Raw genomic sequence first — 58,640 nt, forward strand, 5'->3', positions numbered from 1 at the left:
ATGCATAAATCTTTGTTAAGTGCCTCGTTATAATAATTTTATTTCAATAATCAGAATGTGAATTGCAAACATTAGTTGTTGCTACATGTAGGTAGGACAAACATGATTTCTTGTCCTAGACTACCTAACAACATCATGGAATACGGTCTACATGCAATTTGCATTCTGACTATTGAAGTACAATTATTTGTAACAGGTGAATGAAATGCTTCTAACAAAGATTTATGCATATTAAATTTGCTTTCATTTAATACGAAAAAAAATTGAGAAATTCTAAAAATAGATATTTGATGACGTCATGCACACTTCACCATACGACAACATACGACAACACAATTATTGACTAATCGCCAATAACTCAAAACACAACAACAACAACAACAAGGAACAACAAGGTAGATTTAGATCTAGAACGACCCTAGACCTATGTAGATCATAGTAAATACACTAACCTTGTTTCACTTCAGTTTACAAAAGTAGCATTTCGTCTACAGAGCGACTTCAATCTAAATCTACTGAAACTGAAGAAAGATCCTCAAATTTACTAAGATCAATCACTGAATCGAACTCGAAAGCTAGGCGAGGTGGCGTGGCAGTACAGGACGTGCATGTGCACATACAATGGCGACTGTACAGTTCGGTGGGTCACTGAGCGCGCGAATGAATGAGGGGAATCCCCGGCTCTTTTCAGCAATGTTGTTGTTGGGGTTTAGATGGCGCTCTTCAATTTTGACAGATTATCTACGCCACGGCGTTCCTTCTTTAATGCAGCATCGAACTTGATCTCATGGCTCACTTTTACTGATGGAGGGGGGGGGGGGGGTCTGTCTTTCCAGACTTCTGTTTTCGAGTCATGACTTGGCTCACCTATCTCAGCGAAGTGCGGGTTACACAGCTATAATAGTGTAGAAAGTTCAGTTCAGTTCAGTCTTCTGCTAGTGTGGTGTGGAACAAGTACGCTGTAAATCACAATTATCATAATATTATAATCATTATTGTTGCATGATCTGGTATTATGACAGAAAGTCTCTTTCATCAGAGCACTTCATCTGCACCGTCTCATAGGCTAGCTTTCCTTTTGTCTTTTCCCTTTTTTTTTTTAACACTATAGCTATAGATTGAAATCGGTCATTAGTGAGACAGTTTTCAGGGTCTCCAATAACGATTGTTGTCATGTCAGTGCCGGATCCAGGGGGCGATTCGGCCATGCACTCCTTTTCGGCGGCCTGGAAAGGGGGAAGAGAGCGACGGAAATAAAAAATAGAAAAGAAGGTTAAGAGGAGAAGAGATGAAAATGAAAGAGAGGTATAGAGAGAGTGAGAGAAACACAGAGAGATATATACGAGAGAGAGAGAGAGAGAGGGGAGAGAGAGAAGGAGAGAGAGAGAGAGAGAGAGAAGGAGGGAGAGGGGGAGAGGGGAGGAAGAGAGAGAGAGAGAGAGAGAGAGGGGGGGGGGGAGAGAGAGAGAGAGAACAGGAAATAAAAACATTAAACCTAAATTTACACATATAGATTTCCTTCGTTGAGTTTACTTGACATGGGCCTACGAAGACTTCGGAGGAAAATAAAACAGTACAAAACACAGTTAATATAATTTATGCAAAATAGTTTTTTTTTTAAGAGAGAGAGAGAGATCATTTTTTCTAAAAATGAAATGATAAAGGCTAGTTAATTTCAAGGAGAAAATTACAATTTCTATCACTCGTGCCAGCCATCTTAAAGGTTCTAAAATAAATTGTTAAAAACTGAAGAACTTCGAGGCTCCCTAGCAAAGGCTCTGCCCCGGCAGGGGCTCTAAGGCGGGCCCCTGGACCTCAAAACAACCTGTTGTACGTTCTATAAAATTGTTGTTAGGAGAGAGCTAGGGTGTGTTTCTACCGCAGACGGCTATCTGGAAGGTTCTGAATAACTAAAACTTGAGCGCGTCCGGGGGCTCCGCCCCTCGACCCTCGGGCTTGCCTCTGCAAGCTGACGGGGCACTATAACAGGTCTGTGGACCCCATCCGTATTAGTGGTTCCCAAGAAAAAAACCTTTGTTCTATAAACTTGTCTTTAAGAGAGCATAACAAAAAAATGTTTTTTTCAATTTTATTGAACAGTGAGTCTCAAAAGTAGGTGTAAATTGTTTTGGGGGAATTTAAAGGGTTTTCCCCAAACAATAACGTGGGGGGATAAATATGAAGTGTTAGTTATTATGTTTAGTTGCATAATGAATTGAAGTATTCATCAGTGTACTCTTAGAAAAGTTAGTACATTTATTGAGACTACGCATTGGTTCTAAATAGAAACATATTAGAAGCGGTTCTAAAAGGGTTTGGGCTCAACCCCCCCCCCCCCCTCCCCTAAGTTATCTTTCTAGTGGCAAGAGGCCTCATCCGCCCCTAGTGAAAATATGGCCGTATACGCCCATGGCTGAGGTGCTTCTTCTTCCAATTGTTCTGTTAATCTTCAAAGGGCTATGCAGCCTATATCGGCTACCAGTTAGTGAAATTTGTTATGAATAAAATGATAAATCCATTAAAAAATGCGTTTTTGAGGGTTAATGATGAAATAAGAAATATAATGCTCATTTACAATGCCACTCACTGCTTCCCTGTCTTTTTAAAATGTTTTCTCTCTCTCTTTCTCTCTTCCTTTCTCTTTCACTATCTTTAACTCTAACCCCTCCCCCTCTCTTTCTCTTCCTACGTATTTTCTCGGTCTCTATTCATCTTTCTTACCCCCCCCCCCTCTCTCTCTCTCATTCCTCCACTATTCCGTTTACTTCCGTGTCCCGGTATGTGTCTCCCTCATTTCTGCCCCTCCCCCCCCCCCCCGATCCCCGGCCCTCTCTCTCACTTTCTCTCCGTCTCTATCGATCTATCTCTATTTCTATCATTTCTTAGTCACTCTGCATGCATCCCTAGTATAAAAAATTATATATCTATATATATATTACCATCCCTTCCTTCTTTTATCCATTTATTTTTGTATCCGACATCTCTCTCTCTCTCTCTCTTCCTCTTAATCTTTCCATTCTCTCTTCAATCCCATTAGTGTCTTCTCTCTCTCTCTCTCTCTCTCTAGCTCATGTTTCATTCCTCCATATTTCTGCTCCCTTTCCTCTCAGTCTTTTTACAATAATTAATGTTTCTTACCTCTCTATATCACCAATCACTCTATTACCGCTTCTCCTGCTCGTTCTCTCTCACCCCCCCCCCTATCATCCATCTCCATTATCTCTCTATATTTGCCCCCATCCCCGAACCCCCTCTTCCTTCATCACCCTTCCTCGTATCTCTCTTCAGCATTGCTCTCCCTCTCACCCCGCTCTATCTCCTTATTTGTGATCCTCCTTTCCTTTCTCTATCTTCTCATTCAGTCTCCCTCCAAAGTCATCTAGCTATCACCGTTTCCCACGCCCCCCCCCCTTTAAAAAAAACTCCTCTCTCACTCATGTTTTAAAATTTTCTTAAAGGTAAAGACCAGTATTGGAAACGCCCCAATTTCAAAAAATGAAATGCAAGCTCTCATTACCAATCATGTGAAAGAATATGTTTTGACTAATACATGATAAAAAATTTGCCGGGAAACCGCCTACTAATTCATATATTTGGTAAATTTGTTTTTCTCATGGACTGTGAGAGATATAGGGTAGTCCCATATACATCTTTCTGTGTATAGTGCTTGTAACTTTACGAAGAATGGGCTAAATTTCTTATCCTTTTGATGATTCCAGAACCTTGCAGATGCTAGATGCTAGATGATCAACCTTTTCTGATTGATTCCACAACGTTTCTTTCACAATGCAATCGCATGACCATAACTGGTCTTTACCTTTAACATCTCGCTTTTTGCTCCTCTCTTTTGTTTTTCTCTTAATCACTATTAATCAGTTTCTCTCATCTCTCCCTCTCCCTTCCTCCCTCCCTCTCTCTCTCTCTCTCTCTCTCATCGTCTTCCCATGTCTCTCCTATATATTTCACATCATACAAAGAGATCAGAGATACAGAAGGTATATTTAAATCTTCCATTCTTTATTCAATTTATAATCCTGACTTCTGTTGAAATTTGTCCATATCAGGAAATTTGAATTCCGCTGGTTGATACAAGTAATACAATATAAACATACACATAATGAAATCAAATACATACATAACATCGTCATCTTAGAAATTAATATTATCCGAAAGATTATTAACCAAATGAGCTTATTATTATTATAATCATTAATATTACTATTTATATCATTGATAGTAATTACTTATCTACCTACTTACTGCATTTTATTACTTATCCAATATCATTTATCAAACTCTTACATTCAGTGCCATTGATATAGTGACAGTGTGGCTAGATCATATTATGTTTAGACAATCCAGTACATTATTATTTTGTGGCATAATTGATTACCGATAACTTAGATACAGTATGAAATCTATGTATTGGCAATGTATGTGCACAAGTAGGAATTTTAGCAAAAGTACAGGGGAGAGAAGAGAAAGAGAGATAGAGAAGAGAGAGGGAGAGAGAGAGAGAGAGAAAGAGAGGGGGAGGGGAGAGGGGATAGAACAAGAGAAAGAGTAAAAAGGGAGAGAGAGAGATGACAAATCTGTACACTGTTGGACATTTACAAGGTAACTTCATGATGGTGAAACTCGTCTTGCTTTGGAGTAAACACATGGATAGAGTCAAGGACAAAGATCGTCTGAAACATGCACGTTGAGTTTGTGGTGCACATGCACAGGTGTACTCCTGATCTGTTAAAGTTAAAGTTCTCACTCAGTGGATGCAAGGGATCATGCATTATCTGTTTCTCTTTTAAAAAGGACATTATTCTGGTACAGGTCTTCGATTGATGGTAAATCCACTGCAATGATGCGTTTCACTACCTTTCTCGGACGTTCTAACAGATTCCTGGTAGTCGCGTTTGCATAGTAGCAGTCAGATTAGGTTGAAGGGTAATACACTTTGTATCAGGGACTTTAAGAACAATGCTATCAAAATAATGCACATCAATTATGAAGTATAAAATATTGGTGCAGCAGATATAGATTGCTAACCCACATCTATCAAAAATAGTTACATGTATTAGATTTACTATCAACCACTTTGACATTTTAAATTGAAGCCTTAATCATCATTTTTTCTGAGAATGTAGGAAAACAATATGTGCTAAAATGTATAGACAAAAATAAGCAACAGTGTATATCGAACCAAATGACAAAGGAAATTATCATATCATTACATCTTCATTCAGTCATCACATTTGCATAGATTAACAATACGTACATATATATATATATATAAATTATGTATACATGTATATGAACCGAAAAATACAGAAATTCCTGAGCAATTTTATATTTCACCGAGGCCATAGGCTGAGGTTGAAATATAATGAAACAAGGGACTGGATTAGGAGATGAATACATGTTACACTGAACAATGAAATGCATGCAATATTGGTTATATAAAATTGTTGGTATTTGCGAACCTTTGGAGTCATACCCTCTTGATTACTTTTAGGTTGCCTTTGCATCAGATGCGTGCAGTTATTAAGACAATGCAAACAATGGGTATGCATAGAGAACTAGAAGAGATGTGCGCAGTCTAATTCACTTTTGCACGCGTTATATCATGCAAAATTAGGTTGTTATATTGCAAGATTGTTCAAATACATGTATAACAAAATTTTGAGTGTCACGTGACACCGTTTCACCTTATAGGATACTCACTGACAACTACACCATTATCAAACTATAATTCGAAAGTTCTTTTGTCTCCTTGGTACATCAAAGTGTTGAGAAATCTAAGGCACAGCAAACTTAATATGAAAATCAGATTGGATTACAAAAAATGACATTAATTATTAACCAGAAGAGGATGGTGATCAAAAGGCAAGGTAACAAAATGCTCATAAGAGTACTGTTTATGTTTGTATCTGATAAGCCAATCAGGAATGCAAACTTACTAAAATATAAAACTTATTTACAAGGCAAGTATTGCAAACATGCAAGTTCAAAATATACATAATAATACCATTGCATAATCATAATCATAATGATGTGAAGATAAGCCTGGAATACGTATCATCAAAACTATTGAAATCAAGTACTGAATACAATTAGAACAAACATGTATGGTATGGTTTTAGTAGCATATTTACATATACACTGGAATGATATAGAAGAACCTAGAAAATATTTTCTTAATTAGATTTATTATATAGTACTGGTGGATGTACATGTAGTTATAACATGTATAAACAATAATCCATGTCAAAATAAATATTACACTGATAACTCAGGCATGTTACATTAACAAAAGACAGAAGCATCTTAATAGTATAGCAGCATATTTACATGTACAGTGGAATGATGTAAATAAAATCCAGGAAAATATTTCCTCAACTGAATTCATTATAGTACTGGTGAATGTAGTTAAACATGTACAAACAATAATCCATTTCAAATTGAATATTACACTGATAACTCAGGCATGTTGTGCATTGACATAAGAGACAAGTATCTTAATATTATAGCAGCATATTTAAATATACACTAGAGTGATGTAAATAGAATGCAGGTAAATATTTCCTCAACTGGATCATAATTAAAAACAATAATCAATGTCAGATAAATGTTACACTGATAACTCGGGCTATGAAATACACCCTTACCAGACAAAGCTAGTTCTCAAGTTTACCGATTGAGCTCTATCAAGTTCGCTGACATGATAACTAGAGCAATATGGCTCTTAACATCTGGGTCATTTATGGTAATTATTCACAAGTTAATTTAGAATCTACTTAATTATATTTTTATTGAACATATGTGCAATGACATTGACAAATACAGTGAAATTTTAATAAGGCAATTTGAAATATTATATACATAACCTCATAACTCACTTTGTGAAAGTTGAGTGGTATTTATACATTGCATACATATCACCTAAAACAAAATGGCTAAACATCCTAGACAAGGCATTAATCCACATTTGCCACTCTCCACCCAGGTACACATCAGCACCTGATATGCCAAAGCGCTACATATTCAGCCGCCTAGGACCATTGTAATAATGTTTGAGTGTTATGGTATGATGGCATGTGTAGTATGTCTTAGAAGCCATTGTTATTATCATTATAACAACTAGTTGTTGTCACCTTCTATACACAGGCATAATGCATGATCATAGCCGAGTCGAAAATGAATCCTATTTTGAGTATTTTCAAAACGTTTTCCACACAACATGGACCCTTTCTGCAAAAAGTTTAATCTCAACCTCTTTTCCCCCAAAACAGTCAGTGTGGAGCCCTGTATCATTATATACACAAAGTCAAGATGAAGTGTTACCACTGGGACACTGTCTTACTCTACCGATACCAGAGCAACTAGACTTCATACTTTGATTGCTTCTCTGGAATTTCAGGATCATCCTGTGGAACTCTCGGCTGAGTAGAAGGAGCTTACCTCTTGTAAGGCCTGCTACGACTGCTGCTAGCTTCTCTGTGTGTCTGAGAAAATTGAGATAGATTATCTGATGTATTACCAGCATGCTGTTGAGGATGGTCTGTTGGTGGTAATGGCCTTATTGGATAGTGTACATCACCAAAGGGTTGCTGTTAAGAATGGTCTGATGGTGGTAATGTCCTTCTTGAATAGTATACATTGCCCATGGATTGCTGTGAGAATGGACTGATGGTGGTAATGTCCTTCTAGGAGAGTGTACATCACCCATGGGTTGCTGTTGAGGGTGGTCTGATGGTGGTAATGTCCCTCTTGGATAGTGTACATCACCCATGGGTTGCTGTTGAGGGTGGTCTGGTGGTGGTAATGTCCTTCTTGGATAGTACATCTCACATGGGTTGCTGTTGAGGGTGGTATGATGGTGGTAATGTCCTTCTTGGATAGTATACATTACCCATGGATTGCTGTTGAGAATGGACTGATGGTGGTAATGTCCTTCTTTGAGAGTGTACATCACCCATGGGTTGCTGTTGAGGGTGGTATGATGGTGTTAATGTCCTTCTTTGAGAGTGTACATCACCCATGGGTTGCTGTTGAGGGTGGTATGATGGTGTTAATGTCCTTCTTTGAGAGTGTACATCACCCATGGGTTGCTGTTGAGGGTGGTATGATGGTGTTAATGTCCTTCTTTGAGAGTGTACATCACCCATGGGTTGCTGTTGAGGGTGGTATGATGGTGGTAATGTCCTTCTTTGAGAGTGTACATCAACCATGGGTTGCTGTTGAGGGTGGTCTGATGGTGGTAATGTCCTTCTTTGAGAGTGTACATCACCCATGGGTTGCTGTTGAGGGTGATATGATGGTGTTAATGTCCTTCTTTGAGAGTGTACATCACCCATGGGTTGCTGTTGAGGGTGATATGATGGTGTTAATGTCCTTCTTTGAGAGTGTACATCAACCATGGGTTGCTGTTGAGGGTGGTCTGATGGTGGTAATGTCCTTCTTTGAGAGTGTACATCACCCATGGGTTGCTGTTGAGGGTGGTATGATGGTGTTAATGTCCTTCTTTGAGAGTGTACATCACCCATGGTTTGCTGTTGAGGGTGATATGATGGTGTTAATGTCCTTCTTTGAGAGTGTACATCACCCATGGGTTGCTGTTGAGGGTGGTCTGATGATGGTAATGTCCTTCTTGGATAGTGTACATCACCCATGGGTTGCTGTTGAGGGTGGTCTCTACCAGTACTGCTTATACTTTGGATTGGACTGGAAGAACCTGGTCTACCCGTGTTCCCATGAACCGGTGGTTGATACTGTGTTGGTGAAAGGTATCCTGCTGACATGGTAGGTTGATCATGCCTTGAGACTGGAGGGTTAGGAGACGGAGCAGAACTTGACATAGTGGGATGGTACCTATACTCAGGACTGCAACAATAACCACTGAATGGCTCATTTGGAGCAGGGGTGTGGTACCCAGCAAACATGCCTGATTGGAGATTGGAAGGCATAAATTGGGTCTGACTTGGCTCAGGATTCCACGGTAGTGCATTATTCTCTGAATAGACTGGCCCAAAATCAGACTGAGTCCTCAATGTAGGTGGCTGTTGTAAAGGTTGCCCCACAATGAAATTGTCCAGAGACTCTTGCAAGACTGGAATATTAGCACCTAACCCCCTTGGTAGATTCTCTGGGGTAACACAGGTGTTGGCATCAGCTGAGTTGTCCGAGTCGTTTGAGCTTCCCAAGTCAGCTGAGTTGTCTGAGTCATTTGAGCTGCCCAAGTCAGCTGAGTTGTCTGAGTCACTTGAGCAGCTTCTGAATGGATAGCGTGACCTGAAATAAGGTTGATAAGGACTGTAAGGAATGATGGGAAACTGAGTTTGAGTTGGCCAAATCGGCTGAGCTATAAAGGAAACATATATTTTCTTAGTATCTGTTTGCAAGATGAGAAATAAAAAATCAACTACTATTGGTCTTATAGAAAGTACTAGTCTCAAGAAACATTTTGATCAGTGAACCCCCCCCCCCCCCTAAAAAAATAATTTTAATTTAAACTAGATGGAACTAGATGGAACTAGATGGAAAATGATGCCTCCGTCATAGAACAATTTACAAACCAGAACAGAAGAAATTTTTTAAATTTAAGTTCGAATGTAATCCATTAACAGGTTCTCAGAATATTGTGATTACAAGCTATATACATGTATGACCAACCTGTGTATGACCCTTTTGATCTTTGACCTCATGACCCCAAAATCTACCTAGTTCATTCGCTCTGCAAGATACATACATGTCTTGAGTTTGATGGTAATCCATCCATCGGTTCTAATGATAATGCAATCACAAGCTATTTTTGCATACGTAATGAGCCCCATGACCTTTGACCTTGACCTCATGACCCAAAAACCTAATCAGTTCATTGCCTCAGCAAGATACATAAATGTCCTGAGTTTCATGTTAATCTGTCCATCTGTTCTAATGATGTGATCACAAGCTATTTTTGCATACGTAATTAGCCCCATGACCTTTGACCTTGACCTCATGACCCAAAAATCTAATCAGTTCATTGCCTCAGCAAGATACATAAATGTCCTGAGTTTCATGGTAATCTGTCCATCTGTTCTAATGATAATGTGATCACAAGCTATTTTTGCATACATGAGCCATGTGACCTTTGACCTATGACCTTGTGACCCTAAAATCTAATCAGTTAATTGGCTCTGCAAGATACATACATGACCTAAGTAGGGCAGGAATCCATCAATCGGTTCTTGAGATAACGCGATCACGAGCTATTTTTGCATACATAATGAGCCCTGTGACCTTTGACCTCGTGACCCCAAAATCTATTCAATTCATTGGCTCTGCAAGTTACATACATGACCAAAGTTTGGTAGGAATCCATCAGTTGGTTCTTGAGATAACGCGATCACGAGAACGGGATGTACAGACGGACAACCCGAAAACAACACACATATATATATATATATATATAACAAAAATTCAACAGAATTTAGATTGATTGATTCTGCTATACAGTTGGGAATTTGTTCAATAAAGCTTTTACTGTATATTCAGTACTGAAAGACAAGAAATCTTCATTTTTTAAAAAGATTAACAGTATCACTTTATCGCATGCTCCTCAAAGAGGTATCAGCATTATAGCTTTTCTTAGTATTCCATTCGAGGCTCTGCACTATTCATGAAAAGTCTACATACTGTTACCTGATTTTTGTTTTGTTATCATATACATGTATACTCTACTGACCTTTGCAAACATGTGAGAGTGTGAAGAAATGAGTTCAAGTCATCTTGAGCAGCTCCATTGAACCTGAAGTTTCCCTTCCTGATCTGAGGAAAACAACCCTATAACATATAACAGCAACATTGCTTGTTACCTTGTATCAGTTTTATAAGTAAGTGGGTCTATTCCATTCTGGCATATTACATATTTTCTTGGGGAATACACACTCAACAGCTAAGGTTACATCCCTTAAACAAAATGAAAATTTGAAGGGAAAAAAAAAGTATGGAGAAGTAAAAAAAAAAAAGCTAGATTAAGACAAATTTGTGCAAGACATTTACATTAGCACTGGTAGTAGTATTCACTATAGCAGTAATAGTGGAATATGGTATCGAGGACAAGTAAATCAAAATCAACTACCTGTTAGACAAATCTTTATACTTTTTCTCATATTATTAGGGGATCAGAGAACAACAGAGAACAGAAGAGAAGTACTTTTAGGATCCAACCCTAAAATGGCTGGGGTTGGTGGAGGCTGCCTACTTTCCTGTAATTAATGTGAGAATAATTTATTTCCAAGATCTGTCCTGACTTAATAGCCTAGAATCTTGTGCATCTTTGATTCTAAATGTATAGAATTTAACAATTGGTTACTGTGCAGCATCAAGAATGATTGCACTGTGCACAGCCAAAATATACATTTACCCATATGTAATGTACCGGTACGCAATGCAGAATAAACAAGATGAATGTGACTGCATCTCTGATAAGACTCCCCCTACATGTATGTTCAGTGATCAATGATCCTGTGACCTTTAACATCCGACCTCACGAACCTAAACTCTTTTCATTTAATATGTTCATGCTCACACATACCTAAGCCTTGTTTGATTGAAACTGGTTATTTTTTGGTTAATTTTTAGACTAATAAGGTGTTTTCTGGGGTATGTAACAGTTCATGACCCTGTTATCATTCACCTCTGATCTCTTACACTCAAAATCAAATCAGTTCATCCTTACAGGTTTATATGTATGTAATGAAATGCCTTTGTATCTTTTGTTTGATGTCTGCCTGGCTTGCATACCTGGTTGCCTGACATAGCAACCAGGTATGCAGTCAGGTGGTAGATTGCTTTACCTATTATTTATGTGATGCAAACGTTTTGTACTCATGCACTATGTGTCTGGATTGACATGCCGGAAGAAAGGATAAAAGGGCGCCTGGTGTATTGGCACGAGGTATAATAGAATATGGCATGTAGAGATGAGATGTACCAGTAGGGAGTGGCAAGATTACCAAGAGATAGAGTCATTTCAACCCCCTAGACTACTTGGTTTTATATTTTGCCTGGACTTTAATAAAGCAGAATGATTTATATTTTCTGGTTTCACTACACATACTTGAGCCAATATTGGTTTAACCCTCATGAGGCAGGGGGCCATAACGCCCCCCCCCCCCCTCCAGAGTTTTTCGCGCTGTATCTTAACCGCTTGACTTACTTAATTTTTCTTTCTAGCCTCCCACACATTGCGATACCAAATTTATACAATTTGGGCCTACGGTAGGAGCGTCAGATTACAATTATTGATCACATGTCAATCAAAATGTGCATTTTCTCTATTTGCTAGTGTGTTAGCCTTTGGAAGAATCAATGATCCTTTCAAAATCGGTTGATCTTTGTCATTGTTAAGAAGCTTTACACTCCTATTCCACTAAGTGAGGCCTATCTTGGGTTCATCCAACAAAGGAAAACAAAAATAAACAAGGCAATGACGATATTCGTCATTGCAAAAACGAGATGAGAAATAGTTGAGCTGGTGCTTTATCATACACAAGAAATAGTAATAGTACAAAGTTTCATCCTTTAATTTGGGCTAATTTGCATATTCATGACAATTAATGTATTTTACTTTAACTCTAATGAGGCCGGGGGGTCCATTGTGATGACGCCCAGCTGCTTTTTTCTTTCAAGTCTTGCGCAGCTTTTGAAGCAATTTTTTAAAAATATTGCAGCCTCGTCATCCAAAATAAATCGCTCATTTCGTGATTTGTGTGCAAAACAAATTTTATGGAAATATCTTTTTTCCTAAAAAGAGATAAAACATCAGTTACTTGGTCTTGTTTCAAGTTTAGGTGCTTGTTTTGGGGGATAGTTGGATTGTAGATGGAAATGAAATAAAACAACAAAAACAATAAAATACATACCGGTAAGTAAAAAACAACAATGAAATACTTAAGAAATTATCACAAGAGATAACATAAGGAATAACCTGACTCTCCCAAATTTTGTTATCCTATTATCATTACAAACAAATGGTCTAACGAATATATGTAGTGAAAAAGAATGCTTAAATATGAAGAATATATGATTTATGGGTAAAAATGTGAATTGTATGACCTTATCTGCATAAATTACCATAAATATGCAAATGAGTGAATTTTTTCAAAAAAATGAATTTACTATAGTATTCTATACACTTTACTTGACATATTTCGCGGCAATCAGCTTACAGGAGGGGGGGGGGCATTAGTAATAGAAAGATCTCAAATACCCCAGCCTCGTTAGGCTTAACTCTTATTTTAAACAAAACATGATGTAGTTCATCTGTTGGCGTGTTTAGATATATAAAACTACAAATTTTCCAACCATTTTACACTGTAAAACTGCAAATTAGGTATGTTTTGACAATTTTGCATATTACATAAGAAATAATTAACTTTTTTTAATGAAGCGTAATATTGACAAAATATTGTTGTCATGTTCATTATACTTTATTCATATCATTTCAAAGACTTTATTTTCTGCAATCAAACAAATCAATAATTATACAACAAATATGGATAATTATGTAAAACATAAAGTATGCAAACAATATACAAAATATAGAAACAAATGTATAATACATGAGTAAGAGTAAACGTTGGGCCATTGCGTGTGTAAAGAAAGAAAGCAGAAGGTCGCCGTTATAAGCAAAAGCTTGAGCAGACGGTCAACCGAGCTAAGAAAAAAATGAGTTGTGAAATATTGGCAAAGTAACAAGAAGAGGGGGGCCATGATACTCAAATGATATATATTACAATTAGATGTGAATATAAACAGTTGGATTCAATATAAATAATTATAGAATTAGCATATGAATCTCATCTTTATAAGGCTACTAATTATACGTTAATGACAGAAATAAGAGAGAAACTAAACAAAAACCAAGGGTGCGAGTGGTGCGTGTGTGTGCAAGTGCAAGTGTCCTCATGCGCCAAAATGTTGAATCATCGGTATTACTATGTCACGTCAGACCAAAATTTAATGTAGTTTCTAAAGTTTTACAAAGAACGCTTTATATTTTTTTATTTTATCTTTATACATTATATTGTGAAATAATGTGTTTTTTTAGTGTAGCTTTAAATGAATAGAGAGATGTACACTGTTTAATATGTCTAGGGAGTGCATTCCAAATGTCTGGTCCGTGATATCTTATGGACTTATGCGCTAACAAAGTTTTAGGATTGTGTAAATGAAAATCAGTACAATTACGCGTTGGGTATGAGTGAACATGGGAATTAGGAATAAATACGTCATGAAAAAGAGGAAGTGAATTTTGTGTGTATTTAAACATACAGATTGCTGTTTGATATAAGTGCAAATCACTCACTTTTAAAATGTTTAATCTATAAAATAACGGATTTGTATGAGCTAAGTAATTAGAATGAGTACAAATCCTAAGTGCTCTTTTTTGCAAAAGAAAAATTATATTAATCTTAGTTATACTACAGTTCCCCCAAACTGTATTACAGTATGTAAAATAAGGTAACACTAATGCATTATATAATGTATAAAGTATTTTCTCGGGTACAAGGTCCCTCATTTTACCAATTACCCCAACTGCCCTTGAAATTGATGTTGTAATATTATTTACATGATTATTCCAAGTAAGCTTTGAATCCAAAGTTATACCTAAAAATTTTGTCGATTTCCTTTCAACTATAAAAATATCATCAACCATAGCCAAAAATATCATCAACCATATAACCTACCATAGCCGGGATCTTAAGGGGAGGGGGTCATACATAATGCACCATGAAGAGGGCGGACAAAATAACTAAATATGATCTTGCCAAAGTGTTCAATTTCGGCAAAATGTCTTTAAAAAAAAGTCTACTTTCGATCTTGGACAAACAGTCTTATAGTGGCCCGAATTCACAAAGGAGGTTTGTCGACAAACCTTGGTTTTCGTACGTCATATGACGCGTTTTACACATTTTTTACAAACCTGGTTTGTAAAGAACAAAAGGAGGTTTGGGCGGAACAAAAGGAGGTTTGGGCGAAACAAAAGGAGGTTTGAGCTCAAACCTTGCTTTGTGAATTCGGGCCATTATGTGTCATGAAAGTAATTTTTTCCAGGCGAGAAAGGAAATGTACTACCGGTACTTAAAGGTCAGTTAGAGGCAGCCAAGAGTAGGATGCATTATTGCATAAATTTGCATTGAAGACACACAGTCTATGGGGTTTTGTTATGTGCATGCTTTTGGTTGCCTATTGAATGTAAATATAAATAGAAATATCTTGCATACCTTGGAGGGTGGGATGTTAAAGTAGATAATCATTGATTTTAAAAACTAACTTAATTTCATTATTGCAAAGTTGAAACTTTGATTCAACAAGGTTATCAAAATTTAATGCTTGGAAACATTCAAAGTAATGATTATTATAAATTATATAACGCTTAAATACAGCCCCGGCATAGCACCTGAAGAGCTCTCCAAACGCTGCTGAGATGTGTGAGATCACAGTATGGACACGATTTGCACAAGCAGACGATGTCCCATGACATCTCACACATTTTCAGTGCCTGTGTTTTCATCTTCTCTTGAGTTCTTACTCTTACTTCACTGATGTCAGGCTAAGTGTATAATCTATTGCCCCACTCTAAACCCTGCACATGTTTTTATTTTTAAGACAAATGCAGCGATACAAAAATAAAGGAATCTGTCGCTTGTAAACAAAATAAGACGTCATTGAATATTCAGCTGCACACACCGCGGTATGTTCGGCGTTTCAAGAGGGAACAAATGCCGTCCTTAATATCATTCCGGGGGGTTTTCAATTCGAAAGTCTGGTTTCTTGATTGTTAATTAACCCCTATCCTGTGTATTTACATGCAAAAGATTTTAGTTATCAGAATCGGGTCATATGATCCCTTTTGAATGGTTTGACATGCCATCACATTTATATAATTTGACAAATAAAAGCTTTGCAATTATGTTCATTCTTTATGGGATGTCGTCTGCTTGGGCAGTATTGGTCCATATAGTGACGTCATTAAAACATCGTTATTTTTTCCGGCGAATCTCTCGTATATCCTAGCTGCTATGCAGGTGGTTGTATTTGTATTTTTATAAATCACCCGATATGTAGTTGACCTAAAACTTGTACGATGACCATCTGCTAGCCTACCAGTTTCTAGTCATACATTAGTTGACATATTTGTGATTTTCTTTGAATTTCACCTTTAAAGGGATCGTTTAACAATGTTAAATCTGAGATACACGGCCCTAAGTGTTATCAGTGTCTGTGATATGGTGTAATATTGAAGCCCTAAAAAAATTGCGCTTCAAAATGATCAAGAAGTGCCTCAAAAAAGTAAAAATCTTTGAGTGACCGGTTTTGCCATACTTGTTTTCCCCAATAGACTGTAGTGTTATGAAAACCGTCAGGCGAACGGTTTTCAAAATTTGTAATTCCAATCATAAATATCTTGATAATCAGACAGGCGATCGGCTTGTAAAAGTCATGGGGCTCCTGACTGACCTAAAGGTTTATAATTATCATTGCATCATGAGCTAACTCCAGAATTTTGTTTCAGAATCTGAGACAAAGTTACCGGATCCCTTTAAGGGCCCAGGCAAGGAAAGGGTAAAAGGGAAGTTGCTTTGATATAATGGGCAGAACCCTTCAAGTCAGTGCTACGGTGCAGACGTTTAATGCACGAGGTAGATTTATTTAGTAAGGCAGCATAAACATTTTCTTCTGAGAGATCTTCACGTCGGGGCGAGATGCGAGCCCAAGCTGCCATGTTTTTGATTGAAGTATTGGACACTCGTCAATAAGGAGCTCGACCTGCCTGCACGTTATCCGTGGTCAAGCGACAGAGACATTACATATATGGGCTGCCCAGTCAACGGGGATATATACCAAGGGAATGGCCTTTAAAAAAAAAGAAATGTTTGGAAGAAAAAAAACAGATATACATGTGGACCGTATAACTATTACCGCTTTATCTTCTTTCTTTTTCAATGACCCTACATACCTGTATGGATGATGCCTTTGCTTTCAATGTAGAGTAGAACTCCTCAGTGAATGCCTCTCTAACGAGTGTAAGGTCTGTCAGGTTTGGCATAGAACACAGTGCTTCTGCAAAGTAATGTGATGAGGCTGGTGTGGGACACTGGAGATTATAAAGCTTGAGAGTCTGGACCTGCATTGTTTGTGAATATAGTTAAGCAGCACGCCTTGAGCATTTAATTAAAATGGATAATGGCGCTATATAAATATCATGTATTATTATATTATTATTATTATGAATGCATATGTTTTATTTACTAATTTCTGTCTGTATTCTTACATTTCACACAAATTCCATTAATTACATAGTTGTATTCATATTGGCATTCTCAACAAAAATCATTGATTAGATTGTATTTTCAATTCAAGTCTATTCTCAAAAAGAACACACTAAAGTTTTTATGAAGAGGATGATTTAGTATGAGTGATATTTTCTAATTGTTTTGTATACTTTGTAGGGCTTCCAACCTGTTTGTATCAAAGAGTCCTACTCCTAATACCATCGAAATTAATAATACCCATAAATATACATTTGCTATTAATGTATAAAAGGGATAGTTGAGTTTTGTTGGAGAGGGCGCTACACAAAATAATTTTTTAGTGAGATAATGAAAAAGTGAGTGTCAAATTTGAAAGAACATACAATTTAAATGACAAAATCATCTGTTTTTATAAAAATCGGTTCAGAGACGGCTGAAATGGCTAAATATAACGATTTCTAATACTTGTGTACCGCCACAAATATTAGATAATTTGAAAAAGCTGTTGAAAAAAACCCCGAAATAGCGCCTCTAACGTCGTATTTCAGCCAATGCGTATGTTGGCTTTTTTGTTGGTTATAGAACGCACAACTAGCCGGCCCATGTATTGTTATTTTTAACGGTAATTAACAGTCGCTGTATTTTATTTTAAAGTGGAGCTGAATTGGTATGACCGTATTGGCTAAATTTCACAAATTTGGGGGTCTAAAATTACCTTTATAGCAATTTTAGGTTGTGAAAGGCATTAGAAATGTCATAGATAAGAATAAGAGCAATAACCATGCACTTTGAAGGCATTTGCAGTCTGAAAACAGAACTCAACTATCCCTTTAAAGGTATTCATAACTCTGGATTTCATGTGCACAAGACCCTAAGTCCGGAGTTTGTTGCTATGGTTCAGTGTGGTAAATTCAAGCCTTTACAGAATTGGCTCTTTAAAAATTTATGACATATTTTTCATATAAATCAAACTTAGAAAAGGTTGGATATTGATTATTGATCAAAACAATGTAAATCTTCTACAAACTTGAATTTCAACTGAATCAGTACAGTTGTATTTTGCTTTCCTTCCATGACTGTCCCAATATACCAAGTAAAACACCTTTTAAAAAAAGGTGTTTGGAGAAAAAACACATACATGAATAAACATGTGCACCATATAATTATAACTGCTGTTACTTTCTTTCAATGACCCTTTCCATGACAATTTCCATTATTACACACATACCTGTATGGATGAGGCCTTTGCTTTCAATGTAGAGAAGAACTCCTGAGTGAATGCCTCTCCAATGAGTGTAAGGTGAGTCAGGTTTGGCATAGAACACAGTGCTTCTGCTAGGTGATGCGATGAGTCTGGTGTGGGACACTGGAGGTGAAGCCTGAGAGTCTGGACCTGCATTGTTTGTGAATATAGTTAAAAAGCAGATATATACAGGTAATTGTTTTATTTACTAATTTCTGGCTGTATTCTTACATTTTACACACATTCTATTAATTACATAGTTGTATCATAATAACATTCTCAACAAAAATGAATGAAGACATTTTATTTTCAATTCAAGTCTATTCTCAGAACGAAAACACTAAAGTTTCTATGAAGAGAATGATTTAGTTTGAGTGATTTTTTCAAAATTATGTACGTATTCTCTGTAGCGCTTTCAAACTGTTTGTATCGATAAGTCCTACTCGTAATAACATCAAAATTAATAATACCCAGAAATATACCTTTGCTATCAATGTATTAAAGGTATTTGTAACTCTGGATTTCAGGTGCACAAGGTCCTAAGTCAGAAGGATTGTTAGTACAGGTTGGTAAATTCACGCCTTTATTAAATTTGACACTTAAAAAAACTTTATAATCTATTTTTCATATCGATCAAACTTGGAAAAGGTTGGATATTGATTATTGATCAAAACAATGTAAATGTTATACAAACTTGAATTTCAACTGAACCAGTACATGTGTAGATTGCTTTTATTTCATGTCTGTTCCAATATACCAAGTGAATGGCCTTTAAAAAAAGGTATTTGGAGAAGAAAAAAAACAGATGTATATACTGTGCACCATATAAATATTACTACACTTTCTTTGTTTCAATGACCCTTTTCATGACATTTACATTAGGACATACATACCTTTATGGATGATGCCTTTGCTTTCAATGTAGAGTAGAACTCCTCAGTGAATGCCTCTCTAACGAGTGTAAGGTCAGTCAGGTTTGGCAAAGAACACAGTGCTTCTATTAGGTGATGTGCTGAGGCTGGTGTGGAACACTGGAGATCAATAAGCTTGAGAGTCTGGACCTGCATTGTTTGTAGATATAGTTAAGCAGCTAATCTATACATGCATTTGTTTCATTTGCTAGTACTAATTTCTCATTGCATTCTTATATCGATCTATCACATAGAGTATGTATAACACAGTATTTATATGTACATTCTTAACCTTAATTTTATTTAATCAATTCTTGTATAACATTCAAGTTTCCAGAAGGATGATTAAGATATATATTTTTTATAAAATATTCTATATCTGTTTGCATTGATAAGTCCTACTCCTAACACTGAAATAAATTATACCTAGAAATCTGCATTTGTCATAAACGTAGTGAAGGTATTCATAACTCTAGTTTCATGTGCACAAGAAAGCCAAGTGAGGAGGATGTGGCTATTGTAAAGTTTTGTTAATTCAAGCCTTTATCGAAATTGGTTAGTGATCAAAATAATATTAATTTCATACACACTGGAATTTCAATTAAATATACACTTTTATAGTTTGCTTTCATTTAATATTTCATGACTATTTCGGTAAATGGATAACATTTTTTTTAAAGGTATTTGGAATTACAAAAAGACATGTGTATACTACTCTTTTTTCTTTCTTTCAATGACCCTTTTCATAACATTTACAATAGAACACACATACCTGTATGGATGAGGCCTTTGCTTTCAATGTAGAGAAGAAGTCCTCAGTGAATGCCTTTCCATTGAGTGTCAGGTCAGTCAGGTTTGGCATAGAACACAGTGCTTCTACTAGGTGATGTGATGAGGCTGGTGTGGGACACTGGAGATCATTAAGCATGAGAGTCTGGACCTGTATTGTTTGTCAATAATAAGTCAATATAGTTAAGCAGCTAATCTATACATGCATTTGTTTTATTTACTAAGTTCTCATAGTATTCGCATATCTATCACCTAGGGTATGTATAACACAGCTGTTTTTATATTCACAGAAGGATGAGTAAATTATTTATTTCATATAAAACATCCTTTATCTGTTTGCATTGATAAGTCTAATGCCTAACAACACTGAAATAAATAATACCCGGAAATATGCAATTATTATTAACATAGTGAAGGTATTCATAAATCTGGTTTCATGTGCACAAAAAAGCTAAGTCAGGAGGATGTGGCTATTGAACAGTTTTGGTAAATTTAAGCCTTCATCTAAATTGGAAAGGGTTGGATAGTGATTAGTGATCAAAATAATATTAATCTCATACACACTGGAATTTCAACTAAATATGCTCTTCTATACCGTGCGAGTCAAATAAAGTTTACACCTAAAAAAATTGCTAATTATTTTTAAAATCATCTATGAACAGTAAATTATTATACATCTTATGAAAGAGTGTTTTATCCCAAATCATTTGGTACCATTTTTGTGTTGTATGTGTTCATGCTTAGATGAACAGGTGGCATTGTTAGCGAGAGTGCAAAAATCGACTTGCGCCAAAGTGATGCCTACAGTATGTATTATGTTGGGATTAGCGGAGTGAGAGAATAAATTGAATGTATCAAATGAAATGCATTGCATATGTTTTTTGCAAAGGGCAAATTTACACACACCCACACACACGCGCACAAATGTTCCTTGATATTTGATATTCGATATTTGATATGTGTGGCATGATTAATTTTGTTACGGATATTATTTGGATCTGCAAAGACCGAATTAATACCCAAATCCCAATTGTTTTATTCAAACATCACATAAGCAACTTTGGCGCAAGTCGATTTTTGCACTCTCGCAAACAATGTCTCCTGTTCATCCAAGCGTGAACACATACCACACAAAAATGGTACCAAATGATTTGGGATAAAACACTCTTTCATCAGACATATAACAATTTAATGTTCATCTATGACTTTTTTAATAATTAACAATTTTCTAGGTGTAAACTTTTTTACACAATCAATGATTTTAATCAATGGATTTTAAAAAACAAAAAGGTATTTGGAATTTAAAAAAAGACATGTATACATGTACATCCTATATCTATCACCTACGGTATGTTTAACGCACCTGTTTTTATATTCACATTCTTAACAACAAATCATCAAAAGGAATATTTAAGTGTTCTTCTTCTTCTTCTGGATTTGCTATGGTCAGTGGTTCCAGATCTTCTATGGTGCAAGGGTCTTTGTGTTCATTAATATTCCACATGTAATCTTTAAGGAGAATAAAACCCAACAAATTTTAAGTGATAGCCTTACTAAAACAAATTAGAGCCGGTCAAAAATATCTTGAAATTACTCCTATTTGATTACTTTAATAGCAAGGAAAAAAATCTCTCCATATTTTGCATTTTCCTTGCTAGCGATTCTCGCATGAGAGTTGCCATTTTGATTAAAGTAGTGATGTCATAGTAATACAATTTGTGAGATACCCACTGACCTGTATACAATGTAGGACACTCACATGCAAAATACATGACAATGGTTTCCTAAAAAGTAAGAATAGACTTTTTTGTAATGCATTCAAATAAACGGATCAAATTTTCATTGTGAACAGTGGTCTATGAGAGTGTAGGCCTATGGAGCCTGTGGCAAACAATAGCTCTTTACAAATTGTTATCAAGGTCTTCATGTTGTGAAGTTTGGAGAGCATAATTGCCTATTTATACCATGATGTGATGGTTGTTAGTTTCTTGTCTTTCCTCTTAAAAATGCATATTATGTGCAGATTCTCCCCCCCCCCCCCTCCCCCTGTTGTACTTAAAACTGTGTAGATAGACCTACACCATTAAACCGGGCACCACCGCCATCATTTTGTCTATCTATAGACCTAGGTTTCCTTAGTTTGCTCAGAAAAATGCAAATTTAATATTATTAAGTTGTTCGACAGCATCACTCAGTCTGATTTGATTCAAGATATATCTCATTTATTTAGTGAAACATTGTTTCTAAAGACTGAGGCTTCCTTGGTTTCTCTAATTTTATTCAGTTGTTTGATATATCATCACCCAGTCTGATTGTATGTAAATTGTATCTCTAGATAATAGTTTTAGTGTCGATGTGATAAAGGAAATTTAATCATGAAGCTAGCTAGATTAACCAAAATTGTCCGTTCAGAAATAATTTGACAGCCAGGCAGACAATCGTGTTAGCATCCAAGAAAGGGGTTCTAGCTAGGGCATCTCTTAAAGTACGTCTCTACTCACTGATGTAAAATTTTGCACTCCAAATATTATTCTTTCAAAATACTTTGATACAAATTGTCAATAAAATTGGAACCTCTATGTGTGAGTCTAAATCAAATTCTTACTGACATTTAGACTATATAGCCTTTACAATGTTTTCATTAACCATTGATTACTGTTGGCTTAATCCGTGTTCATACCTCCTGTGCTACTCACACTAACATCTTTAGTGGGACTGAAACATCCCTGCCGGATCTTTTTTTTGGAAGAGCGCAAGCTATTGTTAAAGTCCTGTATAACGTCATTGCAGTGCTAATTACACAGTAGAGCTAGGCATAATATGCAGTGCTTTGGTCTTGAAAGTACAATGCACTAAGCACGTACATGTACGTGGTACGCACAGGCATGCGAGAGCAAGAACACATATACTGTACGTGGTGCACAGTCGAGTGGTTAAAGGGACTTGGTAACATTGTGCAGATGAGATAATATGGTGCTAAGGTAGTGACTTCAATGCCAGATGTAGAATTAAAGATAAACTGAAAGTTTAAGTGAAAACAGACCGTTATTAATGATAAAAATTGGGAAAAACTGATCTGATCAATTCCTGAATTCTCCCAACTATTTTATTATAATGTAATTAAATTTAGGTCAATGTAAATCGTCTCAAAGCAATGAATTGGCTCTATATACCATTCCAAACATTAATATGTGGAACGATTGTTTAAAGCCTGTTTGGTGCCTTATTTTCATGGAAAATTGGGTGGGAAAATTCAAAAATCGGTTGGGAGAATTTACTTTTAGAGGGTGTCGCACAGTGACGCCTTCAGAGAAAACCATAAAAATATTTATTTGAGATTTTTATTTCAGGATTTTTGGCATGTTAGAGGGTTAGTACGGTAGAAGGAATAAAATAACTAACATTTCATTAAAAATTACGCTGTTTTTCCATCAATCTTCAACAATGTAATACAGAGTCACTTTAATGAGATATATGAAGGAAATTAGGGAGAGAGAGGGCGTGCAGGAATAAATATACATTCTACTTAAAACAAAAATCAAGGCAAGACCAATAAAGAGTGAATTCATGGTCTCATCAAATAATCCAGTATTGAAACATCATTATGAGAGAAGATGGGATAAGAGGTAGAGAAAAAAGACATAGAGAGAGAGAGAGAGAGACAGAGAGACCGTGAGAGAAAGGACGAAGGTATAGAAGAAAATAGTTTAAAAGTTTTAACAGGAATACTTGACAATTCATTACATAGTGCAAGCAAGAGAAGTAACAATAAGACAGATGGTTATCACAACAAAATCTAACTAGAGTATTTCTACCTTCATGAGGAATTCAATAAGTTATTATTCATGGAGGATGGATTAGTTTGTAATATTCTATAGTTTTAAGTTAATGTTAAATCAATGAAACCAATTAAGTGGCATCAACAAATCTTCTACCTTTCTTCTAGATTAATTCAAGCATTTCAAATATATGTCTAACTGATCATAAACATATCCTTAATCAGGGAGTGGTATGTTTAATTTGGATTAAAGAATTAAAAAAAAAAAATCAGTTCATGGTTTGACAAAATCAATGTCAGTAGTGATTCCGTGGACAAAATCAATTATTTGGAGTGTACATGGCGCCCCACAGCGCATAGTTGGAAGTAGAAGGGGAAGTGACATGGAAATGTTGACATCTAGTGCGGTGATCTTTATTGACTTAGTATGCTTAATTGTTTCTTTTAAAATTGACCTAGGAAAAGGATTGGTGAAATAAAAATTGATTGATGTGTAAAATTGTCACTTCTGGCATTTTTTCCTAACCCTGGCATTTTACGTCTAATATTTTAATCTCTCACACTTTTACATTGTCCTTGGTAGTTGCCGGGGGGGGGGGGGGGGGGGGGGAGGTAAATTGTCCAAGGGGTACAATGTAGTTGTCCATATACAGTCTATGGAAATGATGTAAATCAACCCTGCTAACCAGGGATACTAATAATATACTCCTCTGTAGTTATCTCATTATTGTTTATCTTTCAATTGCATTTTGTGTTAAATGATGTAAAATTTAACATCTTCAATTTTGTAAATTCCATAGAGGGGCAGAAATCGACTAACAAATACATGTGCTTTTTTCTGGAAGTTCATAAGTTGACTTTTGTTACCTTGACCTTTGACCTATTTATTCCAAAATCTGATGAGATTCTCTTCCTATGGTGATCAAGGGCCGTGTTCTAGAGATATCCCGTTAATGAGAAAGTGGGTCGGACGCACGGACAGCATGCACCAGAGTGAGAGCACCTTGCTTCAAGAGGAAACATCTGATTTTACTCATGCACCTGATTCCTGCCATTGCTGATTTGCAAACGTTTTTTATATGTTCTTTCAAGGTGAAGTGCTGGTCAAAGATAACCCCCAAATTTCTGGCTCAAAGCACAGGATTAATGTGGCAGTCACCGACATATACACTAGATAGGGAGGGATCTTGACAAAACTTAGATGTGAAATGGATAAGTTCAGTTTTTGAATCATTCAAAGACAATTTGTTTTTCATTGCCCAAATCTTCATTTTAGTTATGCAGGCTTTTAACCTCTCTAATGATTCTTCACATTCACTATGCTTGAACACGATATACAATTTGCGTGTCATCTGCATAAAGCATTACATTTACACCATGAGATGCTACAATGTCTTCCATTGGCGCTGTGTACATCGTGAAGGCAAGGGGCCCGATGACAGATCTTGTGGAACCCCATGCTTATCATGGTAGGTTTGCGAAGAGGCATTTTTTTATCATAACAACATGCTTTCTGTTTTCCAGGTATGAGGAAAACCATCAAAGAGCCCTTCCTCTGATTCCAAAGTAGGATTCCATTTTTTCAAGCAGCAGGTCATGGCCAATCATATCACATGCTGCGCTAAAATCTAGCAGCACCAGTACCGCTTCCTACTAACTGATGTGTGCCTAGCAGGCAGCCCTTTAGTATCTTCTCAAAGTTGTTATATTTTTTGGTTCCTGATCACGTCCAATAGTTTGTGTAGTAATCAGTGTCATCAATGTATAGTGTGGACCTTGCAGGACTGACTTTTAAGGATTTAGTGAAGTAATATTCCTGCATTTAAAAAGAAGTTGTTCACCTTGTTTGGATTTGATCTATGTATATGCTATAATCTTTGAGAAGATATATTCTTCTGTCAAAAGAACCAGCATTATTCAAGAAACAGGTTAGTTTAAAATCTGTTTGGCCAGTTGCAGACCACCTTATGTGTGTCTGTATCAGAAACAGATTTAGTCTTTTAAACATCTGTCACATCTGGCCACTGAAGAAGAGTGTGACACTAACCTGTTTCTTTTCTTCTCTTCATTTTTTTTTTTGGGGGGGGACAGGTCATCGCCCTCCGCCTGCCGGATGGAGCGTTTTTTAGGCCGTTTTTTCTATTTCTTCACATGATTCTGTCAAAAGAACCACCATATATGAGATATTGAAAGGAATTACAGAAAAGTAAAATGTAGATTAGAAAAAGGAAGTGATGGTAATGGAATTGACTTAAATTAAAACTCAAACATGTATCACAATTGTGAATGAACTGCTCACCTTTGATTCTTTTCCTTTCCTTGCAAGTGTTTCAAAAAAACAATGATGGAATGCGGCATTTAGAAGAAAAACTACCTTCAAGGATATGGAGCATATCATCTCTGCCACATCAAGTGACATAGTAGGTCCACAATCTCTCAGAATATTGAGTTCAACCTGGATAAAAATGACAAATTGATTACTGATGGGATGCAGAATATAGATGTTCATTTGGATGTAGCCATACATGAGTAACCTACATGAGCAGTTGCCCTAAATTTGCTGCTAGAACTACAGTGAGTAAGAGGGGAAAGGAAATAACTAAGGCCAGGCTGAAGAGCTATTGCCATGACATTTCATATCAAATTCCTATTTTTGCGACAGTAGGAATATCTCATCTTAGTTTACCATGTAATAAACAGAGAATCCTGAAACATAATTAAAGGAGAGTATAAGTATAAGAACAGGTTTCAAAGGAGATTATCTAGTCCGCACCATCTGGTGCTAGTGCAGCGGCTTAGCAAGAAATTGTGCACTTTTTGAGAAAAGCATGAAACTTCTAGCATAGTTATCTTTCACCTTAAGATTTATTTCCAGATGTGGAGGGTAGTCAGAATTGACCTCTGATGACCCTGAGAGGTCAAATCCAAAATGGCCGCCAGTCCGCATGGTCTAATGTACAAACACGCTAAACTTTTGAACCAAAGAGTCTAGAAAAAACGTTGAAGGTGTAATTTCCAACTGAATTGGGATGCCAATTCATTTGGAAATACTTTAGAGATCGCCAGAACTCAGTGATTTGCAATTAGGTCAAGGTCAAATTAGGCCAAAAAAGTGTCTTTAAAAAAATGGCCTCTATTTTGACACTTAAGGAGTCATTTTTGTTTTAAATAATAAAAAAGACTCATGTACCACCACTTTGACTATCCAGGGCCAAATTTCATAGAGCTGCTTAACGGCCAATTCTGTGCTTACGTAGGCCTACGATTTTCTACTTCATAGCGCTGCTAACCTTAAGCACACAAAAATGCATGTTAACCTTACGGTGCTTACTGCACGAAAATGAATTTTGTAACAATGTAAATCCATCGTGAACGCGCAAGGTGGACGCCTTGTTTTCTTGCTAACCTGTAAGACCTTGCTAACCTGCTTTAATATAAGCAAATTTTTCTGCTACAGTTTTTGCACAAAAATTTGCTTACTGGTAAGCAGCTTTATGAAATTTGGCCCAGAAGACAAGAAAGCTATTCCAAATACGACCTAAAACCTGTTCATTACCACAGCTATAGATGTCCACATAAATTTAGCACTGTCCACAACTACTGAATATCCTAATGGTAACGATCAGAATCTAAAAGTCTTCCAGAACATGAGCACAGTGCAGTGCACTTGGGTGCAGCTTTGACACATTTGCAATGTCCAGCGACAGTGGATCAATTCATGGCAAAATTTTGATGCCTCTTGGAGAGTGGCATCTCTGGATCTTTGGCCAATGTCTGGTTCCAACAATTGGCCTGGTAGCAAGTGCGCTTGATGTGCTGCTTGAGTGCTGCCTGGGTTGGAGGAATGTTCTCCAGGTTTCTAGACTTCAGTGCGAAGAGATGTTTCCTAGCATCTTTCACTTCCATGCTCTCACTGGTTCGGTCGTACATCAGCACCACAAATCACTCTAGCAGAAACATTGATTTTTCACTGACCTCCCTTGAAATGCACAGGAGTTCACTGAAGGCATCATTAACCTCTGGGAAAGACTTCCAAGTTTCCCAGGCAGTCTTATTTTCTCTGCCAGTGCATGCAGAAACAGTGTCACACTCGGTAAACGCATGAAAGACTGGGAGAATCATACACTGTGTTGGACTCATGGTGGTATCCATTTCATGAACAGCTATGTACCGAAAGCTTGATCAGACACCAAAAGCGATCACAGCTCATCAGAAGCCGTCTTGCTGAATGAAGCCACGGCCAGTACAACCACATCAGTATCAACGGTACGTATGGTTACATTTTTACAGCATCTTTATCTTTGCATTGCACATATTTCTGCTGAATTTCACACATCAATAGTCATGCATGATATGAACAGCATCCTCTACAGTTCTGACAATGGATGTTTATAGGGCCATCATCCCTGGCTTTATCAGTATCCTTTTATGGATCAAGATATACACTTTTCAGCAACAACAACAACAAAATTCCTCCTACCACTGACCGACTTTGCAAAAAATTGCTCTAAAAAACCATACTTTTTAAGAATAATTCCTTAAAAACTTCAACATATGTATGGGCTCAATTGCGAACTTTATACCTCGGTCTATTAAACTTAGCAGACATGTTTATCATACTACTTGACAACCGACTGCCAACTTTGTTAAAATTTCATGACGTCGATCATCACAATGTTAATTTAAAAATGCGGAATGACCACAATGGAATACCCCTTCAAAGGGTTCCATACACAGTATATGTTCACTCAGTAAATTTTGAGTAAATCGATATTGGAAGCAGGTCACAATTCGGATTACGCAGGTCTTCTGCTGTAACACGTATCGGCTATGACGTCAATTTTCCGACTGATTTTTGCACCTTTTCATTTTTTCTTTATCTTGAAATTGTATTGAAAAGTACATTCTGGGTGGCCAAACTCGGGGCATGTCTCATAGCTGCGTTTGGAAAAAATGTCAAGCGGGACGTTTTAGATGTCAGTTTATATCCTGCATTACAATGTATTGCTCTATATGCGTCATGTATTGGTATGTTAGCATGCAAGGCCATTTACATGTAGGCCAAAGTATAAACCGGGAAAACCTTATGTGCGTAATGACATGTGCCTTGTTGCGTTATTGTTGTGTACATTGCAGATCATCGATCTGATTGCTCAGTTTATTTATCAACTCAAAAAAATAGAAATACAGGCGTCAATACATGCATATCATCACCGATTGCAGTTCTAGATAATTAATGATGCATGTTCCAGTTTTTTTTATAAATAAAGTACTTTGTGCTATGCTAGTATGCTTACTAAATTGCTCGGGTGACTACTTATTTCGACTTCGCATTTTAACCTGGTGACTCTGGGTATTGGTGCTAATGCATTATTTTTAATACAAATTTCTTTATGCCATTGTCTTTTAATTCTCCCCTCTAAATTACGTCTTTCTCTAATGTTACGGTTTCTTCATCTACAATACTTAGTTTTCCAGGAACCTATAATATACAAGCACTGCTTTTTAATAGGTTCCTCACATTCTACTTAAAGGGACTTGGTAACATTGTTCAGATGATAGATAGTGGTGCTAAGGTAGTGACTTCAATGCTAGATGTACAATTAAAGATAATCTGAAAAATTGAGTGAAAACGAACCATTATTCATGGTACAAATTGGGAAAAACTGATGTGATCGATTCCTTAATTCTCCCAACTATATTATTAGGTGGTCTGTTATCAACAGACCACCTATTGATTTCGTCAGAATTTTCTTTATTATTATTATTATTATTATTATTATTTATTTTTATTTCTTCCCGTTTTTTGTGCCCCGGATAACTCAAGTTTGGTTTAGTTAATTTCAATAAATTTCGGCACAATTATAGTTCATTGTCATGAGACATGACATGAACATTTTCAAGGTCATTAGGTTATCGTGACGTCATCCATGCGCCATTTTGTGAAATCACGTTATCCATCATATCTTCATGATGCGTACTCAAAGTTCATTCATATTCATATCACATATACTTCAGGTCAAGGGTCAACAGGTCATGTCATCAAAGGTCACATAAAGGTCATGACGCGCGCGTATGTGCGCGTCAAAATTTAAAATTGCTCAAAATCACTTAACTATTTAACGAGAGTACGAATCAGGTCATTTTAAGCATTTCAACATTTTCCGTCCGTACATGTCCCCGCGCGCGGTGTGCGCGCTCACGGCGCGCGGAAATGGTCAAATTCAAAATGTTTACATGATTTGGATTCCTCTTAACGTAATTGACAATTTACATTAATTTCAGTTACTCTTCATATTTCATTAGGCCGTGAGCGGTCGTCAAAGTTCAAAATCCGCGCGTGCTGCTATGGGCAATATAATGCAAATTTGATCAAAAACATGCCATTTTAAAAATCGAAATAGCTCTTCAGATAGTCCATCGACCCCCGATTTTTATATCATGGTTGGAGAAAGCATGAGTTGGAGATATGATTTCATACCACCCTGACTCGTACAAAGTGAAATAAAGTCATCATATTGGCATCTAAACTCAAACATATGTATTTTGTTGATGACGTCATTTTTGTCTTTGTTTAATTGAGATTATCTCACTTATCTGTGACCGATTTTCTCTCAGATTTTGATATGGTGTAGCTGAGATAATTCTCTATCCGAAATATACCATTTATTTTTCATTTAGATGACGTCATCATAGTTAAATATTCGATTAAATGTGACAATGCATAATTTGTCATATTTGCGTGTTATGTCTATGGGAGGTCACTTTTTTTCAAAACATGAATCTGTATGACAATGTGTTTGTACCAGTATCTCGGTTGTTATTCAATAGTTTTCTCCCAAATTTTAGTATGTTGTAGCTGCGATTATTTGCTATCTAAATTTTTTCCATTTTTTCAATCAGATGTCAGGATCATGCTCATACTCATCATCGTCATCATCATCATCAATATTATCATCATCATCATCATCATTAATGTCACCATCATCACCATCATGGTCTGAAGATGATGATCATCAACATCACCATGATCATGATCATTATCATCATCATCAGTAACATTATCGTTTTTATCATCATATAACATTATCATTATCATCATCACCTTTACTATCATGATCATCATCATGTTCATCATGATCATCATTGTTTACATGTCATATATAATTTCTCCCATTCTCAAATCTATCATGAGACTTAGACAGACCACCTTATTCGTCTTCGTGACGAATTAAATTTCTAGTTACAATTTAATTACAGTTTAGGTAAATGTAAATCGTCACAAAGCAATAAAATGGCTCTACATTCCATTCCAGACATTGAAGTGTTGACAGATTTTTTATAGCCTGTTTTATGTCTTTCTTTCATGGAAAAACGGTTAAATTCAAATTAATCTATTACCGGTATATGAATTCAGAATCATTGAGACGTGCTAATTTATACTACATCTATTGTATAATTTTTTATTTAAAATGTATGTCTATATTTTTTGTAAAATGTGGAACAATAAAAACTTGAACTTAAAAACTTGAACTTGAACAAGTTTAACAATTATTACTGTTTAAACCTCCTTGATGCATCCTTCCATAATTATATTCTTGTACTGTAAGAAAATTGCAAAAAGACGTAATGTAAGAAAATGGATGAACTAATTTTGTTTATCAAACTATGTCAAACTTACCACAGGTGGTCCAACGAATGCATAACCAGCTACAGTGTGTGCTGTCATGTCTGTGTCTATGGTCAGCGCAATCTCCTCTGATGAAACCCTGTCCTTCACCAAGGCTGCTGCATCTGGGTCCTGACTCTCAAAGGCTACATCAACAATGAATGGTAACTCTCTACCTATGGCCAATGGATTCATTGGCCATATTACTCCCTGAAGCATAGACTTCATTACATTGGTTGCAATACTTTTGTTCTGTGACACAGTGAAGTACAGGAGATACCTAAACTCCTCCTTCCTTGGCATCACTACCTCCTCAATCAGCCTGTTGAATTCATTACGATCTGATTCATACAGGGAAGCAAGATGGACTCCAGCCATGTACTCCTGAAACAGTTTGTGAGGGAAGAAGACTGGCAATTGCACATAAGAATTTCCCTTATGTATGTCCATGCTAGTGGTAATTCTGTCCTCCTGAGACAAAATCCCAACCCTACAGGCAGTGTCCTTTGATTCTGGGCATATTTCGAAATCATCTTCACCAAAAACCAAGGTATTTTCTAGCAAACCGTTGAGGGCCCGTTTGGCAATTGGGCCAAGGAGCACATCAATTGTGTTCAAAGAGGCAAGAAGTGAGGGGCTGCCTACTTTCTTCACCTCTTTCTGAGCATAATGTTCTTTTAGAAAGGCAATCATTGTTTTGAATATTTGAGAAAAAGTTTTCAGTGATTTCATTTCCTTTAGTTTTTGCTCACCAAGTTCTTTCCACATAAGACACAACATGGCTACATATATAGGATAGTGGGCCATGTTTTCAGATATGACATCATTCTCATGGGTGAACTGGATAAGCTGGTTTGCTTTATCCTCATTCATTGGAAAATATTTGTGAATGTAAACTGACAAATTCTCTCTGTTGAAACCCTCAACATGAATGAATGTGTAGAGCTTCATTAGATCACCATCTGATCTAATCTCTACTGCCCTCCAAGGGCAAGTGGTAACCAAGACTGGGCAAGAGGCAAGTTGATCTGAACAAAGAATATCTACAAGTCCTATATCACCAGTTTCAGATGAGCTTCCACATGCCTCTGAAGAGTTGACACTTGGCTGTGATGGCTGAAGTTGCAATTGATCAGTAGAATGTGATTTGCAGGATTTGGGCTTCACGATTATGCCCTTGACTTCATCTAGCCCATCGAATGCAATGAATACCTTGTCTGGATTTGACTGGATATACTCAGTAATCTGAGAAACCGTTGCTGGATTGTTTTTGTCAAGATAAGACTTTGCAATTTCGCCAATAGTGTGTTGCTTAAATTCACGTAGAGGAACAATTAAGACCCACACAAAGTGACTGAAATACCTTCCTTCAATCCAGTCCCAGGCAATCTTAGCACAAAATGTAGTTTTTTCCAGCCCCTGCCTCTCCCTGAACCATGATTCGCTTGGGGAACTCTCCATTGACTTTGAGATCAAGAAAATCTTTGTAATCTATAGTATGCTTGCCAGTTCCATCCTCTTCTTCCAATACAAGATTTGCATATAGCTTTTCAAAACCCACAAGAGAAGAAGGCTTGAGAGGATCAGCTCTGATCTTACAGATAGTTGACCTGTACTTGAACTTGAAATCCTTTGCACACCGCTCAACCTGTTCAGGAGAAAGTGGTTTGGTCTGAGATTCAGCTGAAGGAGGTTTGGTCTGTGAATCGAGCAGTCTTGATGGCCCTCCTAAAAATACATAGATAATCCATATTCCCATGTTTACACATAACTATATATTTTGATACATCTGAAGGGATTTTAAAGGCATGAGGCTAATAATGTGACCTACAAATAGGTGCATGCACTCATGCAAAGACACAAAGTCCTACATGTTTTTCTGAAATTGTGTGAAGTCATGAAGTCAATTATGCATCCGTGCATGGGCAGATGCATAATGATAGTTATCATAATGAAATGACGCATAAGGATAATTTTTTGTAGAACATGTACACATAAAAAAAGCTGACAAATATTAAACTCTGCTATCACTCAAAGAACTTGTACTATACTGGACTGGTGTACAGAAAATACCTAGGATTAACGAAATTAAATTAGTAAATTATAAAAACATACATGGGGCCTGATAAAATTTGACACTTCTGTAAATTGTGGCAAATGTACTGTACATGTATAGAACATATGCAGAGCATCACTCACTTTCTCTATGGTAAAAACTGACTTTACTTTTATGCATAGTTTTATATATCTTCTGTTGACATAGCAAGACTGCAATAATTAGTATCTGTTTACCTGTGCTGTTTGGAATTGGAGGTTCATTGAGCAATCTGTCTGACAGGCCACCCAAGTTAATCTCTCGTAGTTTGTCTGCCAAAACCTGTCGTTTGTTCGAGTGTGGTGGTTGCTGCTTGACATTCCATTTCATAAAGACATCCATCAAGGCATCTTTGAAGTTCTTCAAATTCTCAATCAGGATTGCCTTTAGCTGAGCATGGGAGAACCCTAGGGATATCCCTACATTGTAGTAGTTAGATGGATCGATATCCTGGGCCAGCTTCAGGAACTCCATTTCACTGACAGTACTGTAAAATGAATAATAAATCAATTGAGTATGATAGGATATTAGTAAGAGAGCATCCTATTGGCTGAGAAGCTATTATGTGACACTCAACAATTTGTATCAAGTGCTTGAGCGTGCAATAAAACAACATGGGGGATTGCAGAATATATTGCCTGTGATATTAACATTTGAAACATATTGCCCCAAATTGCAGGTGCGGGCAGTATTGTTATGGCAAAGGTAACCATTCCCTCAAAAGTAGAGTTTGGCAGTAAATATGATAATGGTGATGACAGTAATAATAATAACAAGAAAACAAAATTACTAATACTTCTAATGATACTAATGATAACAAAATTTACATCATTATTACTAGAATTGATGAGGTGATGATGATGATGATGATGATGATGATGATTATTATTATTATTGTCATTATTATTATTACTATTATTACTTCTACTAATATACTACTATAACTTCTACTACTACTACTACTACTACTATCATTATCATCATTATTATTATCTGTATCATGCATAGTCTATATATGATATGACAATTAATTTGTTGTGGACCACACTTTCATGCTACGTGTTTGTGTAGTCCTTTAAACACATTTTTTTGTCCAGTACAGTGCATGTGAATTTTAGCAAGACTGGGCAAAATAATAATGTTGACGACTACATGCATTAACCTTTCAAATCACTTCAACAATGTTTCTTTTGGAATGCAAGCGCGTGACCAGAACTAAACTTTATTATTAACCCCTAAAGGTTACTACATACTACTAGTAGGCCTATATATGAGCTTACTTTGAATCATCGGGTCACCATTTCGGGTCAGAGGTTCACGTTACCCTGCATTTCGTGAAAACATGCCCCTTTATTCACGAAATGTCGGAGGTAATGTTGTGAAATAAACCCTCTCATCTACAAATGGTCTGGTCCACTTTGTGAAAACCCTACAGCAAATCTACTAGAGTAAGGATCGCATCCTGAATGTGCATCTTCACATGGTCTTTTGTTTCACGAAAGGTTGTGTAACGCAACCATGCAACCGGACGCGATGACCCGATGATTCGGAGTATATATGCATACCGTACATGTACCTTTCTGCAGCGTTAGGACCTGGATTGGTTTCAACATCACCAGATCTCATCAAGAGGATCAGGAGCAGATAGTGAAGGCAGAATCCATCCATGGTGTAAGCTAGATGTCCTTCTCACTCTACAGAAATTTAGTCCTCTGGAAAATGGTTATATGACACGTCGGGCGACAATATCTGAAAACAATATTAAAAAATATAGATATTACGTCCATAAAACAGATGGAATAACTATCCTTTAGAATTTCAATTCACTACATCTATTTAAAGACCTTGACCGGAGCGTAAACAACCATACATCCACAGACGGCTAATGAAACACAAAATACAAATACAAGAAAGAAAAAATTAAATACCCTTTCATTACTGAGAAAAATGAAAATTACAGTACAACTGCCGCCCCCTCCCAAATTCGCCTCGGTCAAGAGCCCCCGCGCCGCACGGACTTGGGTGACGTCATTTCGTGTAGACTCGAATTGTTTGCTGTAATTCTTCGCCGCGCGATGTTCGAGATCTACATTGATTTTGCGTAGGCTACCGTGAATCCTTTCTGCTTTTTATCGATTGAAGTTTGAGAAGTTTTGAGAAGTCTTTCTAAAGAGAATGGCTACCCCAGTCGTCAGGGCAGATGCACAAGATGATTTAGTTATGGAATTTGAGTGTGAGGAGGATGGCAGTTGCGGGGAAAGCGGTGAAAATGACAGTGTCAGTGGTAGTAGTGACAGTCCGGACAGTACTGGCAGCAGCAGTGATACCGACAGCGATGCAAGTGATGCAGACGCCGGAGAACACGGGCGTATCGTCGAGTGGGAGTGTGAGCCTTTACCTCGTGCGTGGTGAACCTGGGCAAAATGTTGGCGATGCTGGAAGGGCCAACAACGCAAATCGGCTTCATGAAAATGTCGAGGATTGGTAATTAAGACTTATAAGCTTATTGAATTTGTTGTGCATTCTAAATATTTATTCCCCCCCCCCCCCCCCCCCAAATTGAAATCAAATACCGTAGATCTCTAGACTCGGTCATAAATGGCATGTCTAATTCTAAAGTTAACTTGTTAAAATGATTCTCTAGATCTATGTCTGCGCACCTAAAATTCGACCTCGATTTCATTACACAGTAAGATATTATTTTTAGAATCATCATTGTTATTCCGTTCTTCATATTCTAATGATTACTGAAACAAAAAAACTCGACAAATTATTCACAAGAACAATTTTTTTTAACGAATTTCAGACGGGCTCGTCATTTTGTGTAGCAAAACTGAAAAGTGCCCATATCTGCGCACTCACTATTTTGCACGCAATTCAATCAAGCACAGTGAAGTTTCATACCAGGGACAACCCCCTGTTCAGACTTTTCTTTTTTGACAATGATTGAAATTTTCAGGGTGGCAAATGAAACTTGCTAAAACTCATTTTTAATCTTCCCAATTATTTTCACAAATTTTGGTATCTAAATGAATTGTTGAGGTTAAGATTGAAAATTGGTGTCAGTTTGATGTTTTGTTCTATAAATATCGCGCATTTACGTGGGTGCGCAGACATAGGCACTGCCTTGGGCACTCTTACCATACTACGACTAGAGAACGATGTCATTTTTATATTTATCAGGAAGCTGTAATAAAATATTTATAAAATTATAGTAGGTGTATTGATTTTTGTTTGAATCTTTCTGTATTTCAAGGTGTACATGTGGAAGATGTCGTGTGCCTCCATCTTTCAATGAAGGTGATTGTGTCTGTTGTCAGGAAATTGCAGAGGTCAAGGCAGAGGCTGATCGACAGGGTTCAAGTTGTCTGGTGGATTCTGAGGAGTTTGAGCCGGCCATCCTAAATGCGACAACATTGTACATCGGATGGATGGAGTACACAGATAGGTGGCGCCGAGCAGCCAAAGCATTTGGGGACAGGAACAATGAGTAAGTTATGTTTCTCCTTTTCATCATTTTGGCAAGGGCTAAAAAATAAATGGATTGATTTTGAAAGTTTATTGGGTGAAACTTTTCAAAACGAATTGAGTCACCGCAAGATGAATTACTAGTTTTGACCAAAATTCTTGCCTGGTGACCACTGGTGTACTAGCTGCCTTATCTGCAGGTGCTTCGGGGCACTTTTTCAGGAAATGTATACAAATAGGCAAGAATGACCACCGGTTTGTGAGTTTTAGCATGTTACCCCCCCCCCCCCCCAATAATCTGTAGTTATGAAACACAAACTTTATATGCGATTTTGAATGTTGCCCCCCACCGCCCGACAAACAATGACTAACCCTTGGTCATTTTAGTTTTTTTTAATCATTTTTATTTTCCTGAATTAATTAATAAAGAATTAATATTTTGACATCAAATCATCTATCCTAAGAAAAATAATGAAATTTTTTTATTGCTTTTTATTTTACAGAAAATACAGGTATGTGGCCTACAGGAAAGTCGTGAGATGGTGTTGGGGCTGGCTCGGGAAGGACATCAGGGTGCAACTGCCAGCATGTGTCCATGCCTCAATAATGGAAGCGTATCCTGATGGACGTGGTCAGTACAAAGGGACCATCCTGCGTCGGTTGAGATGAGGATGTAACATCAACTATTGTCTTGCGAACTTTGAATGACTGTCATCTTCTATGTGATTGTCAGCCATCTTCTGTACGTTATTTGTGATCATCGGCTTTCATCTTCATATTCATCACAAATACTATTGTTTGAACTTCTCATGATGGTATGGTTGCTATGAACTTTGATCTCGACATTTGATTCTAATTTCCAAGAGCTGATATTCGAACTTTTGCAAAACTGTGATCAAGCAACGATTTCTTATGAGGAAGAATGTTGAAATCTATATAAACAAGCAACAACAACAAAAACAAAAAAAACACAACATGCCTTGTTCCTTCTCTTTTGTTATACACCCTGCAATGTAATTTGTTTTAATAATTTGAGCATTTCATATACAGTCAACCTGCCGAGTCAGAAAAGGGGAGAGAAAGAGAAAATGAAATTGAAAGAGAAAACGAAATTGAGAGAAAGAGAAATAACAGCATGGACACAACAAAGATAGACAGAGGAATAATGAGAGTAAGAGAAGGGAATTGCGGTTGACGAAATTTCAAATGTGTGATAAATGGTAAGCATCGTAATAAATCCAGGAAATCCTTTATTTTGCATCAAATCTATCCTCCCAAAAAGGATAAACCTTAACCCTATCTCCCACTCTGTCCCTCTTCCTCTCTCTTTCTCCTCTTCCACCCTCCACATTCCCATCTCTCTATCCCACTTCCTCTCTCTGTTTCCTCTTCCATATTTCCATCTCTCACTCTGTCCCTCCTCTCTTTCTCCTCCTCCACATTCCCATCTCTCACTCTGTCCCTCCTTCTCCTCTTCCACCCTCCACATTCCTATCTCTCACTCTGTCCCTCCTTCTCCTCTTCCACCCTCCACATTCCCATCTCTCACTCTGTCCCTCCTTCTCCTCTTCCTCCACATTCCCATCTCTCACTCTCTCCCTCTGCCTCTCTTTTCCTCCTCCACCCTCCACATTCCCATCTCTCACTCTTTCACAATCTCTCTTTCTCCTCTTCCATCCATCACATTCCCATCTCTCACTCTTTCACAATCTCTCTTTCTCCTCTTCCATCCATCACATTCACATCTCTCACTCTATCCCTATTGGTATCTATCTTTATCCCTCTTCTTCCTTCACATTCTCTATCTCACTCTCATTTTCACAGCAATTTCCATCTTTAAATTATGAAGCTTCCTACAAGACACCTATAATAGAAATAAACAAACAAGATTTGTGTTCCTTTAGATGAATTTTTGTTTACCTTTGCTCAAAATATTCTCAGAACATCCCATTGACGGTTTTTCCCTCCAATCATTTTCTTCTCTGTTTGTGCAATATATTTCAAAATGATGCACCATTGGAACAAAAACTTTGATGCAACATGTACATTACATTCATCCTTATTTTATGTAAAGTTTACAGGATAGATGACTATTTTTATTATATCTGCAAGGATGATTATTTTTCAATCTTTTATAACCAGGTTTTAGGACAAACAGGAAACCGCTGTTAGGAAAAAAAGTATGGATGCGATGAAGTAATCATCACAATGTTTCCTCTTCTGTGATAATATGGCATGATCTTTAAAACTACTAACTTTGAAAATGAATAACACAATTCACCTCGGCAGAAAAGGGAAAAAATCAAAAACAAAAAATAAAGTCATATCTGGTGCAATACATCAAATGGTTCTTGAATAAGAACAGTTTAGATGGAAAAAAAAATGCATTTTTTAATTTTTTATTTTTTGCAAATAAGAAGCAAAAAGCATTGGCCAAGATGAAGGACTGTGAGAAAAATCAGATTATATTTGGTGCCAAATTCATGATCAACAGTGATTTACTTAGTGTTTATGAAAATCTAGTGCATATGCTTCAGAAATTGTTTTTAATTGAACTAAAAATGTAAGTTTTACAAATTTAATAAGTATTTTACCTATTAAAACCAATGACTATCGATGTGTACCATGGACTTTGGCTTGTGTAAGTATGTACAAGCTTACAGACAAGTTTCTAGTGCTTTACACTCACATAGAATCGGAATCCACTACTCACTTGCATAGAGTACTTCCATGTTACTCTCCATAATTATACTGGCATAAACATAATTTAGGGTCTATGAAAAACATGTCTTGTACTGAAATAAAACAATCAGTGGTTAATGTTCAGGTAGCTGACACATTCATCATAGTTTCTATCACCAAAAGAACTAGTTTCTATCGCCAAAGCGATGATGTTGTTCAAAAGCTTGCACGGCTTCTCCATTGTCGGGGTGATGATGAGAGGCACTCCGTGCTGGTTGAGGCTGTAGCTCCTCCATGTTGTCTCTGAGCTGCTCCCTGTTTTCCACCAGTTCTACGACAACTCTCATCAGGGCTTTCACATAACCTACAAGATAAAATCCAAAACTATACCTTGAAAATTCATCTGTACGGTGTTAAAAAAATACATTTTGATAAGAGGAAAAAAGGAAAAGAGAAAAATAAGAACATAAGAAGAGAAAACTCTTTTTCTCACAAATATTGAATTACCTAATTTTACACACTATTTGTAGGTGGATGACCAATCAAATACCAATGGCATGCACATGTTCTTTGCTGAATAGGTAGTTCACTGACTTGGGGACTGACATATATGCCTGTTTCTGCTTGCTATTCAATATTACACATTTGCAGAAAGTAACCCAATACATGTTTATAATTATCAATTTAATCAACAGATTAAATTAAGGGCATATAGGCCACAAGAATCTACTAATTTGAATTCTATTGATCATGAAGTAATAAAAGATTTCTATATATAATTGAGCTCTTTTGTTGAATATTGATATCATTCACTAGACATGTGGCTACTTACCACATGTGCCAGCTGTCAGCACTCTCTCCACTGTGTGGCCTCCTTCCTTCGAGCGTGGATACTTCAACCTGTACACTGGGTTCCCTTCGGCATCAACAGCCTGGGCTCTATCACAATTTTCGTTCCAATGTAGGACAGCCAAATATAATCTGAAAAGAGTGAAGTTAAAAATAAAGGTCACATGAATAACATACTTGTGACAGTTGATTTTATCTTTTTGGTAATGTAATGTCTATCATCATAAACTCGTTACCTACTCTCCAATAAGTGAAGGCAAGAGTTAGTGTAAAAAGCATGTGTTACAAATAATAAATAAAAAAAAAAAAAAAAAAAAAAAAAAAAATATGAAATAGAAAGAACCTGGCTATAACAAAAAGAAAATAATAACTTTAAAACATAAAACCAATAAAATCAAATTCAAAAGAAGAAGAAGAAACAACACTGCCCTCTGTGACGTTCTTGTTAAATTTATATTAGGGGAGCATAATTTGATGAATTAATTGCCTAATTTACCTGCACTTCATCCCTTGATATGAGTATACAAGCAACTTGGGGCAAAAGTGAAGGAGGATGTTGTGGAATGATTCAACCTTGCTGGTTTGGGCATGTGGGGACATCATCCCAATGTCGTTCATCAGTCTGGTCCTCAGCCATTCCTCTCGAAGCTTGTCGTACACCTTTGTACCTGTAATAAGATTGGGAATATAATATATGCGGTAAAGGTGAAGGAGAGTTCATTTAAATAGTTAGCAATCATGATCTCGGCATTTCCAAGCATCTCATCCCTTCGCCAAAACTATTTTTTCATTCCACAATGAATATTAATCATTTAGAAAATTGCACAGAAAAAAATATGAATGTCATGATCAAAATTGAACTAAATTAAACTTGAATGTACGCGTACATTATTAAAAATAAATGTAAATATTTTGCTCGCATTTTGACAAACATCTTCAAAGTATTATTACACCGTATGCATATAAATAAGGATTTTACCCACATCCAAACAAAAAGAACAACTTGAGGCTAGTTTCATAGAAAGAAAAAAAAGCAAAGTTAATCTGTAGTCGGATAAAAAAAAAGAAGCAAAGTCAACAACAAATGACCGATGATTTTGTTTTAATAATCATCCCTGGCAACAACACTAGATCTAGACTCTAGACCATTTTGATTTGAATAAAAACAGGGTTTTCATCACGAGAAAGTATCAAGAAGAGGCACCCATGTGATTTCTGACATCAATTCAAAATAATTTAGTTCCTGGCTTCACTGTACTGCAGTGCACTGCCACTGGGCGGCACGAGTCCAAGGCCTAGATTCTACCAACTACCTAGTTTTCTTTTTCTTCTTTTTTAGGCCCAATTCTTCTTCAAAATCTCCATTTCATCTTCTTCTTATTTTTCATTGTTTACAGACTATATTCTAGACAATAAAACAATGTAGATCTAAATAATTCTTTGATTTAATGCTGGTAAACCATGCAAAAGGAAAGGCTATCTGTGCGATAAAAGCGAGCGAAACTTAGTTTTGTTCGAGAAATATTCCACGACCACCAGCATGACACGGCGCGGCAAGTCAGGCCGGGCCGGCCGCGGCCCGAGTGCTCTCGCGAGGCTCAGCGATAGATTGCTGAAAGTTGTGCAATCGCAGACCGAGGCAGGCAGCCAGCAGCGCGGGCAAATGATTCGTTTCAATCTAATTTAGTGGAAATTTGGGGTTGATATTCCATATTACGTAGCGTGAAATTAATACAGATATAAAATGTCAACATTCTAATCGTAAAATGTCCAAATACAGCTTCGACATTGATATTTACAACAACAAAAAAAGAGAGAAGAAAACTTCACATACCGACCACCATGCGAAGAACCAGCTGCAATACCGAGTGGCCAAATAACCTACACGTTATGACGTCATCAGAAACGGGTAGAAACGGCCACCGGCTAGCGCAGCCGAAACTAAATCTCCGGGGTGCCCCTCTCAGTCCGTGAATCCTGGGGTTCGGATGCTAAATACTTCTTTCAGAGGCCGTGGAATCTCGAGAAGTTTGCATTTTCATATTCAGTAAATATTCACGAGTCCGTAGGTATATAATTTGTCTATATAATGCTCTGCTCCGGTCAAGGTCTTTAATAATAGTTTAAGGTTTTTTAGGGGCTTTCGACGCCATCAAATTTTCGCCCCTGCCTCCTGAAACCCGCATTCGGAAAGAATGGCTGGGACTAGCCAAAAAGCTGTGCTTCGCAGGGTTAATATTCACAAAATGCTGTACTTGGGCAGAAAACAATGATTTTGTGATTTTTTTTTCCCGTAGTCGACAATCAGGGCACCCAGGTTTCTTTCACAGCACACAATGAGCATCATCATGTACAGCACAATACATGTAGAGATCCCGGGAGTACAGTCAAGGCTCCTCGGCCCAGCGGTGGCAAGAAGAGACACAGCCGGAATCAAATTAATGCATAAATCTTTGTTAAATGCCTCGTTACAAATTATTTCATTCACCCGTTACAAATAATTTTATTTCAATAATCAGAATGTGAATTGCAAACATTAGTTCAGTGTTGCTACATGTAGGTAGGACAAATATTATTTATTGTCCTAACTAACAACATGGAATACATGCAATTTGCATTCTGACTATCACAATGAACATGACGGACAAAGCGGACAAAATTTACAGTTCCTCATTCTACCTTCAACAATTGCTGTGGTAGACAAAGGAACATCCCTTCACTGCTATTAAGTAAAAGTAAGTAGCACAGGTGAATATACATGTGACACCTGTTCTACACATTTTACATAAATAATAGCAGTGAAGGGATGTTCCTTTGTGTAGAATGAGGAACTGTAGGGTCTATATTTTGTTCCGCTTTCTTTGTCCGCTATGCATAGTGTATTGAAATACAATTATTTGTAACAGGTGAATGAAATGCTTCTAACAAAGATTTATGCATTAAATTTGCTTCCATTTAGGCCTAATACGAAAAAATTGAGAAATTCTAAAAATAGATATTTGATGACATCACACTTCACCACTCTCTATATACTATACGGGCTAACTCGGCCCACGGGACTACTCGGCCCAGCTGGAAAAACTGGGCCGAGATGTCCCGACCTGATTAATCGATCGAGAGATACCAATGTGTATATGTTTGTGCTCTTTGTGACTTAATAATGCCCTTTCCAACCAAAATCTTTAATGGAATTGTGTTAAATGATACCAATGAAGACAATCTATAACTTATCTTTAGGTAAAATGACCAAAAAAAATGACATTTCGGACAATTTACTCACAGCTCGCAATCCGCATTGACGCACGTACATTAAATGTGCGTTGTATCTACTCGGACCACTGAAATTCGAGCAGTGTTTTTGTCGGTAAATCACTGCAAAAATATCATTTTTATCTCGTATGAAGGTTTTTTTTTTTATTCCTGACACAGATTTCATTATTGAGAAGTCGAATATAGTACATTTTAGACGAGATGGTTGATGTTTGTTCACATTCTTTCGTCCTGGCCGTAAATTAGCAGACTACTGCCTAGTGCTACCGCAGCAGCTCAGCTCAGTGTGCAGCTATAGCGCCGTACAACGCCGCCGGCCGGGTCGGCGGGGGAATTCACTGACTCGTACCGGGCCGCTGCACTGCATTGCATGATTGTACTGCCCAATTTGATCGAGTGACGTGAGTATACTAATCAAACTAGATCTATATCTACTGTATTATCATTATTCATTCCGAGTAGAATATCCAATTTGATTAAGCGAGTAAACTAGACCTAGATCTATATCTACTGTAGCTATATCATTATCATATACTAGATTAGTCATTCAGAGTAGAATATTCGATTAATGAAGGAATGGAATTTTTCTTTTTCATAATCAGATAATCATATTTTACTCCTAAAAGTTAAAGACTTGATAAATAGCTAGATCTAACGTTAGGGCCTAGCCTAGTACTTTAAGCAGAGAAGCTAGCTGACGAATCGCCTTCTTATTTTTTTGGAGGGGGCTGCCTCAAAAAAATTCTACAAAAAGAAGGCATAAATAATGCAGCCCCCACCACCCCCCCCCACAAACAAACCCCAAAAATCTCCTTTTTGTTCCCTTTTTCTGGGAATCAAAGAGATATATACAAAGCAAAGCAATTAAGACATGATATTGCAATGACGTGCCGGTGCACGGAGGGGCAGGGGGATCTTAATTCTCATAAGCCTTCAGTCTCCTGGACCTTTGGTCAACAGGTCATTAACCGTTCCTCAAATTTCTAAAAGGCAGCTGCCCCCCCCCCCCCCCCCACCTCCCATCCATCTCGGGGTATGTAATCAGCAACAGAGGCAAAGATCTATGAGCAAAATCAATTTTTTATATATATATATATATATATATATAATTTTTTTTTTTGGGGGGGGGGGGCTGGGGGTTAACAGATTTATAACTGATATCTTGTGTACCTGTATAAATATGTATACTATAAATAAATAATAAATAAAAAAACAAAATTGCATCACCACAACGTGGCATAAAATTAATACACGATTACACCTGCTTATCATTTGTTATTATGAGTCTGCTTGACGTCATATTGTTGGAATTTGTATCTTGGAGTCATAAACAATTTTTTTTTGCTATTATGTGTGTTTTTCAAACATGTTCTCATTTTTATTTAATTGTTTTAACTTTATTTATTTAGGTTTTTTTTGCCTTGTAACTTGCATATGAAATAATACGTACCAATACCACAACACAAGGAATGGTGTGGCATGTCATCTGCATGATACAATTTTTTTTTGGGGGGGGGGGCTGGGGGTTAACAGATTTATATCTGATCTTGTGTACCTGTAAATATGTACAAACTATAAATAAATAATAAATAAAAAAATAAAATTGCATTTCCACAATGTGGCATAATAAATGGAGACAGTATTGATGATGTAAGGGATGGAGATGATGAGAGGGATTGGTGAGGGATGGAGATGATGACAGGGATGGAGACGATATTGATAATGAAAGGGATGGAGACAATGTGAGGGATGGAGATGATGAGAGGGATGGAGGCAATGTGAGGGATGGAGAATTGGAGATGATGAGAGGGATGGAGACGTCTCCATCCCTTCCATCGTCTCCATCCCTCCCATCGTCTCCATCCCTCGCACCGTCTCCATCCCTCTCATCATCAACAGCGTCTTTATCCCTCTTCATCCCTCTCATCATCTCCATACTTCACACCATCTCCATCCCTCTCATCATCTCCATCCCTTACATCATAAACATCGTCTCCATCCCTCTCACCATCTTGTCACCATCTCCATCCCTCCCATCATCTCCATCCCTCCCATCATCTTCATCGCTCACACCATCTCCATCCCTCACATTGTCTCCATCCTTCTCATCATCTCCATCCCTCCCATCATCTCCATCCCTCACATTGTCTCCATCCCTCTCATCATCTCCATCCCTCTCATCATCTCCATCCCTCACATCATCTTCATCCCTCACATTGTCTCCATCCCTCTCATCATCTCCATCCCTCACATCATCTCCATCCCTCACCAATCCCTCTTATCATCAACAGCGTCTTCATCCCTCTCATCATCTCCATCCCTCACACCGTCTCCATCACTCTCATTATCTCCACCCCTCACCAATCCCTCTCATCATCTCCATACTACACCATCTCCATCCCTCACACCATCTCCATCCCTCCCATCATCTCCATCCCTCCCATCTTCATCCCTCACACCGTCTCCATCCCTCCCGCTGTCTCCATCCCTCTCATCATCTTCATTCCTCACACCGTCTCCATCCCTCACCAATCCCTCTCATGAACAGCGTCTTCATCTCTTACATCATCAACATTGTCTCCATCCCTGTCATCACCTCCATCCCTCACCAATCCCTCTCATCATCTTCATTCGTCACCAATCCCTCCCATCATCTCTACCCCTCTCATCAATAGTGTCTTCATCCCTCTCATCATCTCCATCCTTTACATCATCAACATCGTCTCCATCCCTGTCATCATCTCCATCCCTCACTTATTCCTCTCATCATCTCCATCCCTCTCACCGTCTCCATCCCTCTCATCATCTCCATCCCTCTCATCATCTCCATCCCTCTCATTGTCTCCATCCCTCCCGTTGTCTCCATCCCTCTCATCATCTCCATCCCTCTCACCGTCTCCATCCCTCTCATCGTCTCCATCCCTCTCATCGTCTCCATCCCTCTCACCGTCTCCATCCCTCTCACCGTCTCCATCCCTCTCATCGTCTCCATCCCTCTCACCGTCTCCATCCCTCTCATCGTCTCCATCCCTCACTTATTCCTCTCATCATCTCCATCCCTCTCATCGTCTCCATCCCTCTCATTGTCTCCATCCCTCTCATCATCTTCATTCCTCACCAATCCCTGCCATCGTCTCCATCTCTCCCATTGTCTCTATCCCTCTCATCATCTCCATCCCTCACATTGTCTCCATCCCTCTCATCATCTCCATCCCTCTCATCATCTTCATTCCTCACACCGTCTCCATCCCTCACCAATCCCTCTCATGAACAGCGTCTTCATCCCTTACATCATCAACATTGTCTCCATCCCTCTCATCACCTCCATCCCTCACCAATCCCTCTCATCATCTCCATCCCTCACCAATCCCTCTCATCATCTCCATACCTCACCAATCCCTCTCATCACCTCCATCCCTCACCAATCCCTCTCGTCATCTCCATCCCTCCCATTGTCTCCATCCCTCTCATCATCTCCATCCCTCGCCAATCCCTCTCATCATCTCCATCCCTCACCAATCCCTCTCATCATCTCCATCCCTCACCAATCCCTCCCATCGTCTCCATCCCTCCCATCTTCTTCATCCCTCACCAATCCCTCTCATCATCTCCATCCCTCACAACACCTCCATCCCTCTCATCATCTCCATCCCTGTCATCAACAGCGTCTTCATCCCTCTCACCGTCTCCATCCCTCTCATCATCATCGTCAAGGCCTACACCTTGACAGTCATCATCAATATTAATTATTTACACACCGCCCCTAAAAACAATCGTGTATTATGCCACGCAGTGGTTTAATGGAACTTTGTTTTTTTATTTATTAATTATTTATACATATTAATACAGGTACACAAGATCAGATATTAAAAATATATATATATATATATATATAAAATTGATTTTGCTCATACATCTTTGCATCTGTTGCTGATTACATACCCAGAGATGGGATGAGGGAGGGGTGGGGGTGGGGGTGGGGGGGGGGGGCAGCTGCATTTTTTTTTTTTTTTAATCGAAACTTACATCGCAATTATTTTTTTCAAAATATTCTTCATAGAAATTTGAGGAACGGATAATGACCAGTTGACCAAAGGTCCGGGAGACTGAAGGCTTGCGAGACCAAAGATCCCCATGCCAGCCCATGCACCGGCACGTCATTGCAATATCATGTCTTAATTGCTTTGCTTAATATCTCTTTGATTCTTTAATTCCCAGAAAAAGGGAACAAAAAGGAGAAAATTGGTTTCGCAGGCAATTCAGTCTCGTGGATCATGGATATGACACCGTGGAAAAACTGTGATAACGCCATTACGAACGTGTAGATGGCGCACAGTTTTGCCTTCATAATCATTTTGCCTTCGGCGTAGACTAGAAGGGAAGAGATTGATTTAGATGACTCCGGCAGCGAGAGTTTAACACGGCTTGCAAGATTTTCAACATGGATGTCGATTTTGACCCATAATTTCCTTAAAAGGGACTATTAAACAGATTATTTCAATCAAGTTAGTAAGTGGAACCGATGTATTATAGCCTAGGCCTAATTTACATACTATATGCACAAGGTAAAATGATATTTTGGGGGATTTTGGGGGCAAAACGCTACGACCTGAAATGGCCGTGGCGTTATCAAGGGAATGTGTATAGACGGTTTCCGTCTCTAAAGAGAGAGCCGGCCGACCCTACCCCAATAAGAGGCTAACGAACGAAAGAGACGGAAAATTCGGTCTAACCCCAACCAGGCCGAGTAAAGGCTACGGCATCTGCAAGAATCTTCAGTATTGAAGGAGGCCGGAGGCAGATTATCTTGAAGAAGAAGAAGAAGAAGAATGTAAATACACTAACCTTGACCTTGTTTCACTTCAGTCTGATTAGGGACTTTTAGATTCGCACGAAGACAATGGGGATTGCTATGATCGACGTCCTTTTAAATTTAATGCACTGCTTTGAATGGACGTCACACGTATCAGTCCACGCAAATCTAAAAGTCCCTATTAATGTTTGCAAAGGCAGCATTTCGTCGACAGACTTCAATCTTAATCTACTGCAACTGAAGAAAGATCCTCAAATTTACTAAGATCAATCACTGAATCGAACTCGAAAGCTAGGCGAGGTGGCGTGGCAGTACAGGTGCAGGACGTGTGCACATTTCTGGCAGAAACATGGCGACTGTACAGTTCGGTGGGTCACTGAGCGCGCGAATGAATGAGGGAAATCCCCGGCTCTTTTCAGCAATGTTGTTGTTGTTGGGGTTTAGATGGCGCTCTTCAATCTTGACAGATTATCTGCGCCACGGCGTGCCTTCTTTAAAGAGATATGGTTCATTGAAATGTGGAAAGTGGGCAAATTACACCTCTACAGATTGCTGAGAACATTAACAAAATGAGCAAATTACTTTTGAAGCCCTCACTGTATGTTGTGAGGAATAAATTAAATGCAATGTTGTTACCCTTTCCTGCAGCATGTTCATATTTTCGAACTTGATCTCATGGCTCACTTTTACTGATTTGGGGGGGGGGGGGTCTGTCTTTCCAGACTTCTGTTTTCGAGTCATGACTTGGCTCACCTGTCTCAGCGAAGTGCTACTGTCCAAGATTAATTATATTTAATTTCCCTTCACCATTAGTCGTGCATTTTAATCATACGGATTTAGATTCTATTCCTTATGATTTTAATACTATTACTGATGATATTCAAACATTTCAATTTCAACAACAACAACAACAACTTTTCAGAAAGATATCTTCTACGCTTGCGCGGGGTACACAGCTATATAATAGTGTAGAAAGTTCAGTTCAGTTCAGTCTTCAGCTAGTGTGGTGTAGAACAATGCTGTACATCACAATTATCATAATATTATAATCATTATTGTTGATGATCTGGTATATGACCTACAGAAAGTCTCTTTCAACAGAGCACTTCATCTGCACCGTCTCATAGGCTAGCTTTCCTTTTGTCTTTTCCTTTTTATACACAGTTAGCTATAGATTGAAATCGGTCATTAGTAAGACAGTTTTCAGGGTCTCCAATAATGATTGTTGTCATGTCAGTGGCGGATCCAGGGGGCGATTCGGCCATGCACTCCTTTTCAGCGGCCTGAAAAGGGGGAAGAGAGCGACGGAAACAAAAAATAGAAAAGAAGGTTAAGAGGAGTTCGAAGAGATGAAAATGAAAGAAAGAGTGAGAGAGTGAGAGAGACACACAGAGAGATATATACGAGAGAGAGAGAGGGAGAGAGAGAAATTAAATTTTAAAAACAAAAACCATACGCGTACTACGTACCCTATGTAACGGGTCGGCAACGTATTGGATGGGATGGATATACCCCACCCCATCGCATGCAAGCTTTTCCTAATGCATACGTAAATGTATAAATCACTGGCGGATCGAGGGATGGGGGGGGGGTCAAATAGGCCGAGGCCTCGTTTTTTTTAAATGAGAGGGCGACGGAAGATAGAGGGAGACAAATGAGAGAAAAGAAGGCAAAAGAGAAGAAGATAGATGGACAGAGGAAAAGTAGAGAGAGAGAGAGAGAGGGGGGGGGGGGGGGGAGAAAGAAAGAAAAAAGAAGAACATGAAACTTAAATGTACACATACAGATTACATAGCCGACGAAGATCAGTAGGAAAAAAACAGTTTTATGAAAATGTATCTATAAGAGAAAAAGAGAGATGATTTCTAACGAATTTAGAAAGGGGCAGAGCGAAACTCAAGGCATAGATTACAGTTTATAGTCGCTCAATACGTCTGTCTTGAAGGTTCTGAATTGCTTAAACTCGAGAGCGACCGGGGATCCGCCCCCTGGACCTCTGGCAGGGGCTCTAAGGCGGGCCCCTAGACTATTTATTCTATAAACTTGTCCGGAAGTGTGATTGGGAGAGAGAATTAATTTCAAATGAAATCAACCATTATAGGGGCAGTGCAAATTTCAAGGGATATAGAATAGAGTTTAGAGTGTCCGGGGCTCCGGCTGGGCCTCTGCCCCTGCGAGCCAAAAAGGGGCCCTGAAGCATTCCATTGGACCCCATCCATAAAAATAGAAGCAGAGGCGGCGGAGCACCTTCCAAATGGAGGGGGGCACCAACAAAGCGAAAATATACAATATTTTAGACATTGGTATATAACCCTATATTGTGATTACATTATCTGGGATGATTTCAATATCTGTTTCTCTTTATACATTTATTGCTTAAGCATCATACTTTGCAGTTGGATGGGATGGTCTGAAAATTCATTTGCGACAGAGCAAAGCGAGCGAGGACAATAACAATCCTGACGGGGTTATTAGCGCATTCTCATAACGAAAGACTGAAAAGACCTTTGATAAGTTACATAATTATAACATTTATCACTACGAGCGAGCATAGCGAGCAAGCTTTGGGGGGGATTGCTCATAGTCGCTTAAAATTAGGGGCACGTTTAATGATGAAAGGAAAAGGGGGCACTTTTCGGAAGGGTTAAGACACTTATTAGAAAAGTAAAAGGAGCACGTGTCAAAGTACAAAGGCTAATTATCAGAGGTGAAAAGGGGGGCACTTCTTACACCTAAAAAAGAGAGGCACATACGAGGGATCAAATTGGATTTTATGAGAATGGGAAATGGGCATTTGTCAACGAAAATGAGGCAATCATCAGATTTTGATAGAGGCATTTATAAGAAGTGAAAAGGGGCATTTATTTTAAAAAAGGGATAGGTTCATTATTAGAGAGGGGAAAGGGGCACATACACTTGTTAAAAGGGTAATTATCAGAGGTGAAAAGGGGCACTTATCGCATCTGAAAAGGGGCACTGACCATACATCAAAAGAGGCACTTATGAGAATGAAAAAGGGGCACTATTAATAAAGGAAAAAGGAGCATTTGTTGAAAGAAAAGGGGCACCGATCAGATTTTAATAGGGGCATTTATCGGAGGTGAAAGGGGGCTTTTATGAAAAGGGTGAAGAAACAGAGGCATATGTTAAATTAAACGGGGCACTTATCAAAGATGAGAAGGGGTAATTATGAGAATGGGTTGGGGCACTTATAAGAAGGAACACGAGCATTAGGAAGGAAGGAAAAGGGGGGACGTGTAAAAAAAAAAGGGGGGGGGGGGACATTCATTAGAGATGAAAAGAGCACTTATCAGGAGGTGAAGGGGCACTTGTCAAAGTAAAACGAGTATCTCTCAGAATTAAACAGATTCATTTAAAAGAGTTAAAATGGGGTAGTTATTAAAAAGGGAAGGGGCACTACTGCAAAGGAAAAGGGGCACTTGTCAAAGCAAAACAGATGTGAATAGGGCAATTACCAGAGGTGAAGGGGGCGCTTATCAAAAGTGAAAAGGGGCGCTTCTCGCACCTGAAAAGCGGCACTTACTAGTGATTAAAAAGGGCACTTATGAGAATGAAAAATTGACACTTATTGCAAAGGAAAATGGGAACTCGTCGAAGGAAAAGGGGAACGTGTCAAAATAACAGGGGGCCTTTATATCAGAGTTGGAAAGTGGAAGGGGCACATTTAAAAATTAATATGGGCACTTGTCAAAGTAAAAGGGGCACTTTTCCTGTGTAAAAAGGGCCACTTATGGGGTACTTGAAAAAGTGGGGGCAATTGCCCCCTACCCCCCCCCCCCCCTTTTAAGGCGCCTAAAAATGAAAAGGGGAAAAGAAAGAGCGACGGGTGAAAAAGGATAATAGAAAGAGAAGAGAAGGTTGAAGAGAAGAGAGATGGAGGGGAAAAGTAGGGATAGACCGAGATAGATAGAGACAGGGAGAACGAGAGACACAGAGAGACAGAGAGAGAGAGACAGAGAGAGCAAGAAATACAAATATTAAACATAAATTTACTCATACAGATTTCCGTTGAGTTTGCTCGACATGGGCCTACGAAGACTTTGGAGGAAAATAGAACAGTACGAAAAACAGTTAATTTTATTTATACAAAATAGTTTTTTTTAAGAGAGAAAGAGAAATAATTTCTAAAATGAAAAGATAAAGGCTATGTTAATTCCAAGGAGAAAATAACAATTTCTATCACTTGTGACGGCCATCTTTAAGGTTCTACAATCAATTTTAAAAACTGAAGAACTTCGGGGCTCCCTAGCAAAGGCTCTGCCCCGGTATGGACATAAGGCGGGCCCCTGGACCCCAAAACAACCTTTTGTTCTATAAAATTGTTGTTAAGAGAGATTGTGTGTTTGTAATGCTCAAGACGGCTATCTTTAAGGTTCTAACTAGCTCAAACCTGAGAGCGTCTGGGAGCTCCGTCCCTGGACCCCCGGCCTTGCCAAAGCAAACCGACGAAGCCCTAAACAGGTCTGTGGACCCCATCCGTATAAGTGGTTCCCAGGAAAAACCCTTTGTTCTATAAACTTGTCTTTAAGAGAGCATATAAAACACCCTTTTTCAGTTTCAATGAACAGTAAGTCTTAGAAATAGGTATTAATTGTTGGTCGGCCTACTACTGGGTTTTGGGGAAAAAAATAATGTAGGGGAATAAACTTAAGTGTTAGTTATTTTGTTAAGTTGCATAATGAATTGAAGTATTCATCAGTGCACTCTTAAAAAAGCTAGTAGGTTTCCTGAGACTATACGCATTGGTTCTAAATAGAAACATATTAGAAGCGGTTCTAAAGGGGTTTGGGGCCCTCTCTCTCTCTCTCTCTCACTTTCTCTCCGTCTCTATCGATCTATCTCTATTTCTATTTTGTCTAAGTCTCTCAGCATGCATCCCTAGTATAAATAATTATATATCTATTTATATATTACCATCCCTTCCTTCTTTTATCCATTTATTTTTGTATCCGACATCTCTCTCTCTCTCTCTCTTCCTTCCAATCTCCCATTTTCCATTCATTTCTCCTGGTATCAGTCTCTTACTATTTTGTTCTCTCTCTCTCTCTCTCTCTCTCTATCTCTCATGTTTCATTCCTCCATATTTCTGCTCCTCACTAAATTCCTGTCTACTCCCCTTTCCTCTCAGTCTATTACAATAATTGATGTTTCTTATCTCTCTGTATCACCCTATTACCGTTTCTCCTGCTCGTTCTCTCTTAACCCCACCCCCTCCCCCCATCATTCATCCCCATTATCACTCATTGCTACATGCAGGTATCTCTCTCTATTTGCACCCCACCCCCTCCCCCCTCTTCCTTCATCACCCTTCTTCGTATCTCTCTTCATCAACATTGCTCCCCCCCCCCCGCTCTATCTTCTTTGTGATCCTCCTCTCCTTTCTCGCTCACTATTTCTCTATCTTCTCATTCAGTCTCCCTCCAAAGTCATCTAGCCATCACCGTTCCCCATGCTCTGTCCCTGGCTGCTTTCTTTTCAATACCCACTTTATAAAAACTACCCTCTCACTCATGTTTTTAAGTTTTCTAAATAAGCATCTCGCTTTTCTGCACCTCTTTTTTTGTTGTCTCTCTTTAATACTCACTATAAAATAGTGTTTCTCTCATCTCTCCCTCTCCCTTCCTCCCTAGCCCCCCCCCCCCTCTCCCTCTCTCTCTCTCTCTCTCTCTCATCGTCTTCCCATGTCTCTCCTAGCTTTCACATCACACAAAGAGATCATAGATACAGAAGGTATATTTAAATCTTCCTTTTTTAATCAACTTAGAATCATGATTTCTTATGACACAAGTATAGGTACAAGTATATAATTCATTGTCCGTATCAGGAAATTCGATTTCCGCTGGTTGGTACAAGTTATACAATATAAACATACACATAATGAAACAAAATACATACATAACATACAAAAATACTCGAGTAATATATCGTCATCCTTACAATCAATTCCATCAGACAGGTTAATATAAAAATGAGCTTATCATTATTATTATAATCAATAGTATTATTATCCATATCACTGATGGTAATTACTTACCTACCAATATACTTACTGCATTTTATTACTCATGCAATATTATTTATCCAAAAACGACAAAATATTACATTCAGTGCCATTGATATAGTGTGGCTAGATCATGTTATGTTTAGACAATCTAGTACATTATTATTTTGTGGCTTAATTGGTTATTGATAATTTAGATACAGTATGAAATCTATGTATTGGCAATGTATGTGCACAAGTAGGAATGGTAGCAAAGATACAGGGGAGAGAAGAGAAAGAGAGATATGGAGGGAGAAAGAGAGAGAAAAAGAGAGAAAGAGAGAGAAAAGGAGAGAAAGAGCGAGTAGGGGGATATAAAACAACAGAAAGAGGAGAAAGAGTAAAAAGGGAGAGAGAGAGAGATGACAAATCTGTACACTGTTGGACATTTACAAGCTAAGTAACTTCATGATGGTGAAACTCGTCTTGCTTTGGAGTTAAACAGACGGATAAACAATAGACTTAGGGACAAAGGATTGTCTGAAACATCCCGGAAACATGCACGTTGAGTTCGCGGTGCACACAGGTGTGTTCCTAATCAGTTTACACTCAGTGGATGTGAGCTTGGGTCCTGCATTATCTGTATCACTTTTAGAAAGGACATTATTCTGGTACAGATCTTCCATTGATGGTAAATCCACTGCAGCTATGATGCGTTTCACTACCTTTCTTGGACGTTCGAACATATTCCTGGTATCAGTCAGATTAGGTTGAAGGGTAATACACTTTGTATCACGGACTTTAAGAACAATGCTATCAAAATGATACACATCAATTATGAAGTATAAAATATTGGCGCAGCAGATATATATTGCTAACCCACATCTATCAAAAATAGTTACATGTATTAGATTTACTATCAACCATTTTGATATTTTGATGAAAATACTTGTAGCCTTAATCATGTGCTAGAATTTATAAACAAAAATAAGCAACAATGTATATCTAATCAAAATGACAAAGGAAATTATCATATCATTACATCTTCATTTAGTCATCACATTTGCATAGATTAACAATACGTACATATATATATCTATATGTATACATGTACATATGAACTGAAAAAATACAGAAATTCCTGAGCAATCTTATATTTCACTGAGGCCATAGGCCGAGGTTGAAATATAACGGCACGAGGGGAATACTGAATTAGGAGATGAATACATATAACACTAAACAATGAAATGCATGCAATATTTGTTATATAAAATTGTTGGTATTTGCGAACCTTTGGAGTCATGCCCTCTTGATTACTTTCAGGTTGCCTTCGCGTCAGATGCGTGCAGTTAAGACAATGCAAACAATGGGTACGCATAGAGAACTAGAAGAGATATGTACAGTCTTATTCTCTTTTGCACGCATTATAACATGCAAAATAAGGTTGTTATATTGCACGGTCATGGAAATATAACAAAATGTTGAGTGTCACCTTACACCGTTTCAGCTAATAGGATACTCATTAACAAGTACACTATCATCAAACTACAATTCGCAATTATTTTTGTCTCCTTGGTACATCAAATCTAAGGCACTGCAAACTTAATTTCAGTAATTCATAATCATGTCTATCATGAAAATCAGATTGGATTATAAAAATGACATCACTCAATCAGAAGCGGACAGTGATCAAAAAGCAAGGTAACGGAATACTCTTCGAGTACTGCTTACATTTGTATCTCATAAGCCAATCAGGAATGCCAACTTACTAAAATATAAAACTTATTTACAAGGCAAGTATGGCAAACATATACAAGTTCAAAATATACATGTATGATACCATCGCATAATCATAATGGAATAATGCGAAGAAAAGCCTGGAATATATATCATCAACATTATTGAAATGCAGTACTGAATAAAATTAGAATAAACATATATGGTATGGTTTTAGTAGCATATTTACATATACACTGGAATGATATAGAAAAACCTGGAAAATATTTCCTCAATTAGATAGTACTGGTGGATGTACATGTAGTGTATAACATATATAAACAATAATCCATGTCAAAATAAATATTACACTGATAACTCAGGCATGTTACATTAACAAAAGACAGAAGTATCTTAATAGTATAGCAGAATATTTACATGTACAGTGAAATGATGTTAACAAAATCCAGGAAAATATTTCCTCAACTGAATTTATTATAGTGCTGGTGAATGTAGTTAAACATGTACAAACAATAATCTATTTCAAATTAAATATTACACTAATAACTAAGGCATGTTTCATTGACAAAGAGACATGTATCTTTAAATTATAGCAGCATATTTACATATACACTGGAATGATATGAAGAAAATGCTGGAAAAATATTACCTCAAATAGATTTTTCAAATCTAGAACTGGGTTTATTTCTAAATTTAAAACAACAATCAATGTCAGATAAAATGTTACACCGATATGTCAGGCCTATGACATACACCCTTACCAGACAAAGCTAGTTCTCAAGTATACCAAGTTCTATCAAGTTTGCTGCCATGATAACTAGAGCAACATGGCTCTTAACATCTCGGTCATTTCTGGTAATTAATTCACAAGTTAATTTAGATTCTACTTAATTATATTCTTATTGAACATATGTGCAATGACATAGACAAATACAGTGATATTTTGATAAGATAATTTTAAATATTATATTATATACATAACCTCATAACTCACTTTGTGAAAGTTGAGTGGTATTTCATACATTGCATACATATCACCAAAAACAAAATGTTAAAACATCCTTGACAAGGCATTAATCCACATTTGCCACTCTCCACCCAGGTACACATCAGCAGCCGATATACCAAAGCGCTACATATTCAGCCGCCTAGGACCATTGTAATAATGTTTGAGTGTTATGGTATGATGGCATGTGTACTATATCTGAGAAGCCATTGCTATTATCATTATAACAACTAGTTGTTGTCACCTTCTATACACAGGCATAATGCATGATCAAAGCCGAGTCAAAAATGCTGTTGAGGGTGGTCTGGTGGTGGTGGTAATGTCCTTCTTGGATAGTGTACATCACCCATGGGTTGCCGTTGAGGGTGGTCTGATGGTGGTAATGCCCTTCTTGGATAGTGTACATCACCCATGGGTTGCTGTTGAGGGTGGTCTGATGGTGGTAATGTCCTTCTTGGATAGTGTACATCACCCATGGGTTGCTGTTGAGGGTGGTCTGATGGTGGTAATGTCCTCCTTGGATAGTGTACATCACCCACGGGTTGCTGTTGAGGGTGGTCTGATGGTGGTAATGTCCTTCTTGGATAGTGTACATCACCCATGGGTTGCTGTTGAGGGCGGTCTGATGGTGGTAATGTCCTTCTTGGATAGTGTACATCACCCATGGGTTGCTGTTGAGGGCGGTCTGATGGTGATAATGTTCTTCTTGGATAGTGTACATCACCCACGGGTTGCTGTTGAGGGTGGTCTGATGGTGGTAATGCCCTTCTTGGATAGTGTACATCACCCATGGGTTGCTGTTGAGGGCGGTCTGATGATGGTAATGTCCTTCTTGGATAGTGTAAATCACCCATGGGTTGCCGTTGAGGGTGGTCTGATGGTGGTAATGTCCTTCTTGGATAGTGTACATCAAACACGGGTTGCTGCTGAGGGTGGTCTGATGGTGGTAATCTCCTTCTTGGATAGTGTACATCAAACACGGGTTGCTGTTGAGGGTGGTCTGATGGTGGTAATGTCCTTCTTGGATAGTGT

General features: G+C 37.8%; 3 protein-coding genes across 3 annotated transcripts; 1 reads left to right on the plus strand and 2 right to left on the minus strand.

The window, feature by feature from the left end:
* Window positions 1–32,300: 32,300 nt before the first annotated feature.
* Window positions 32,301–35,460, minus strand: LOC105439151. Its single transcript, XM_030977502.1, has 3 exons — window positions 35,359–35,460; window positions 33,980–34,269; window positions 32,301–33,415 (listed from the first exon to the last, which is right to left on the minus strand). Exons 1-3 carry the CDS (start codon window positions 35,448–35,450, stop codon window positions 33,078–33,080), a joined length of 720 nt encoding a protein of 239 aa, XP_030833362.1. The 5' UTR covers window positions 35,451–35,460; the 3' UTR covers window positions 32,301–33,077.
* Window positions 35,461–35,860: 400 nt separating this feature from the next.
* Window positions 35,861–38,204, plus strand: LOC752173 (P2X purinoceptor 7-like). Its single transcript, XM_003730159.3, has 3 exons — window positions 35,861–36,266; window positions 37,039–37,272; window positions 37,754–38,204. The coding sequence occupies exons 1-3, from the start codon at window positions 36,025–36,027 to the stop codon at window positions 37,917–37,919; spliced, it is 642 nt and encodes a 213-aa protein (XP_003730207.3). The 5' UTR covers window positions 35,861–36,024; the 3' UTR covers window positions 37,920–38,204.
* A 939-nt stretch (window positions 38,205–39,143) lies between these two features.
* On the minus strand, window positions 39,144–42,743 carry LOC100894027. The gene is made up of 4 exons (XM_030977503.1): window positions 42,616–42,743; window positions 41,278–41,449; window positions 40,765–40,913; window positions 39,144–40,296 (listed from the first exon to the last, which is right to left on the minus strand). The coding sequence occupies exons 1-4, from the start codon at window positions 42,623–42,625 to the stop codon at window positions 40,118–40,120; spliced, it is 510 nt and encodes a 169-aa protein (XP_030833363.1). The 5' UTR covers window positions 42,626–42,743; the 3' UTR covers window positions 39,144–40,117.
* Window positions 42,744–58,640: the final 15,897 nt, after the last annotated feature.

This window comes from Strongylocentrotus purpuratus, unplaced genomic scaffold, assembly GCF_000002235.5.
Source record: "Strongylocentrotus purpuratus isolate Spur 01 unplaced genomic scaffold, Spur_5.0 spur5_scaffold_1, whole genome shotgun sequence".
Lineage (NCBI taxonomy): Eukaryota > Metazoa > Echinodermata > Echinoidea > Camarodonta > Strongylocentrotidae > Strongylocentrotus > Strongylocentrotus purpuratus.

Excerpts from the sequence above, each read along its gene's own strand:
- LOC100894027 (XM_030977503.1), bottom strand. Across the intron at positions 40,914-41,277 it reads TATCAAGGGATGAAGTGCAG|ATTATATTTGGCTGTCCTAC; the intron begins GTAAATTAGGCA and ends CACTCTTTTCAG. Across the intron at positions 40,297-40,764 it reads GCTGACAGCTGGCACATGTG|GTTATGTGAAAGCCCTGATG; the intron begins GTAAGTAGCCAC and ends TTTATCTTGTAG.
- LOC752173 (XM_003730159.3), top strand. The coding sequence starts at position 36,025 with ATGGCAGTTGCGGGGAAAGCGGTGAAAATGACAGTGTCAGTGGTAGTA. Across the intron at positions 36,267-37,038 it reads CATGAAAATGTCGAGGATTG|GTGTACATGTGGAAGATGTC; the intron begins GTAATTAAGACT and ends CTGTATTTCAAG. Across the intron at positions 37,273-37,753 it reads TTTGGGGACAGGAACAATGA|AAAATACAGGTATGTGGCCT; the intron begins GTAAGTTATGTT and ends TTTATTTTACAG.
- LOC105439151 (XM_030977502.1), bottom strand. The coding sequence starts at position 35,450 with ATGGATGGATTCTGCCTTCACTATCTGCTCCTGATCCTCTTGATGAGA. Across the intron at positions 34,270-35,358 it reads GGTCCTAACGCTGCAGAAAG|TACTGTCAGTGAAATGGAGT; the intron begins GTACATGTACGG and ends TTCATTTTACAG. Across the intron at positions 33,416-33,979 it reads TCCAATTCCAAACAGCACAG|GAGGGCCATCAAGACTGCTC; the intron begins GTAAACAGATAC and ends ATGTATTTTTAG.